At 43.6% G+C, this 66,575-nt stretch overlaps 2 protein-coding genes across 3 annotated transcripts; one reads left to right on the top strand and one right to left on the bottom strand.

The window, feature by feature from the left end:
• Window positions 1-14,539: 14,539 nt before the first annotated feature.
• TIGAR (TP53 induced glycolysis regulatory phosphatase) lies at window positions 14,540-45,021 on the top strand. Of its 2 annotated transcripts, XM_044227114.1 has the most exons (6): window positions 14,540-14,666; window positions 24,918-24,955; window positions 29,370-29,491; window positions 37,388-37,465; window positions 41,959-42,069; window positions 42,956-45,021. In XM_044227114.1, exons 1-6 carry the CDS (start codon window positions 14,635-14,637, stop codon window positions 43,385-43,387), a joined length of 813 nt encoding a protein of 270 aa, XP_044083049.1. In that variant the 5' UTR covers window positions 14,540-14,634; the 3' UTR covers window positions 43,388-45,021. The 2 variants fall into 2 exon arrangements, with proteins under 2 accessions (XP_044083049.1, XP_044083050.1); XM_044227115.1 differs by lacking the exons at window positions 41,959-42,069; window positions 42,956-45,021 and adding an exon at window positions 41,790-41,952.
• Window positions 45,022-56,570: 11,549 nt separating this feature from the next.
• On the bottom strand, window positions 56,571-64,782 carry FGF23 (fibroblast growth factor 23). The gene is made up of 3 exons (XM_044228345.1): window positions 64,533-64,782; window positions 58,596-58,699; window positions 56,571-57,008 (listed from the first exon to the last, which is right to left on the bottom strand). The coding sequence occupies exons 1-3, from the start codon at window positions 64,726-64,728 to the stop codon at window positions 56,571-56,573; spliced, it is 738 nt and encodes a 245-aa protein (XP_044084280.1). The 5' UTR covers window positions 64,729-64,782.
• Window positions 64,783-66,575: the final 1,793 nt, after the last annotated feature.

Here is a 66,575-nt window from a genome sequence, read left to right as displayed (position 1 = left end):
GAGGTCTTGGGCGCCATCTCCAGACTCTGAGGGGGTCTCTGGAGAACTCCACCTCTGAAGGTGTCTTGACTCATTCTGCAGCATCTCGAGGCTCTCACCTGATTCCAACCTGGTCTATAACTCTCCTGTGAGGATCAGGTCATAACTACCTTTGGGGGAGGAGTGGTGAGGCAGAGCCTAGGAGGGGGTTGGGGGTGGAATAGTGCACATATAAATATACGTATTTATACATATACATATTTATATGTTTATAAATACACATATAGGGGCGCCTGGGTGGCTCAGTGGGTTAAGCCGCTGCCTTCGGCTCAGGTCATGATCTCAGGGTCCTGGGATCGAGTCCCGCATCGGGCTCTCTGCTCAGCGGGGAGCCTGCTTCCTCCTCTCTCTCTGCCTGCCTCTCTGCCTACTTGTAATCTCTCTCTGTCAAATAAATAAATAAAATCTTTTAAAAAAAAATAAAAATAAATACACATATAAAAAACAAATAAATTGCCAGGCCCTGGTCCTAGCTGCCCCTGGACTTCAGCTCCTCAGACCAGCCTCTTTCACAAAAGCGATGGGTAATGCAAAGGGCAATGACTTCATAGCCATTTTGATGTTGCTATAAACACTCGCTCGTGCCCTCTATAGATCCCTGCCTCTCTCAAAGCCACCGGAGGCTGTGTCCCAGTTTAATTCTGACCCAAGTTGCAACGGTAAGATTAATACTGGTCACTGGGAAAATCCGGATTAAGATGTCGCCTGTTATTCTGAACTCCACTTAACAGAATTTCTAATATTCCAAGGAGCCTAGAAATTTCCCTTTGTCTCCATCCCCCACTGACAGTCACCATGTTTGAAGACCAGCAGGGATAGCTTTTATCCCTTGGGTTTCTGCCTAGTAAAGTCTGCGAGGCCTCTTGCGAGGCCCCCTCAAGGGCCCAGGTTGACACTCTTAACCATCCTTGGAATTTTCTTCTGCACAACCTGTTGTACAGCTGGGTCCCTCCCCCCTCCCCATTCCCCCAACTGTTTGTCCTGCATACCGTATCGGTGCCTATGTGTTAATTAACACCACAACACCATTCCTTCCTCCAAACACCATCCAGAAACATCACGGGCTTCTTCCACTCAGAACTGCGAATGGTTAAGGGCGGGAAGGGAGGAGACAAAACAGGTGCTTCCTTCCACACAGCTGGCTAGTGATAAATTTAAGGGCCCATTCACATGCTCAGTCAGAGCCATCTCTTCCTACACTTGGAAAATCTCAAACCTGAGACAAAAGTGCCCTTTCTGAAAGTGGAAGTTAGTGGTGGAGGGAAGAGCTAGAGATCTCCGGTCTTCTGTGCTCTAGTGACTACTCGCATACCTCTTAAGGCTTTCCCAAGATCTGGAACTGTTAGGCAGTACACAGAGGTAACACCAAAATAAAACGTTCCAATTGGCTTCACAATATTCTCAACATACTGCCATGAAACGAGTATTCAAAACTGAATATTGCACCCAATTTTTTTCTCCCCTGCTCTCCTAGTAATAATGACAGCAGAAGGGCTGGTGTCTGTGGCCAAGAAGGTTCAGCCTATCAGGAAAAGCTGGGTATCCACAGCCAACACCCGTGTGTGCAGGGTCTATGCTGAGCCTTCAAGGAAAAGCCAAAAAGGCAAAACCTGCGCCCCGTGGTTAAAGAGCTTTCAGTGTGGAAACAAAACACATAGCCTACAAGAATGCATGTAGCTCTAACAGCAAATGGCAATGCCTGTGGAGTAAATTGATACCCAAGGGTGGGAAAGGACACTTTTTGAGGAGACAGAGGACAGGGTTCCTCAAGCAAATGCATCTTAGGAAAACACTTGGTAAAATGCGGCACAGTTTGGAAACTACCAGAGAAACAGTTTGACCCTTTCCATAAAGAAAGCAATGGGAAGTGAGGGGGTAATGCAAATTAAAAACGAAGGGGAAATATTCAGATAGCTTGAAGAACAAACATGATATAATGAAACTGCAGTGCTGTAAACACAGACATTATCCTCACAAAACAGGATGAATTCAACCACAAACACTAATTTGGGATGCCCACCCACCTAATTTCTCCTAGACTCAAAGAACCAAGGCTGGCACTTTCGAGATGATGACTGGTGGCTTACACGCTCTGGGCGCTGGGGGCCTCCCCTGCACAAAAGAGGGGCAGAGTCCCTCAGCCCTGACCGCAATCTTGGTCAAGCAGCAGTGGGTGGCCTGGGAAGATAGCAAGACAGATCTGCTGTCCCCTCTGACGCCACCTCAGTATCCCGCTGGAGCCTTGAGTTTCTCCTTTATCCAAAACGTGGCTTGCGTTTCATTTGTGCTGATTTGCCTTGGCTCTGGCTTTTACTTGTCACCCCCAGCCCTGACCACCCTCTGGCCTTAGCACCAGTCTGTTGAACAGTCTAAACGTGTGGTGCTTCCTGGGAAGCCCACTAGGTGGCGCCAACACCACAGACGGGAACAGCTTTCAAAAAGACTCTTTTGCCCTGAGTTGTAGAACCACTGCCCAGACCGCACCCCTCTCTGGCCACCAGAGGGACCAGCAGTTCCCTCACCTGCTTCTCTCTGGGCTAGTACTACATTCGGACTCCGTCTGGGAGTGGCTGGTGCATTCATGACTTCTGATTCTTCTCAGTGAGTGGCAGCCTGCAGACATATTTAATATTTAGTTGGCCTCCCACCAGGATTTAAACTGCCTTGGTCTTATTGTCAATGTCAGAGGAGAGCTTTCACTTAAGAGTTGGGATTTGAACTACTCTTGGTAAATCCACGTCCTGGCAACGACCCGCCAGAGTGGCAGTCGGGGTGGCGGCTGAGGATGGTCTGACCCTTCTCTGCCCCCTCAGCACCCGCTGAACCCGAGTCACTCCTTGATGCCACCTGCGTGTCACCTACTGTGTTTGCAGCTCTGCGGCAAGCCTGTGTCTGCCTTACCTGCCTGCTCTGAAGTAGGACCTCTGTATGCCTCAGGGTGAGAGAACACGCTTGGGATTCTCTCTCCACTTTTCCGCCCCAAATAAAGACCTCTGTTCCTCGTGAGGCTTCATAATCCCCTTTCTCTCTTTATGGGTCTTGAGTTATCAGATACCTAGGGGCTGAGCCAGATGTTTGAAGTTCCTTCGAGACCCCGGTGCTCAGTGCACACTGGGGTCTGCAGGTGGGCAAGGGGGGACAGGGTTGAAGATCAACTACCTCTGGGATTTTCTGTAGCCTCTTTATGTTCTTGTGGTGCCTCAGTGGCCCCATGAGAAGATGCACCTGTGACATTTTGAGATCTGTTGAAAAAGTACAAAGCCCATGGCAAGCTCAGTGATCCCGCCCATCAAGGTGACACGTCGGGTTCCTGGGCATTGCTCATTCCTCCAACAGACTGTCTCGGGCCAGTCAGATGCCAGGCATTCTGCACCAAACACCTCATTCAACAAATGTTTCTTAAGCACCTGCTTTTCTAGGAACAACAACGTCCCTGCCTGCTTGATCTCAGTGGCTCAGGGGCAGAAACAGAGAAGTCACAGGATGCTAGCTCCTGAGTGGAGTGGCCAGGAGCACAGTGTTCTCACTGGCCAGAACCCCTGATGGTCCGCCCACTAGCTCTGTGGCCTTGGGCATGTCACTCCCTCCCTTCAGCGAGTTAGTTTCTTTATCTGTGAAATGGGATGAAATTATAGTGGTACCTCCCAGGTTCATTCATTTGAGCACTTCCCCGTGCCTGGCACACAGCCAGAGCTTACGAACCTCAGGAGAAGGTGGCCTGTGAGACAGGGGCCTTATTAAGTCTTTTTAAAGATTAATGTCGCCAACTTCGGCATTGAGAGAAGGGAGACGTTTTAGATCATTAGCAGCTAAGGGTATCTTGCGGTTTCAAAAAAGCTCTTTCCGTGTATCCTATGTAATCTACATACCCCGCTGTGCATCCGGTACTTGTCTCGTAGCTAAGTGACTGGAGTGTGGTACAGCTCATGGGAAGTTAGCAGAGTAGGACTGGAACCAGGTGTGGCAACTCAATGTTACGAACACGCTGGGCAGCTGGATGTGTTTGTCTTTTGCTTAATGAGGACTGAGTTGAGAGAGTGAAACTTTCAGCCGGGATGGGGTCGGTGGGATGACACGACTGGTGGAAATCACCAGCTGGAACCTCCCCTTCAATGAAGACAAGGTCCAAGGAGAAAGAAAGAGGCCTTGAAATCCAAGGAGAAATTTTGGGTGGCTCTGGACTCTGGAAGGGGCATTTTCTTTCCCAGCATTTTTGCCGTGCCTCTTGAGTGAGGGACAGTGGTTCGGTTCAGGTAGGTTCCTCTTGGTACATGTGGTTTCTAAATGTGGAGCCACTATGTCTGCCCGGCACACACACGTGCAGGAACGTAATTGTTTTCCCCTGAAACTAGTTCTGATTGGAAGAATCTGCCTCTCAGGCCATTCTTAGTGTGTTCTCCCTCTTCCCAGATTTGTAAAATGCGGCACAGTTTGGAAACTACCAGAGAAACAGTTTGACCCTTTCCATAAAGAAAGCAATGGGAAGTGAGGGGGTAATGCAAATTAAAAACGAAGGGGAAATATTCAGATAGCTTGAAGAACGAACATGATATAATGAAACTGCAATGCTATAAACACAGACATTATCCTCACAAAACAGGATGAATTCAACCACAAACACTAATTTGGGATGCCCACCCACCTAATTTCTCCTAGACTCAAAGAACCAAGGCTGGGTTTGCCTTGCCTCAGCACTCAGGGCAGGATGGAGGGGCGGGGTGGAAATGGGATCCTTGGGTCTCCAGTTCAAGCCTGCAAACCCCCTTTTGGGATCAATGACTTTGCATACTGACCTAAATGAATTATTAGAGCCTCTTGGTTGATATCTGTAGCCATTAAAAAATTTAAGTGTGTGAGCCTTGGCCACTCCCTCGCAACCTTGCTATCAACTTATAGGGAGAGCAAAGCTTGGACTAAGTTTTGCCTCTCGTCCATACAGACATTTAGCAGACACGGCAAGCCCTAAGTGCTTCACACCTGTCCCCGTAGTGCTGGAAGAGCTCAGAGCTCTGTCTCTACCACCAGCTTGTGTGAACCTTTCATTCCTCCAGGGAAATATTCCAAAGGTAGGAGGAGTCTCTTACTTTTAGAGTCAGCAACAAGCAATCAGAAGGCCTCCTCACCCTGTGGCTGGACACAGGGCTGTTTAAACTATGAGGAGCAGGCCAGCCTGCCTGTTTATTCAGAGGCGAGGAGGGTCTCTGAGATGGCTTCAGCAGGCCAATATACCGATGTCGATTTCAATGAGGCCCCAAACTAACTCGCATTGTTATAGTTCACAGGCTGCTATTTTCACCAGTACATCCTCATTTCTGAAATTCAGGATGCTCATTAAAGTACCCATAAGCAATCGGGATACAGGTAACTGAAGTTCTATGGACTGTGGTTCTCCTGATTAGGGTACCTGTGGACCACCCTTGGATTGCACATCCTTGACTGGGATGTTTGCGTGCCATCCCCACCCCATTCATATGTTGAAAATTATTAATGAAACTTGATGGACTTTGGGAGGTGACCGGGCCGTGAATGGGATTAGAGGCTGTATAAGACGAAGCCCGAGGGCTAGCTAGCTCTCTCTCCGCCTGCTGAGGATACAAAGAGAAGCGGTGGTGGGTCACCCAGCGGAGGGCTCTCACCAGCACCTGATCCTGCTGGCACCCAGTCCCGGACTTGCAGCCTCCAGACCTGTGCGAAACAAACGTCAGCTGGCGAAGCCCCCCGCGCCCCCGGCGGTGGTGTTCTGTTATAGCAGCTGGAGCCAACAAGGAATGCTGGTAGCCTCTGGCTTACGTGAATCACCCACAGAGGCCACGTGTTCTGAAGTATTTCAAGAAAATTGCGAACATTGCTACTGGGCCTGTCTCGGTGAAGTTTTCACTACTCTGGAATGGAAAAGAAATATTCTGCTGTTCCCACACCAGGCTGAGGGCTGGGGACCGAAAGACAAAAGGCTGCCTAGGGTGCTACACAACTGCTCCTTCTCTGGGGTCTCTCCACCTCCAGGGGAGCTCCTCCTTCCCCTCCCTGAGTACCCAAATTTATGTCCCGAGGCCCTGCAAGGATTCTGTCATTCTGAGGTTAGGGTCGCCCAGCAGTTGAGGCATTGAGGTGGTCCGAGAATTCAGGGTCTTCAGTTCTTGGAAATTCTTGATGCCTTAGATAGTCTAAAAGCAATCATTCAGGGACGTCTGGGTGGCTCAGTTGGTTAAGCGTCTGCCTTCAGCTCAGGTCATGATCCCACTGGGATCATTGAGTCCTGCATCGGGCTCCCTGCTCAGTGGGGAGCCTGCTTCTCCCTCTGCCTGCCGCTCCCCCTGCTTGTGCTCGCTTTCTCTCTGACAAATAAATAAAATCTTAAAAACAACAACAACAAAATAAAAACAATCATTTAGGAGTGCCTGGCTGGTTCAGTTGGAAGAGCATGTGACTCTTGATCTGAGGGTCACAAGTTTGAGCCCCACATGTATTTGTGTGTAGAGGTGTAGAGGTTATGAGATTTTTTTTGGAAAAAGAAAAAAAAGGAAGAGCAATCATTTACTTATATTTTCCATATGTCTCTGCAAAATCAAAATGAAAGCACTATGGAAGATTTGCTTTGATACGGCATTTCCTACTGCTTCATACTCTAAATCTTTCCAGATACTAGGGCCGAGAGACCAAGATTTTAGGGTCCTAAAGGTCTTCTTTTTTCCTTAGCATTCTCTCAGGGCTGTGGCAGAAGCAAGAGCCCGGGCCTTCCCACTCGCTATCCCCCAGTGCTTGGAGTAGAGAATTACTGACTGTGCCTTGTATGTTTCATACAAAGTGTCACACGCATCGTGACAGGGAGAGTCAGGGTGCTGTAGTGGAAAGTCTCACTTAAGCACGAAGATTTGCGTTTGAACCCCAGGGCTTCCACTGATGAACAGCAAGAGCTCTGAGTTTGCTCATTCTTTAAAAAATGGGAAACCTCGGGGAACCTGGGTGGCTCAGTCGGTTGAGCCTCTGCCTTCGGCTCAGGTCATGATCCTCGGGTCCTGGGATGGAGCCCCGCGTCGGACTCCCTGCTCAGTGGGAAGCCTGCTTCTCCCTCTCCCACTCCCTGTGCTTGTGTTCCCTCTCTCGATGTCTCTCCTCACTGGATTAAGAGAATTAAGTGAGGTAGTCTAGGTCAAGTGTACTACATAGGAAGAACAAGAATCAGCCAGTCCGAATACATGCAAACGTGTCAGAGCTGTATGAATTGTTTTTTAAAGGCATTATGTATGCACGTGTTAATTTCCCAAAAGCCCAGGGTGGAAGGGGATGTTGTTTTTCTGTGGATCCTGTTGGAGGGGAGCACTCTTGATACCATGGCAGTAACACTGTAAGGATTTATAACTTTCATAGTAGCCTCTCTGTGCTGTTGCCATTCTTCCAAACAGCTATGAACTTCGGCTTGGGGAGAGTTCTCTTCCCCACTAAGTGACAGGCTCAAAGGCGAGGCATGAAAAGGGATTAGTGGATACATGTATTCACATAAAGGGGAGTTCCCCAGAAGCACGTCAGGCTGAGAAGGCATCCTTCGACTGTCCATCAGTAGAAAAGCTATTTGATGGACAGATATGATTTTTTTTTTTTTTGGAACGAGCAATAATGGAGAACCATGGATGACAGATGTCAGATGTTGGCAAGGGGGCCACCTTCAGACAGCAAGCTGATGGAGGACTGGGCACAGTTGGATCGGCAGCCCCTTCTCGCGCGGATCATCGGTCACATTATTATTTCTCAGTCAGTGGACAAAGCAGATGGTTTACCATGTATTTGTGATTTTCTGTTGGCCTAGAAATTCTGTTTTTCCATCAGGGTACAGCATGTAATCAATTATGACAGTGGGTGGGGCAAGGAAATCCCTGCCAGTGAAAGTCCAAGACGTTTTCTTTTATTAAATTTGCATAAGCCACTATAATTTCCAACTTAAAAGCGATAGAGGGAAAAAGCAAAGTACTGTTGTTGGAATAGCTTGGGTAATTGCAAAGCCACGATTCTTTGTTGGCCCTCAGTTTGTACCGGTATCTGCTGTCAGTTTTGTCTGTCCATTTTTCGTCTTAAAATTTTCTTGTCTCAACCATAAGAGTCTCTTAATCTCACAAAACAAACTGAGGGTTGCCAGGTGGGAGGGGGGTCGGGAGAGGGTGGTTGGGTTATGGACATTGGGAAGGGTATGTGCTATGGTGAGTGCTGTGAAGTGTGTAAACCTGGTGATTCACAGACCTGTACCCCTGGGGCTAATAATACATTCTATGCTTATAAAATTTTTTTTTAAATTATAAAAAAATTTTCTTGTCTCTATTCTGGACTTACAGACGCTCTTAAAATCATAAAGTGACATCATCAGAGCCCAACTCTGTAAAAGGAAGCAGAAAACTGAAAACAAAAAAGCTCATGAACTCAGATTTCTTTTTTGAATATTCAACTGTATTAAATGATAATAATACTAAGTTGGCTTGCCTTCGTGTGTGTGAATGCCTACATAGAGAGAACACGTACATACATTCTCACCCACCCCCTGAATAGTTTTCTTTGTGAAAGGCGTCTTGCATATATTTATGGAAAAAGTCCTTTAGTAATAAAAACAGCATAAACATTTTTAACATTATAAATATCGCCTAGAGAAATCTTTGACACAAATAGCACATTTCTTCTTGTGTTTTTTCCCCCAAATGTCTGTATTTTTTCTTACATCAGTCTCACAGTGAATAGTTTTCTATCCTACCATTTTTCCCCCATTTAATCACGTATCAGGGGAATGTTACCATATCATTAGATATTCCTTAGGAACATGATTTCCAATAGTGGTAAATATTGACCGAGTTCCTACAATGTGTCTGGCACCATTCTAGGCACTGAAGGCATGAAAGAGAACAAGGAAGTCCCTGGCCTCAAGGAATTTACATTCTAGCAGAGATAGACAGGTGATAAACCTGTAAAAACAGTAAATAAGTGGATAGTTTCAGATAAAATTGGATGATAGATGGTCTCCAGGCAGGCTGCTTTGCTTGCAGGAAGGCCTCTTGACAAGGTGACTTGAGTTAGGATCTGAAAGCTGAGAAGGAAATAACCACTCAAACATCTCAGAGAAGAGCTCAGAAGCAGAAGGAACAACAACAACAACAAAAAACAAAGACCCTGAGATAGGAATGAGCATGTCATGGTCTAGGAAGAGAAATAAGCATAATACCTAGGGCTTGGTGAAGAAGGAGAGTGAACAGAGAAATGGGACTGGAGACCTAGAGGGGGCCCAAGTCACCCAGGTCTTGTAGGAGTTGGGTAAGGAGTTGGGACTCTATTCTAGTGGCAGTGAGACTCCATTATAGAATTTTCCACCAAGGGGCTGGCATGATGGGATCATAAAGACATCCCTTTGGCCACTGAGTAGGAGATGCTGTGTAGCGTACAAGAGCACAGACTCCTACCGTCATCCAGACAAGAGATGATAGAGCTTAGGATAGGATGTAGTAAGGTTGTAAGGAAGAACGATGGACTCAGCACATAGACTCAGTGATAAAGCACACAAGAACTTTTTTGTAAGCTTTTAGATTTATTGGTTGATTGATGAAGATTTGAACAACATAAGTCAGCTCAATTCAGACATACATAGAGGTCTGCACCAATAACGAGTGAACCCACAATCTTCCTGAGCACACATGAAGCATATATCCAAAATGACCATGGATGAGTTGAAAAGATGAATATCCACCAATTTCGAAGATATCTATCTTTAAAGATCTTTGAAATCCTACAGATTGAAGTCTATGACTATTTCAGTCTTACTCTCAGAATAAGAAAAAAACTCCTTTAGTCAAAAAAATTATAAACAAGAAAAATAGAAATTTCATGGACTCCTATTAACCAGAAAGCCAGTAGTTGGTATCAATATAATTAACTTCACCCTTAATGCTATTGTTGAACGTATCTGGAAACCGATGCCAACCCATGCTCTCCTCCCTGGTCCCACATCCTGAGTAGATCAAGCATTTTCACCCTTGGCTCATTTTCAGTGAAGACTATAATTAAATCTTTATTTGAAAACATGACTAAAAGTCCAGACTAAAACTCACAGCATTATTGAGCCTACAGAAATTTGTGATGAATTTGATGAAGAATGTTAGGTTAAAGTTAAGAATCTAGGCTTGCATGGGCAACTGGGTAGAAGGTATTGCCATGAGATGAGAAAGACTTGAGGAGGAGTGAGCAGTCTTAGGAGGTAAAAAAATGAAAGATTCCCTGTGGACAAAGTTTTAGCCTGAGATGCCCACTGGGGATCTAAGTGAAGATGCTGGGTAGGTACCTGGACAAAGAAGGAGGAGACTGGAAACATGCGGACTGGAGATCTAAGTATCTATACACAGGGTAGGATCACCTAGGAGACTGAACCGTTAGGTGAAGAAGAGAGCTCAGGGCAGAATCCTGGGATACTCCAACTCACCCAGTGTTGATGGCATTGTCCACTCACTAAACATGCGTGCTTTCCCCACTAGTTTTGCAGTTAAATAGGGCTATGTCAGTAGCTCTGGACAATGCACAGCGGAAGCATCTAAGAACTGGTTCAAGACCTTCAATTGTTCTTCTCTCCTGTCTCAGGACTCATGAATCTATGTGTTTAAATTGATATGTCTGTCAACCCTAATTCCTGAGTAACTACGTGGAGCAAAGGCCCTTTCTGATCCGTGTCAGACAAGTTACATGAGAGAGAAACTTTCATGCGGTAAGGCACAGAAAACTTCGGGGTTAATTTGTTACCTCAGCATAACTTGGTCCATTTTTTTTTAAAGATTTTATTTACTTATTTGACAGAGAGAGACATAGTGAGAGAGGACACACTCTGAGTGGGAGAGGGAGAAGCAGGTTTCCCACTGAGCAGGGAACCCGATGTGGGGCTGGAACCCGATGTGGGGCTCGATCCCAGGATCTCAGATCACGACCTGAGCCGGAGGCAGATGCTTAATGACTGAGCCACCCACGTGCCTCATAATTTGGCCCATCCTAACTAATTCAGAATTCCATCACATGCTATACTGCAAAAAAGCACCTTTTTCATTTTTTACAAAAGGGCATATGTGATGTGATAGGCTGTCAACAAAAGTCTATCAGTGGTTATTTCTAGCTTCTATCTAAACATAGTTTAAACCAACTCCCTGTTCATTTTGTTTTATTTTTAAGATTTTATTTATTTATTTGACAGAGATCACAAGTAGGCAAGAGGCAGGCAGAGAAAGAGGAGGAAGCAGGCTCCCTGCTGAGCAGAGAGCCCTATGTGGGGCTTGATCCCAGGACCCTGGGATCATGGGAGCCGAAGGCAGAGGCTTTAACACACTGAGCCACCCAGGCACCCCTTCCTGTTCATTTTAGAAGCTGAAGAGAAATCCCGGAGCTGTTGAGTGGATAATGCAAGCTTATGTCCATTCTTTCAAAGATCCTCATTTCTCAACTTTATTTTTTTATTTTTAAAGTTAATGAAAACACTCTTTCTATACATATTTCTTGCATAATTCTTTTTTAAGTTAATACTGGTGCTTTATAATTTTCTAAATTTCTCCTAAATTAATACTCTCCCATTTTATCAGATAATTTAATTTTTTTAGATATTGGTTCATTTGAGAAATTGATCATAACAAATATTCCTCATTCATGCATTTAACAAATTTTAATTGAGTCCCTACTGTGTTTTAAGCATTTTGATAGGAGCCAGGGACATAATGAAACAAAGGCAGCACTCACTTTCATAGTTATAGTTTTGATGCCACCTGGAACATACTTACCTGGGGTCAAACTCAGTTTTGAGATCTTGAAAGATGGGAAATTACTTAGCTTCTCTGTGCCTTATTTTCTTCAACTGTAAAATAAAAATAGGGATGCCAGAGTGGCTCAGTTGATTAAGTGTTTGCCTTTGGCTCAGGTCATGATCTCAGGGTCTTGGGATGGAGCCCTGTCTGGGCTTCCTGCCCAGTGGGGAGCCTACTTCTCCCTCTCCTTCTCCCCACTGCTCATGCTCTGTCTCTTCCTGTCTCAAATAAATAAATAAAACCTTAAAAAATAGATTAAATTAATAATTCATACCTTGCAGATTACTGTGTTAAATGAGACAAAGTGGAAGTCAGGTTTTAGTTAAGCTTTAGAAATGTACTCAGACTCCCTTAAAGAGGAAGATGTTTTATTATAAAAACAGAAACCACAAAGCATGTTATTATGGCAGCTGGAGGGACAAGGGACCAGGTAGTCTCTGCATTACACAATTGTGTCTGCTTCTGTCTGTGTGTTTACTGATTTCTTCCATTACCTTGCTTGTTCTTACTCCCTACTCTGTAAATCTGTTTTCAAGCTTAAATTATTTGTGGTTTCTGTCTCTTCATAGCTTCAGGCTATATGCTCCTTATTGCTCTGAACTTAGTTTCTCTTGATGCTTTTTCTCTTTAGCCTTCACATATAACTAACTAATTAATTTCCCTTTTCTAGTTCAAACTTCCAGGAGAATCTGTTGGACTGATTCATTCATTAAGGCATGCAGAATACTTATATGAACTATCTACTATGTGTAGACAGTGTTCTCCCATGATAATTTGGGCCTCCTTTTAGAACCTTCTGAATTATCCGTCCACCATCATTCAGAAATTGTCTGTTTCCTTGGAAGCTTGCTAGAGATGCTGAATTGGGTCTCTACTCCTGGTCTACTAAATCAGAATCATTTTAACTAAATCCCCAAGTGATTTGTACGAGTGTTCAAGTTGGAGGAGCACTGTCTTAAGCTTCTAGTTCTCAAAGCTGACAGTACATTGGAAAGAGATTGGAAAGAGCTGGGGACTAAAAAAAAAGAAAAGAAAAGAAAAAAGAAAACAAATTACTGATGTCTGGATCTCTCCTGCAGAGGTTCAGATTTAATTTTTCTGGGGTGTGGCCTGGCATTCAAAAAGTCCTAGATGGTTCCAGTATATGGGTAGGTTTGAGAATCCCTGAACCAGTCCTGTGTCTCCATGGACCCGCTGTGAACCTAGAGTACTTGGTTCATTTCTCTCTAAGCCAGATTCTTCCTATCTTAAGTGAGGATACCCTGTCCACCTCAGACTTGTTCTGAGGGCCAAACGTGATCACACGTGTGAAAGTGTTTTGAAATGTGTGCCTATAAATCCCACGAATCACTTCTCTAAACCCATGTTCGCATATATAATTGGGGGGAGATGCATGATCAAATAGGGGAATTTAAGTAAAAATAATGGAAACCAGTGTAAAGGTTAACAATATGAAGCTCTATCATCGTAAAGCTAGCACGAGTAAGCTTTGTTACCATTTCACTTACCAGTAATCAAGAGGTTAAGTAACTCTCAAGGCCACGAGCACTGTTAAAAAACATTATTCGCCAGGGGCACCTGGGTGGCTCAGTGGGTTAAACCGCTGCCTTCGGCTCAGGTCATGATCTCAGGGTCCTGGGATCGAGCCCCGCATCGGGCTCTCTGCTCGGCGGGGAGTCCGCTTCCTCCTCTCTCTCTGCCTGCCTCTCTGCCTGCTTGTCATCTCTCTCGGTCAAATAAATAAATAAATTAAAAAAAAAAAAACCATTATTCGCCAGATGCTCTTTTAAAAAGGGCGGGTGGGGGGCGGGGAAGACTTCACTTAAGTTGCTTAAGTCACTTAAGCAACTGGGGTTAAGGCTATTGCAAGGGGAGGAGAGACTGAATTCAACTCCAAATACAGCGGAGACCAGTGGAGGTCTACAGCCAGGGGCCGGGGTGAGGGAGGGCGCGGAGACTCCGAGGAAGTCGGTTAGACCAGGAGAGGGGGAAGAGGAACTTGAAACCAGGGACGGAGGAAGGGGAGCCCCTTTAAGTACCGCGGGTGGAGGAAGAGGAACTTGATCCCGTACGATGGGCGAGGGGATTCTCGGTTAATTAGTTCCGCAGGGGTCTTCGGTGAAACCGGGCTCAGCAGGCCGAAGACGAGGCCTAGTCTAGAAACGCGCTCAAAACAAATCTGAGCAAAGTTTGCAGCACGAGTGTGTCCGCCGAGGCGCGCGCGGGGACCCAAACGGGGCGGGTCCAAGTCCCCAGGCCTTGCTGGCCCCACACCCCCCGTGTTAGGGGCTAACAGTAAAACCTCCCAGGACCCAATGTGTCTGGCGCAGTGCAGCCCTGAGGTAGGACTACGAGCTGCGTTACAGCTTCAAACGAAATCAACCCCAAAAACGTGCGCTGAATCCCTCATCCCCCCACCGGAGCCTCCCGGATCCAAACTTGCCCGGGCAAGAATTGCCTCCACTGCGGACTCCAGGGCGGGTCCCGCACGCACCTGCCGCGCGCCAATCACAGGCCTGCGCGCAGGGGCGCAAGCGCTACGGCCCTGGGCGGGGCCTCATCGTTCACCAATTCCGCCGGCCTATGGGCCTCAAGTCCCCCTGATTGGCCCCGGGGGGATGACGTTAGTGGCCGCCTCGGCCTATGGCGGCGGAGCCAGCCGGCCGGCGGGGCTTGGCGGAAGTGGTGTGGGCGAGGTGTCCCGCAGTGCGGAGAAGCGGCGCGCCGGAGGGTGCTGGCCCCGCGAGCCGAGCTGCGGCCACTACTTTACGTCCCTCCGGGCGCCAGGAGGATGACGCGCTTCGCTCTGACCGTGGTCCGGCAGTGAGTATTGCAGGGTGCCGCCTCGCCTTCTGGTCAGTGAGTTCTGAACTGGGCGACCAGACCGTTGCCCCTCCCCCTTGCTGTCCCCTCGTGGGGCGGGCTTGGAGCCGGCTGTCTCGGAGGTGTCTTCGCCAGGGCCGTCTCCCGCGGACCCCCCTTCCCCGGAGCACCGCCGAGCGAGGGAGGCGGGTCCTAAGTAGCCCGAGTCCCGCACTGCCGGTGAGCGCACTGAGGTCCGGAGGCTCGCAGCCCCTCGGCGGAGTTAAAACTGAAGGAGGACAGCCCTGTCCCCGGACTTCCCTGGGCGCCGCTTTTTGCTCCGCGGCGGAGTCTGCGGAGTCTGCGGGACGGCTCGCCCAAGGCAGATGTGTTTGTGCCGGCCGCCTCCCGCTGTCCTCTCTCTGCCCGTCTGCTGTCCCGCCTCGCTCGCCCGGGCAGCCGCCGGCACAGATCCGAGATTTACTTCCTCCCCCCGGAGATGACATTGCTGGCAGAGGAAGGGGGCCTCCGCCCTAGTCTCAGCCGACCGCACCGCCCCGAACACATATTTTTATCGTAGCATTACGGGGTGTTGGGAAAGGCAGATATGTCTTTAAGTCTGTTATCTTTTTTCCTTCTGAACGCGGATTGGCCGAGTGTTGATGGGAGTGCAGCCCAGGGTGGTTGAGAGCACAGATTTTGCAAGCGAGATAGACGTAGGTTAGAATCCGGGCTCTGGCTAGGAGGAACCTTGTAACCAGGGCTTCCGTGAGTAGCCTCAATCTCCTGATGCATTCAGTGGGGTAATGACAATTATACCGACCTCACTGGGCTAGTGTAAGAACTCGAGGCAAAGGCGAAGTGTATAGCTCAACGGAGAGGAAGAAATCAGTATATCTCAAGAATTAGATAACTTCTAATTCTCTAACACATCTTTAATAAAAATGTAGTTAAACCTCCATATTTATGTGTAGTTTTATTATCAGACCAGCATTTTGTACACTGCATGCCAGTGTACTGGGCTATACAGATAAACAAGATACCACTTTTTACGTTCTGGAGCTCAGAAGAATACTAATAGGACTTAACCTGATCAAGCTGACTTTAACTGCTATCTTTTTTTTTTTTTTTTTTGGCCCTGTTCTTTCTTTATAGGAGGATAATCTTGGAAGTGAGCAGAATTTTCCCTTTAGGACTCACAGGATTTTGATGACTAAACCAGAAATCGAGTTTCTCTCTGTCTCTTCTTTCTCCACCCTTCCATTTTATAGATTGCTGTATGACCATTTTATGACCTACTTAACTCCATATAACTTATTGGTAGCAGAGCAGGAAATAGAGCCCTCCTTTTACAGTGTTACTGCACTTTTTGGATGCCTTAACTCAGGCAGCACCGTGCCTGACTTGTAAGTGAAGCTCAAAAGTTGTAGGAAATCTGGATTACACCGTCCCTTGAAAAGTAAGGTGCTGTCTAATTAGGTTCTTGTTGGGCAGTACTTACATGAATCTGGATTTTGTCTCTTCCTGTTCTTAAAAGGGCCTTGGTTTTAAAAATTGATTCCTTAAAGATATCCTATGAAGAATCAGAAGTGAGTCTTTATTTTTTTTTTTATTTTAGAAGTGAGTCTTTATAAATTACTGTGTGCCAGGCACCATTGTAATTAAGTTCCGACAACAATCCAGTGAGGTGAGAACTGCTCAGTTAGCAGGTGAGGGAACAGATGCTGAGGGTCTGTAACTTGTTACCTGGCTAGATGGGGGGCTGCGATTTGAACCAAAGGAGCATGACTGTGCAGCCCAGTCTCTCAACCACTGTCCTCTTCTGCCTCCTGTTTTATTGAGTTAAAACCCAGTATTTGTAGATTGCTGGAGGGGCACATGGGTAGCTCAGTGGGTTAAAGCCTCTGCCTTCGGCTCGGGTCATGATCCGGGGGGTCCTGGGATCGAGCCTCGCACCGGGCTCTCTGCTTAGTGGGGAGCCTGCTTCCCCATCTCTCTCTGCCTGCATCTCTGCTGGAATGTCACCAGCCATTTTCGTGGCTACTTTTTATTTCTGCTAATATAATTGGGAAAAGTGATATGAATAGTTTGCTTTGTTCTGTTTTATTTGTGGGAAAGTGGAATTAAAAGTTTTGAAATAATTGGTAAGGTTATGGTTAACTCTGTTTGGATCATTCCTCTTTTCCCTTCTGAGTCCTCCAAACTAAGAATTGAAGATTCTTTCAGGGAAAGAAACGATTTCAAACTTGGCTAATAATAGTCACCATAGTTAAATATGATGACTCTTATTGGAATCCAGAAGATTGGGAATAGCATAATATTGGGAATAGCACTAACCTTTTCCATGACCTGATTCTGTATAACTAAGATAGTCAAGTGCTTTGAAACTGATAGCATGATCAGTATTTTTTTTTTAAAGATTTTATTTATTTATTTGACAGAGAGAGATCACAAGTAGGCAGAGAGGCAGGCAGAGAGAGAGAGGAGGAAGCAGGCTCCCTGCTGAGCAGAGAGCCCGACGCGGGACTCGATCCCAGGACCCTGAGATCATGACCTGAGCCAAAGGCAGCGGCTTAACCCACTGAGCCACCCAGGCACCCCCATGATCAGTATTTTTTAAGAGATGGTTAATTTTATTGAACAATACCTTCAGATAATGCAAGAAGACTTTTGAAATGCAGTCTTTTTAAGTTCAACCAAATCCTTCATGAATGTTGTACTGTTACTACATATGTGTTTTTCTTCATTATACTTACGGGTATGTGTCATTTTTGTAATAGAATATCCAAGATTCCAAACTTGGAGTCTTTTAATATTATTTAACTGTAACCTCTTATGATCTTGTAGCACAGCATTGTTGAAAACCCCAAAATATGTAGGTTGGTATTTCTATCAGGTATTTCTATCACCTATACAACCCATTAAAACATTAAAATTAAAAACCCATTAAAATTTCCCTTGAAATATTATTTGTGTGTGTTTGCAATTAGTTGCCTACAAAGCCATCCCATTTCACTTCCATTTTTTTTTTATTTGCTTTTTTTTTTTTTTTTTAAGATTTTATTTATTTGTCAGAGAGAGAGAGAGAGAGGGGAAGCGTGCACAAGCAGGGGGAGAGGCAAGCAGAGGCAGAGGGAGAAGTAGGCTCTCTGCCAAGCAAGGAGCCTGATGTGGGGCTCCAACCCAGGATGCTGGGATCATGACCTGAGCCAAAGGCAGCCACTCAACTGACTGAGCCACCCAGGAGTCCCTTCACTTCCATTTTTAGCTAGCTCTTAAAACTTAAAAAATTTTTTTACAAACTAAATTAAATTTACTTTTTTAAAAAATACTTTATTTATTTATTTGACAGACAGAGATCACAAGCAGGCAGAGCAGCAGGCAGAGACAGAGGGGAAAGCAGGCTTCCCGCTGAGCAGAGAGCCTGATGTAGGACTCGATCCCAGGACCCTGGGATCATGACCTGAGCCTAAGGCAGAGGCTTTAACCCACTGAGCCACTCAGGCACCCCAATTAAATTTACTTTTATTGACTTAAAGATGATTAGTAAAGTTATTGATAGCAAAACTGTTTCTTTTCTTTTTTTTTTTTTTTAAATAAACATATAATGTATTTTTATCCCCAGGGGTACAGGTCTGTGAATCGCCAGGTTTACACACTTCACAGCACTCACCATAGCACATACCCTCCCCAGTGTCCATAACCCCACCACCCTCCCTTTTTTTTTTTTTTTTCCTTTAACGCTACCTCTATTGGCAGTTACTTTTTGTTGAATGCCAATAATTGTTCTGGTCGTTAATAAAGCAAGTATAGTAAATGCTAGGTCACCTGTAAACTTTTATAAACATCTTTGTGATTGTTTTGTTACTGTGGTATTTGTTTTCTGAAAATACAATTGATCAGTTGGGAGACCGTTTACAACTAGGACTACCTTCTTTATAAACAAAAACATATCATGAGTTGGGTATGTTACATTTTTTCCCCACAACCTATCTAATGAGAGTCTCTGTCTTATTAACTCTTGAAATCTTCCATATTTTCGAATGAATTATTTGATAGAGAGGAATTAGGATAAAGCTTTATTCATGATTAAATATCAGGTGAGGCTTTGCATTTCCGTGTATGCTAAAGCATACTATTTTGAAAACATGCCCCCAATTCTATTAATTTCTTGTGATTTATCTCCGTCTTGTGGCAAACAGTAGTTTTTTTATTGAATTTGAATTCTTTACAGGGATATGATTGGGAAATTAAGTTTTAGAAATGACTGCTATAGAAATCGCATAGCCTATAAATCAGAGCTAACAAAATACAATACCTTTCGAAGTGAAGAACAGTGTAATAACCTACAAAAGGAATGATGCATATTTGGAGGGCCTATAAATGGCTGGTCATAAGACTCAACTTCTTGGCATAAGCATTAGGATTCTTGCAGAGTCGGGTGTTCTGCTTTGGAAATGGATCACACCGCACATTTTGAAAATGAGTAGTGTTATTCCTGACTCCTTCAAAATATATCCCTCTGACCTTTCGGCTTCCTCTACTTTCTCTACCGCTATCACAAGCCAAACTTTGGTTAAGGGAAGTAGATTAATAGTAAAACTATTTTAGCCACCTACGTTTCTTTCCTACTCCCAAAACAAACTTTTAAACATTTGCCTTAAGGATTTATATAAACCTCTTGATAAAGCTGATAAAAGCTGTAAAACTAAATATTTATGAAAGTTTGGGGGAAAAATTCTATTTCTAGGTTTCCCACTCTGTAATATTTATAAAGGGATTTCAAGGCAAAAAATGCCCAGCAGAATGCCAGCAATTGTTAATAATATAATAATGTTGGCAGCAGTATCTATTGACTTATAGCTAAATAAAATCCTTCATTATATCATTGCTAGTTTTTTCTCCCTTTGTCAAAAATAGTTAGATGGTGTGGCAGTACCATTAGAAAACTGTCAGAGTACTGGTATTCCATTGTTTTATAGTATAACATTTTGATAACAGAATCTTTTATATTGGGGCTCCTGGGTGGCTCAGTGGGTTAAAGCCTCTGCCTTCAGTTCAGGTCATGATCCCAGGGTCCTGGGATCAAGTCCTGAATCGGGCTCTCTGCCCCGCGGGGAGCCTGCTTTCTCCTCTCTCTCTCTCTGCCTGTCTCTCTGCCTACTTGTATGTCGAATAAATTAAAAAATCTTAAAAAAAAAAAAAGAGAGAGAGAGAGAATCTTTTATGTTATTCTGCATCTTACCAAATCAGCTATTGAGTTTAAACTAAAATTGTGAGCTATCTTTTTAGCAAGCATACAAGAAGTTCTGATCTGTTGAATTTGTATTTGTAACAGCCTGCACTGGCAAAATTATTACATTTCTGGTGCCTGGGTGGCTCAGTTGTTAAGCATCTACCTTCGGCCCAGGTCACGATCCCAGGGTCCTGGGATCGAGCCCTGCATCAGGCTCATTGGAGGGAAGCCTGCTTCTCCCTCTCCCACACCCTCTGCTTGTGATTCCTCTCTCTCTGTCTCTCTCTCTCTCTGTCAAATAAATAAAATCTTTAAAAAAATATTAAATTTCTCCTCATCCTTGATTTTAAATTTATAAATTGAGCAGGAGAGCATAAAGTAGGCAATAAAGTAGGCAGAAGCTTTTGAGGTTCCTGTATAGAAGTAAACATGATATAGGGAAGGTTCTTTGAATTTTGCTGGAGATTGAATTGGCTACAAAGCTAATGTCTAAAGACGACATTACTTGTATTTAACAGCAGTTCTTTTATTCTTGATCTCAGCAAGATTATGAGGCTGACACGAACTGCAACCAATGTTTGGGAACTATTTTCTGTATTAGAAATGACAATTTCTAATCCTCACCCTGGATGCTTTATCATCTGAATGGTAGAGATTAATGTCCTTTTTCACATCTATTTTGTATGATTCTGAATAAATTTTAGAGTATAAGACATTAATATTAACTACAACAATGATAATAATGGCAAATCAGTGCTAAGTAGTTCTGAGAAAATGAATTTATTTGTTATACATCTTTTTAAAAGGATGTTATTTATGTGAGAGAGAGAGATAGCAAGAGAGAGCATGAACAGGGGTGGGGGAGAAGGAGAAGCAAGCTCCCCGCTGAGCAGGGAGCCCAACATGGGGCTCTATCCCAGGGCCTGGAGATCATGACCTAAATCCAAGGCAGACGCTTAACCAACTGAGGCACCCAGGCACCCCTGTCATATATTTTTTTAAAGCTACATCCACATATTTTGAAATCAAAACAATTTTCCCTGGTCTTAACCTCTTCTCCTCTCATCCCTTCAATGATCGTATTTATTAGTTTCTTATGTATCCTTCCAGTGTTTTCTTTGTTTTATTTTGTGCAGGTCCAAATGTTTATTCTTATTTCCCACCTTTCTAAAAAGGTAACATTTTTAAATATTATCCTGCACCTTGATTTTTCCCTTTATTATATTTTGGAGATTTTTCCATGTCTTTACATAAATCACTCTCTTTCTAGGGGACACAGTTACATAGTATTCCACTGTGTAGCTACACCACTGTTTATTTGTTAATGCGATCAGTTCCCTGTTAATGGACGTTTAGGTTATTTAGCATCTTTTGCTATTAGAAAGAATATCGTGACTGGTAATTGTTTTAAATATGGGTGAATGCAGATATTCCCAGTGATGGGGTTGCTGGATCAAAGGACAAACAGATTTGTTACTTGGGTAGGTACTTCCATGGCCTTCCGTAGGCACAGTGCATACACTGAGGTTCTGTTATTTCCCAGGGTTTTCTCCAGGTAATGGGCATGTTAGGGTGAGGCAACCTCTGGCTGTGCCTTTAAGGAGCTGGAGCCAGATAGACACACAACTGAAAAAGTGAATTAGCATACAGGTGGTAACTTATAATAGTGGTGCTGGGTAAAATGGAAGTGTAACATTGTGGGTGTTAAATGGGAGGTAGGTGGGGAAATGCGCTGGGAAGGAAAGACTCCCACAGAGAGCTGGCTCTCTGTGTTGGGTCTTGAAGAACGAGAACGTATTGGCCAGGTCTAGCAGTCTGTTTTAATAAGCCCTCCAGGGGATTTTTTTTTTTTTTTTAAAGATTTTATTTATTTATTTGAGAGAGAGAGACAGTGAGAGAGAGCATGAGCGAGGAGAAGGTCAGAGAACGAAGCAGACTCCCCATGGAGCTGGGAGCCTGATGTGGGACTCGATCCCAGGACGCTGGGATCATGACCTGAGCCGAAGGCAGTCGTCCAACCAACTGCGCCACCCAGGCGTCCCAGCCCTCCAGGGGATTTTGATAACACCCTCCAGTTTGAGAACCACTGCTGTAAGCAGAGGTTGGCCAACAACTATTTCTGTAAACAAGGGACAGGGTTCCAGGTTGAGGCCTGGGTTTGTGATTCTGACTCTCAGGTCTGATGGCGGTCCTCTCTAGATCTAGGTAAATCAATCCCATGTGAGGGCTTTTGTTTTGTTTTTTTAACTAGTGCTTTATTTAAAACAGAGCAAGGGGGATGAGCCTTCACAGTAATCAGGGAAATACAAATTCGGATCAAACTGAGATAAACTGTTCTAGTGCCAGATTCGCATAAATGGGAAACTCTGACCTTGCTAAATGTTGGAGAGGATGTGGAACACTGCTGGGGCATGTAAATTGCTATGACCACTGCAGTAACATCTAATAAAGCCGAATGTTTGCATACTCTGTGGCTCAGCAAGTCTAGTGCTAGGCCTCTAACACTAGGTGTGGGTTAGCAAACTTTTATTTAAAGGGTAGGATGTAGTTTAGGCTTTATAAGCCATGCACTCTCAATTCCACCAGTATAGTGTGAAAGAAGTCATAAACAACATATGAACACATGTGTGACCGAATTCCCACAAAACTGCTTATAAAAAGAGTCATTTGTCATTCCTCGAGTGTTTCTCGAACATGAATGTGCATCAGAATCACCAGGTGGGTTTATTAAAGCACAGATTAACTGGACCCCAACCCCTGAGTTTCTGATTCAGGGGTCTGAGGTGGGGCTGAGAATTTGCATTTCCAAAGCCCTCCCGCAGTGTCAGTAATGCTGATCCAGAGGCCACACTTTGAGAACGCTGCCCTAGAGAATTTGAGGCACTCTCTACAAGGATATTCATAGCAGCTTAGCTCTAAACTGGAAACAATATAGATATCAAGAATAGAACATATAAATACATTGTGGTAAACTCTTAAGCACGTTATACAATCTTGAGAAGGTAAGTAGCCACCCTCAGCAACACTGATGCATCTCGCAAACAATGTGAAAGAACAGAAACAACATAGAAGCAATTCATTATAAGGTTCAAGGAGGGGGAACTAATCTGTGCTATACATGGGTGGGAAAGCCATGGAGAAAGGCGAAGCCAGTGGGCATCCAGTGTCCACGTTGTGGATCCACTGGGGGTGGGAGGACATTGTGATCAGAAAAAGACAAGGTCTAGGAGGCTGGCAGTGATCTGTTACCTTGGCTGGGGTCACCTGAATGTTGGCTTTATGGTATGTTATTTGTTTCTATGGTTTATTTCACAATTTTTACAAGATTTAAAATGCACTAAGTTGACTCTTTGATTTCTGGGTAGCTCTGTCCAACCAAGAACGACCTATAAACAGAACTATTGAGGGCTTACTAAAAGCTGAGTGGAGTTGAAACCCTTTATCCGCAATACAGTTTGCCTGGCCTGTATTCATTCAGTTACCCAAAGAGTCCTATTTAAAGATTTATGTATTTTTAGAGAGAGACAGAGCGTGCACACAGGTGAGGAGGGCAGTGAGGGGCAGAGGGAGAGAGAGGATCTCAAACAGACACCCTACTCCCCGCCCGAGTGCACCCCTAGCGTGGGCTCGATCCCACAGCCCTGAGACACTTCACTGACAGGGCCACCCAGGTGCCCCAAGAGTCCTGTTTCAATAGGGCTATTGTTGTCCCCATTTTACAGACGAAGAACAGAAGCACCCAAGCCTAACCGAGCTACTTAGAGCCAAAGCAGTTTTGTTCCTTAGCCGGCTATGTGGCGGTGAAGTTTACTTTAAAGGGTTTTCACCTCTCATTGACACAGAATCATATAAATAGTGGGCATTTGATACCAAATGAGGAAACGACTTGATCTGAAGAAACCCATTCACTATTTTTACCTTCCATTTCCAGTTCAGTGTCCAGTGTCCATGCAGAGCAAACCAGCTCCTTTCTCCCAGTCTACCACCCGTCCTTCGTGTCTCCATTTCCACGGCCTGGTGCTCTCCTTAGCACATAGAAAGGCCTCAAAGAATTTTCCACTCAGTTCTTCATAGCTTTTCATGTATTTGATTGTTTTTGTTGTAGGACTACCCTGCTGTCTCTGGTCTGGTCCAGGTAGCACATCCCCCTCCACTTTCTTACCCCTCCAGCTTCAAATGATGGTTATTTTGTGATAAAGTTCCCAGTCTGTTCTCTCTTCTGGTAACCTCAGGATTGAATTGGTTTGGCTTTTAAATTTTTCAAACCGCAGTCCCCAAACCTCAGTTTTTCAGCGTGGTCTGCAAGATAGTTGTCAGCATTATGAGAAAGAACAGCTTGAGATCTAGGAACTAGGAGAAGCCAGGACATCTGAAGGCCTGTGGACTTCTTTCCTACTGAATTCAGGTTCCCTGGCTCTTGCTTATTCAGCCTGGCAACAGACGGACTCACAGTTTCCTTGTGCTTGTAAAAAGAATTTTAGTCAATGTATTTATTTTCACAAGATTATTTAATAAAAATTACATATGTATTTTAGTAGAATTTTCTTCTTATAGTTTACTTATGATTAGATTCATGATCTAAACATTTTAATTTGTGACAGTATGAAATTCTTGGCTCATCAACTAAATACATTAGACAATTGCAAATAGCAGTTTAGAACACGTGTTTACAGGTTAGATTATAAAGTATGCTACAGGGGCACCTGGGTGGCTCAGTAGATTAAGCCTCTGCCTTTGGCTCAGGTCATGATTTCAGGGTCCTGGGATAGAGCCCTGAATCAGGCTCTTCTCAACAGGGAGCCTGCTTCCCCCTCTCTCTCTGCCTTCCTCTCTGCCTACTTGTGATCTCTCTCTCTCTCTCTCTCTCTGTCAAATAAATAAATAAAATCTAAAAAAAAAAGTATGCTACGGAGTTCATATGCTACCTTTGTGAATATCATTACATTGATGGTTTGCATCATTTCGTTGATTTTTTTTTCTCATTTCAAAAATAATCTAATTTGGTAACAAAAGTTTCTCCCCCCTCTCTATTTTAGTGGTGAAACAAGATTAAACAAGGAGAAAATAATTCAAGGTTAGTATACTCTTAGCTTTTTCCTTTAGTGTTAATGTGATGTTTGAGTTAATCAGATTGGGTGGGGGAGGGTAGACTGGGGGCAGCTCTGTATTGTGAACAGCTTTAGAGAAAGTGTCATAAGCATGGAAATATGATCAGAGCAGATGGTCGCCAAGAGGAATAAGTCTCTTAAGTGAACTGAATGTAAAGAACAGGATTCCATGTTGTTTGTAGGTAGCTTCAAGTGCCCAGTCAGCTGATTCAGGAGTTATGTTGAGTCTAGTGATCTTAAAATATAACTGCTGTAACTTAAAATGATTTCATATTTGGAAACATGAAGGTTGCTGGCTGGTGTTAATGGTATTTTTCAGCTAAGATAGTTATATTATTTTTAGTAATAACAAAGAAGAGGTTTTAAAAAGAGAATTCCTATTCTCACGTGGGATTCTTACTTTATTCTGAACAGATTCTTCCTCCCTTGTTCTGCTAATTTGGGTTCAGACCTTTTAATCTCCCTATGATCCAGCAAGGCTAGCTTTTAAAGAATATCTTGGGTAAACTCTCAGCCAGACAGGCTATTTCTGTGCTGTGATTATAAACGCGTTTATTTTTAATTTTTTTGCTTAGGGACATCTGGAGTTTGCAGAACCTGATTTTCATACCCAGGGTGCCCCACTCCCTCTTCTGAAAACTAGTCTGATAATTAAATGAACCTTTGTTTTCCAGTGACATGTACCCCACCCAAATTAGCCTCTGTACTTCCTGTGCCTCATCACCCTGTCTTTTAGTACTGCTCACCTGTCTCTTTTCATTAGACATCGACAGTGGAGCAGCAATACAAATTTTTGTGGTCTCACCCGGTTTTGCTATTTGTTTTGTGTACATTCCCTACCTCTGTCAGTTAGATGTTTATTAGTTCTTTAAGTTAAAACATACGCCATTTTTATTGCGTAACTACAGTGTTGATATGTAGTCATTTCATAGGTATTCAGCACCAGGTGTCTTAAATTCCCACTATGATTTCTTCAGTGATCCATGAATTATTTAGAACTGTTTTTTACATTTCTGGATGACTGAACTTTTTGTTTCTGCTCTTCATCTTATATGATTGGCTTCCAATTACATTTTGTATTCTGACAAGATGGCTTATTTGATGATCCACTTTGAAATCTGTTAATATGCTCAGTGTTTATGCATCTACCATTGTGTGCTTGAGAACAAGCTATGTTTTCTGATTATTGGGTTTGGAGTTATAGGTCAAATAATCAACCTCTGTTTTGTTGTTCAGATCTTCTATGTTTTGCTAATTTTATAAATTTACTGATTTGCCTGCATGACCAAAATACCAGTTTATGGATGAGATGTGGGATTTGCCATGGGGATGGCCAGCTTATAGTTTAGTACCTGACATTCTGTCAATTTGTGCTTTATGTGTTCTGCTCTGATACAGTTGAGTATATTTTATTAGGCACATACACAAACTTAAACATTGTTCTGTCTTCCCAGTGAATTGGGTCATTGAATATTTATAATATCCTCCCAATCCTAAGACTTTCATCATAAAGTCTCGCATTTCTGAGTATAATATAGCTTCTCCGGCTGTTTTGGGCTTGGAATTTGCCTAGTATATGTTTTTCTCTTGCTTTCCTTTCAACCTTTCTGGGTGCTGATGTCTTAAGTGTCACCTCATAAATACTATGGAGCTGATTTTGGTTCTGTCCCCCCACCCTTTTCCTACCGGCTTCGAATGATAAACCATTTCCATTCTTTCAGTGGTTACCTTTAAATTTTTACCATTCATATCTAATGAAGTATAGTATCAATTATCTCCTTTCCTCCCAAAATACAAGGAACTTACATGACTGTTGCTTAGTTTCTTAGTCCTATCCTTTTAAAACCATAGATCATAAGCATTATTATTTGCTTTGTTATGTAGACAGTGTTTGTTTACATTTACAAATATATTCACTGGTTTCTCTCCTCCTCATTTCTTTTCCATCTCAGACCTTCATTCCTGAAGTGTCTTCTTTGAAAGGTCCCCTAGGCAGTTAGTTGCTAGTAAAGATAGTTTTAATTGTTTTTATTCCAAACAATTCTATTTCTATTCTATTCAACCTTCTTTAGCCTAGACAATTTAGACTGACAGTTCTTTTAGCATTTGGAAGATACTGTTGTGCTGTTTCTTTGGCTTCCATTGCTCCTGTTAAGAAGTCTTCTCTCAGCCAAATCTTATTCCATGGTAGGCAATCAGTCTTTCTCTGCATCTACTTTTAAAATCTTTTGTTTGATTTTAGGATTCTAAAGTTTCCTTTAATATATCTAGGATGGATTTTTTTTTTCTTTTAATTTATCCTGCTTGGTGTTTTCTTTATCTGTAGATTCATGTTTTCCATCATTTCTGGAAAATTCTCAGCCATTATCTCTTCATATTTTCTCTCTTCCATTTTCTTTCTTTCTGGAGTTCCAGTCAGATGTATGTTAGGCAATATCATTCTGTCATTCATGTCTCTAATAGAAGTGAGATGTGTTTCATCTCCTTTATGCTGCATATGGGCTAATACCTCAGCCCTGTCTTTGAGTTCATTAAACCTTTCTGTGACTGAATCTCCCTTTATTCCCCGAGGGATTATTTCCCTCCTCAGCAATTCATAATATTTTTCATTATTAAAAGATCCATCTGGTTCTTTTATTTATTTATTTATTTATTTTAAAAAGATTTTATTTATTTATTTGAGAGAGAGACAGTGAGAGAGAGCATGAGCGAGGAGAAGGTCAGAGAGCGAAGCAGACTCCCCATGGAGCTGGGAGCCCGATGTGGGACTCGATCCCGGGACTCCAGGATCACGCCCTGAGCCGAAGGCAGTCGTCCAACCAACTGAGCTACCCAGGCGTCCCCATCTGGTTCTTTTAGAAAGCTCCCTGGTTATTTATTTATATTTTTTAAAGATTTTATTTGTTTATTTGACAGAGATCACAAGTAGACAGAGAGGCAGGCAGAGAGAGAGAAAGGGAAGCAGGCTCCCCGCTGAGCAGAGCGCCTGATGCGGGACTCGATCCCAGGACCCTGAGATCATGACCCGAGCCAGAGGCAGCGGCTCAACCCACTGAGCCACCCAGGCGCCCCTCCCTGGTTATTTTGATGGTTTCTTGTTAATTGGTAGTTTTTGGGATTCCATCCTTATGTTTTATTTATAGTTTGGAGTCTGTATCTGCTGGTTTCAATGACTGAAGTATTAATGATTCTGAATCTGCTTTTTGTTGTTTCTGCTGACTTTCATGCATGATGGATTATTTTCTTATATGTTAAGTTAATGACTGAACTATTATTTGCTACTAGTAGAAAACTTGTTAGCCTTTATTCAGTCAGATTTGCTCTGAAGCGAATTTGCATTGGATTTTTAATATATACTACTGACCTGAAACTATACTAGCTTCCTTGGAGGATCTCTGGCTTCCAGGAATGCTGAGTTCAGTCCTCCCCACCTTGCTGTGCCACGCAGTAGTCTCCCTCCCCCAGCTGCTCCCTTGCTTGTGCTGATATCCTGACAACTCCATATTTTCAATGTTAGTATTCAGATTTCAACTTAGGGTATTTTGGTTGCTTTGCATTTCCTCTTAGAGATTTTCCTTAGACCCTGTGAGCAGCAAACACATACATACACAAACACAACCATTTAGTTCTTTTGCAATAGAAGGACCCTTTAGCCCTTCTCCTGAAAAGGAAGGTTCCAAAGTTGTTGTTGTTGTTGTTGTTGTTGTTGTTGTTAAGGAAAAGGAAGGAAGGAGGAAGGGAGCAAGAGTGAGGGGCAATAATACAATATTGAGCATTTGGGCAGTGGAGGTAAAGAAGGGAAACTATGGGTGGCTCAGTGGGTTGGGCCGCTGCCTTCGGCTCCGGTCGTGGTCTTGGGGTCCTGGGATCGAGCCCCGCATCGGGCTCTCGGGAGCCTGCTTCCTCCTCTCTCTCTGCCTGCCTCTCTGCCTGCTTGTGATCTCTGTCTGTCAAATAAAAAAATAAAATCTTAAAAAAAAAAAAAAAAGAAGGAAACTATTTAGGTGAGGATCTTGCCTTTCAAATGCAGCACCTGGTTTGAGAACATAAGATCAGAGCCAGCATTAATAAAATACAGCTAATGAGGGGATGGACAGACACGAGAGAGGGGAGCTGGAGACAAATGAATATTCTCATCATCATCTGATTACCATTAGGCAGACATTCTTTTGGGAAACATTTGAATACTTGAGCCTTTATAGGATTATAGCTTAATTTTACTTCCTTTTTTTGGTTCTCTGAAAAATTATATAGAAGGGTACCCAAGGAAATCTTTTAATAAAATGTAGATACATTCTATTTATATTTTCTTACATGTGATTTATTTGCATCGGTTATATTTACATTTGAGAGTTCTTATTCCTTCTCTGACTACCATAGGACAAGGAGTAGATGAGCCTCTTTCAGAAACTGGATTTAAACAAGCAGCTGCTGCTGGCATATTTCTTAATAATGTGAAGTTTACTCATGTTTTCTCCAGTGACCTCATGAGGACGAAGCAGGTAAGTTTAAAGTCAAGGTTAAGACTGATGAGTCAAGAGTCTCAACAGTTATAACCTTAAAAACTGCTTCCAGAATCTGTAGGAAATTCAGTCACACGCAGATGCCATCCCCAGTCCTCTCCTTCCCCGCCAACAGAACTTCTTTCTTTTCATTTTACTTTTGTACTTTATTTTATTTTGGTAATCTTTAAATTAAAGTAGCTTGGGGAAAATGTCTAACAAAGTATGTTTACAAAGACAAAGAAGGTTTATGAGATAGAGCAAGCAGAAACACCAGACAGGAGAATTTAACCCACAAAGACATCAAATATTGGAATCCAGACACAGTTAAAAAAGAAAACAACTATGTTACTGTAAAGAAATAAAAGACATGTTTGAAATATCTTTAGGGAACAGATTAGTAGAGTTTACTATATAAATGACCCCAGAGAATTAAAAAGGAACCAAATATATTTCTAAAGACTCCATGGAGGGAATAATTCCCCGTGAGGGAATAACAGGCTTGGAGTATAGTCTGCCTGCATATAAGCCACTAGTGAAACAGAACAAAATTTGTGAAATAGCTGTTTATAGACATTGGACTTCAGACAGTGTGGGCCTGTGATCCCCAAATGAAGTGAAACAAATGAGGTGAGCCTTGGATTGTCCTGGTCTTCCACCTGATGCAACTTTTTTATGCTGGTAGGAGAAGCCAGATAGAGCCAGTGGCCTCAGTGAGTTGAGAAGACAGCACTTGGGATTTGGAGAGATTAAATAACTAAAGATTGTGGGTCAGAGTGTTGGAAGAGGGAGCTACACAGAGAAAGAACTCTAAAAATATGGATAGAGAACCCCTAAAATCCTTAGTGGACTAGAGTCTGCATGTGCATAGGTGAAATTGCATGAGGCCAGATGTAAAACAACTATGGGAGAGAACAGTTGCTGGGGAGCCAGAAGCCAGACAATGTCAAGAACTCCCACAGGTTGGGAATCATTTGAGTTGCTATCAGCCAGAGTGGAGAGATTTTGTTAAATATATCAAACATGCAGTGGAAACTTCAGAAAAATCACACCTTAATAGTGAGGCTGATTTGTGCTCAGAGGAACACAATGAGGAAAGAAATAAAAGATATAGAAAGAACCAAATCACACCTTAACAGTGAGGCTGATCTGTGCTCAGAGGAACATAATAAGGAAAGAAATAAAGATACAAAAGAACCAAATTCATCTTCGTGAGATCAAAATACAATATTCTGAAATGAAAATTTGACAGGAGGGAATTACTAGCAGGTTAGACACTGTTAAAGAAGAGGTCAGTGAACATGAAGTCATAGAAATTTGAAATAGAGAAACAACATCCCCAAATTAAGAAACGACTAAAAATGGAAAAATGGGGACACCTGGGTGGCTCAGTTGTTAAGTGTCTAACTCGTGATTTGGGTTCAGGTCATGATCCATGGGTTGTGGGATCAGTCCCATGATTGAGAAGGGAGTCTGCTTGAGATTCTCTCTGTCTGCCCTTTCCCCCCACTTGTGTGCACTCATGCATGCACTCTTTCTCTCTCTCTCTCTCTCTCTCCCCCACCTCTCTCTCTTCTCCTGCTTCAAATAAATAAATCTTTAAAGAAAAAAATGAAGATCCTCAATTGAGGGACCTGAAGTAGACCCACACCTATATGGTCAGGATGTTTTGTTGTTATGGGTTTTTTCTATCTTTCTTTCTTTCTTTTTTTTTTTTTAATTGGTTTGGGGTTTCTTGGTCAGTGGATCTTTTTTAGTCCTCTCCTTATTATTTTTGAAGGAGTCTGGCTAAAGGTTTATCAGTTTTATTGATCTTTTCAAAGAATCAGCTCTTGGTTTCATTGGTCTGTTTTATTCTTCTTTTAGTTTCTACTTCATTTATTTCTGCTGTTTATTATAATTTCCTTCCTTCTGCTGGTTTTAGGTTTTGTTCTTTTTCGAGCCCCGTTAGGTGTAAGTTAGGTTGTTTATTTGAGATTTTTCTTGCTTCTTGAGGTAGGCCTGTGTTTCTATAAACTTCCCTCTTAGGATAGATTTTGCTGCAGCCCAAAGGAAAATCTTGGGAAAAATCGTCCACCCTTGTGTTTTCATTTTAATTTGTCTCCATGTATGTTTTGGTTTCCTCTTTAATTTCTTGGTTGACTCACTCATTATTTAGTAGCGTGTCTTTTAAACATGTGAAAGAGCATGTATTTGTGCTCTTTCCAGATTTTTTCTTGTGGTTGATTTCTAGTTTCATACTGTTGTGGTTAGAAAAGATACATGGTGGGACTTTGGTCTTTCTGAATTTGTTGAGACTTGTTTTGTGCCCTAATAATGTGCTCTGTTCTGGAGAGTGTTCCATGTACACTTGAAAAGGATGTGTAGTCTGCTGTTTTAGGATAAAATGCTGTGAATATATCTGTCTGTTAAATCCAGTTGGTCCAGTGTGTCATTTAAAGCCACTGTTTCCTTGTTGATTTTGTTTAGATGCTCTGTTGATGTAAGTGGGATGTTAAAGTTCCCAACCATTATTGTATTCCTATCAATTACTGCCTTTGTGTTTGTTATTTATTCATTTATGTATTTGTATGCTCCCTGTTGGATGCATAAATATTTACAATAGTTTTATCTTCTTGTTGGGTTGTTCTGTTTATTATTATATAGTATTTTTCTTTGTCTCTTATTACAGTCTTTGTTTCAGTCTATTTTGTCCAATATCAGTCTTGCCCTCTAGCTTTCTTTTGACACCCATTTGTATGATAAATATTTCTCCATCCCCTCACTTTCAATCTGCATGTCTCTTTACATCTGAAATGAGTCTCTTGTGGGCAGCTTATAGATAGGTTTTTTTTTTTTTTTTTTAAATCCATTCCGTCACCCTATTTCTTTTGATTGGAACGTTTAGTCTATTCACATTCAAAGTAATTATTGACAGGTAAATATTGAATCTATCTTGATGAAGTCCCAGTAATCCATTTTGTGTGTTCTTCATTTCTGATTGGTTCTTTCTTTGTGTTAAATGCCTCACTGATGTCCTCCACTTTTTTCTCAACTCCAGTGAGTATCCAGTGAGCGTTACTTCAAATTCTCCATCGGCTGTGTCACTTATCTCCATTTCACTTGGGTCTCTTGCTGTGATTTTGTCCTTTTCTTTCATTTGGGGCATATCCCTGTCCCCTCACTTTGTGTAACCCAGTGTGTCTATTTTTGTGTATTAGGAAAGTCAGATACGTCTGCTGCTGTTGAAAGTCATGGCCTTATGACGAAGAGGTCCTCTAGCATCCTGCAGTGCAATGTCCCCTCTTCATCAGCACCTGGAGCTTCAGGGGTGTCTCCTATATGCTGTTGGCACCCTGCTGTCATGGCCGAGCCGCTTTTGCCTTCAGACCAGTCATGCGCAGTGACTCTCTTTGCCTGTTGTGGGCAGGATTGGTCCCTGTGTTGTTAGTGGGCCAGTTTGGTGGGGCCACCTTGGGCTTGAGTTGAGTCAGACCAGGCATTTGCCAGAGCTGTGGTAGCACCAGACTGCAGGGTGATCCCCCCCCTCCCTCACCTTGTTGTTCTCCAAGAAGCTTTCATTGGTGGGCCTGGCCTGCTGGCAGACCCGTTATCTGCCTTCAGTCTACTGCTGGGGCCACAGTCTGATATGTGTCCAGGGCAGGAGTCATTTTGGAGTGGCGCTGGCCACTGCCTGGGCTCCTTACACACTGCCAGACCCATGGCACCACCCTGGTTGGGCTGGGCCAACATCATATTGAAGGCCGTGGATCCCCAAGGTGCTGGGGGGTGGGGTGGCAAGTTAGCAAGTTGGTAGTGAACGCCTGCCTCGCTGGGTCCCACGGAGGCCATGTGTGAATGCCTTGGGGCCCTGGGCAGGAGATGGCGCATGTCAGCCCCAATTTGTTCCTGGGGAGTCTCCTTGTGACTGCTGCTGCTCTGGACTTGCTCTGAGATTAGTAAAAAACTCTCTCTCTGGTATGCTGCAGGCATTTTCCAGATTGCGGCTTCTGTGCTCTGTCTTGCTGGGCAGTTTGTTGTGCTGTCTCTTTCAGGGCTTGGGCTCAGCTTGCTCTTGCTCTCAGGGCTCTCCCAGAGCCAATCCTCTTGGTTTTTTAAATTCCAGGTTTTAAGCCAGGCAGTTTATAAGAACTCACAAAATTTGGACCCTCTGGTTTTCAAAGCCAAATGTTATGAGGGATTTACCTTCCCCACATGTGCTTCCCGTGCCTCATGATGTGAGGGTCTATTTCTCTTCCTTCTCCAGGCCTTTTGCTCCCTCCCTCCAGTGGGTGGCCCTGTGGGTCTGCTTCGTTCCCCATCACGTCTCTATCCTTCCTACGGTCCTCAGTGTGGCCTCTTCTCTACCTTCAGTTGTGGAATTTGTTCTGCCAGTCTTTGGGTCATTTTCTGGGTTACTTACACTGATGTGAATGTTACCTAGTTGTATCCATGGGAGAAGGTGAACTTAGGTTCCTCCTACTCCACCATTTTCCCTGGAAGTCAGAATCTTTTTTATCAGTTGGGTTTCGACAAGAGTCCTAAGGTAATTCAGCACGTGAAAGATATTCTTTTCAATAAAATGTCCTGAAACAATGGGCTATCCATATGGAAAAACATGAACTTTGGCCTTTACCTCCTATAACACAAAAATTAACATAGTTGATCTCAGCACAAATCTGAAAGCTGAATCTGTATATCTTCTATAAGAAAACAGAAAAAAATCTTTATAAGGGTTTCTTAGTACAAAGCATAAATAAGGTGCAGTTGGGAGAAAATTATAAATGTGTATATTATATATATAACGTGTGTATATAGCTGACAAATTATCTAGGTTTATTTTTTATTTTTATTTATTTATTTAATTATTTTTAAAATTAACATATAATGTATTAATAGCCCCAGGGGTACTGGTCTATGAATCGCCAGGTTTACACACTCCACAGCACTCACCATAGCACACACTTTCCCCAATGTCCATAACCCCACTACCTTCTCCCTAGGTTAACTTTTTAATCTAAATTTTATCTAATTTTTTTTTCAACTCCGTAATTAGACAAACACTAACTTTCAAATGGAGTTGAATTTGACCAGGCACTTTTTAAAAGAAGAGACAATATGGACGGTCAGTGAGTAGATGAAAAGATGCCAGGTAGAATTGATCTTAACGGGAATACAAATTGAAACCACAGTAAGATGCTATTACACGAACATTTGAAACTGCCTAAAATAAAAAAGATAAAAGAATGTGGAACAACTAGAATTTCTACATTGCTACTGAGAATGTAAAATGAACAACTACTTTAGAAACCAGTGCAAGTTTAACATATATTAATCATATGATCCAGCAATTTTGGTCCTAAGAATTTATCCAGGAGAAATAGCATATGTTTACAGAAAGACTTGTATGTAACTTTTGAACACCCTTGTTTGTAATAAGCAAAGAATCGGATCGCCTGTGCTCAACAGTAGGTGAACGGATAAATGAACTGTGATACCTTCACATGGTGAACTACAGATCAGCAGGAGCGTGGAAGAGTCTCAAAGACACGTTGAACAAAAAAAGCCAGGCACAGAAGAGTACATATTGGAGGATTCCATTTATGGGAGACTCTAGAAAAGACAAATCTAATCTTCAGTTATGTAAAGCAGATCTGTGACTGCCAGGAGCCAGGAGTGGGAGGGATCGACTGGGACAAACACGAAGGAATCTTTTAGGGTGATGGAATTCTTCCATATCTTGATTTTGGTGGTATTTAGATAGGTGTATACATTTTTTAAAACTCAGTGAATTGTACATTCAAAAAGGTGTATTTTTTTGTTGTAAATTGTACCTCAATAAAATTGATTTTAAAATACAGAACAAGTAAATAAACCAAAAATGAAAACATCAGTGGATGTACTGAATTATAGATTAAACATGGCTGAAATAGTCGCTAGCTCATACGTAAATGCAAGATGGTAACTGAAATGTAGCACAATGTAAGAAACAGATTAAAATATAAGAGCTTAAAGGAAATCAAGTAATGATGAAGTCTGGTGTTTTTTAGAAGGAGATATTAAAATGGGAAAGGGGTCAAAGAAGTCACAGTTGATAATTTTCCAGAACTGTTGGTTCTAGTGAGTGTGAAAAATCCCACTCAAGATAAATAAAAAGAAACCCATATCTATGCTTACAATAACAAAATTGCAAAGCTCCAGAGGATAAGAAGGACAAACACCATCCACTAATGGCCAGTATTAGACTCTCAACAGATTTGTTAGTATTAGTAATTAGTCTTTATTTTTTTTTTAAAGATTTTATTTATTTATTTGACAGAGAGAAATCACAAGTAGGCAGAGAGGCAGGCAGAGAGAGAGAGGGGGAAGCAGGCTCCCCGCTGAACAGAGAGCCCGATGTGGGACTCGATCCCAGGACTCTGAGATCATGACCTGAGCCGAAGGCAGCGGCTTAACCCACTGAGCCACCCAGGCGCCCCAATTAGTCTTTATTTTTAACGTACTGAGTGATAATAAAGACTAACTTAGAGTTTTATGCCCAGCAAAACATTTTCTCAAGTATAGGTGATATGAAGACATTTTGGACAAACAGGCTATAAAGAAACTTTGAAAGGATAATTGAAGAAGGAAAATAGTGCCAGAATGGAGGTCTGAGTTTCAGAAAAGATTGGTGAGCAAAGACATTGGTAAAGGTAAAGGTAAAGATGAACAAATATTGATAATAGAGAACCATAACGATGACAATGTTTAGTTTGTGGGGAGGAGATTAAAAAGGCAGATAGTGGACTTAAATTATTTCTACAGTTTTGCAAATACCGTGTCTTGCTGATCAAAAGTAACCAGGCACACCAGGAGAGAAAGGAATGTGAACAAAAATGAGACAAAAGACAACAGAAGAGCTGTAAGAGTTCTTTGATAACTGGTTACCAGACCTGGACTTTAAAGTAACCGTTGAATGCATAGATTAAAAAATGGCATTGAGAATTTCAGCAGACAACTGGAAATGATGTAGAAGAACAAAGTGTGAATTCTAGAACAGAAAATATAACTGAAATTAAGACTTGGTAGATGGGTTTAACAGTAATTTAGGCACACCTGAATGGAGAATTAATGAACTGGAACCTTTTCTGTAAAAGGCCATATAGTACATATTTTAAGTTTTATGGGCTGTATGCTCTCTGTCACAGTCGTTCACCTCCGCTGTTGTACTGTGAGAGCATCCGCAAACGATACGTAAGCAGTTGTGTTCTAATAGCTCTTTGTTCACAACAACAAGCCACTGTCTGGATTTGGGCTATGGTTTGCTGACCTCTGAACTAGAAGATAGTGCAGAAGGAAATATCCAAATTGGTGTGAAGAGACAAAGGGTGAGCAGTACAGAAGAGAGGCAACTTTCACAAAGGAAAATTATTTCTGGTTTTTTTTTTTTTTTTTTAAGATTTTATTTATTTGAGAGACAGAGTGAGGGAGAGAGCACAAGCAGGGGAAGTGGCAGAGGGAGAAGCAGACTTCCCACTGAGTGGGGAGCCTGACTCAACTCAATCCCAGGACTCTGGGATCATGACCTAAGCCAAAGGCAGATGCTTAATGAACTGAGCCACCCAGGCACCCCTCTAGGTTTTGTTTTGTTGTTTTTAAAGATTTTATTTATTTATTGACAGAGAGATCACAAGTAGGCAGAGAAGCAGGGAGAGAGAGAGAGGGGGAAGCAGGCTCCCCGCTGAGCAGAGAGCCCGACTCGGGGCTCGATCCCAGGACCCTGGGACCATGACCTGAGCGGAAGGCAGAGACTTTAACCCACTGAGCCACCCCGGTGCCCCCAGGTTGTTGTTGTTGTTTTTACTATGATGTATTTTGACATTTTGGCCAGAATGACTATTTTTATGAGAAAAGAAACAGTTGTTTTTCCGCTTTCAGACTGTGCATGGGATTTTGGAGAAGAGCAACGTTTGCAAAGATTTGACAGTAAAGTATGATTCAAGACTTCGAGAAAGAGTAAGTAGCTTAATTACATATTTTTCTTCACTATGAGTTATCAGTAAATCACCTCAGTTTATCTGATGCATTCTTTTATTTTTTTTTTAAGATTTTATTTATTGACTTGACAGAAAGAGAGACAACGAGAAAGGGAACACAAGAAGGGGGAGTGGGAGAGGGAGGAACAGGCTTCCCGCTGAGCAGGGAGCCTGATGCAGGACTCGATTCCAAGACCCTGAGATCATGACCTGAGCCAAAGGCAGATGTTTAATGACTGAGCCACCCAGGAGCCCCTATGTGATACATTCATTTTTGTTTTTGTTTTTTTTTAAAGATTTTATTTATTTATTAGAGAGAGAGCATGAGAGGAGAGAGGGTCAGAGGGAGAAACAGACTCCCTGTCAAACAGGGAGCCTGATGCGGGTCTTGATCCTGGGACTCCAAGATATGACCTGAGCCGAAGGCAGTTGCTTAACCAACTGAGCCACCCAGGCGCCCTATCTGATGCCTTCTTGTGAGGGATGTGGAACCAGCTAACACATGTTAAGAACCTGCTGTGTGACCGTGGCTGTTACATATGCTCATACATAGTATCTTATGTAATTATTGAATTTGTGTAAGGCAGGCATCCTACATTGTAAAAGCAACATCTGTTCATGAGAACTAGTGCAATGTAGAAGTGCAAAGTTCTCATCTCAGCCTCCCTATCGTACTTCCTGAGTTTAAGCTTCAATAAACTCTGTTAAGCCCATTTTATATATATTAGAAATGAATCTTGATGAAATGGTGATCTAGCTAAAGCCACACCTCAATTGCAGATCTGAGATTTGACCCCACGTCTCCTCCTAGAGTGGCAGTTTTTGCTCCAATGCAGGCCTGTAAGCAGGCTGATGTCCCTGGCAGCCCTGTGATTTCTCCTGTACCTCGGGAGGAGCATCAAATGGCTGGGACATCACTAAAGAATTGCTTTTCATAACTTGCACACATTCTCTGTGCTCGTCCAAAATACACACCACAACTTGCTCAGAGCTGCTGCTCAGAAAGGCTCCCTCTGTGCGTGAGAAGCCATGGCCCAGTGCTAAACCGGCATTGTGAGTTCAGTGGAATGCTGGGCGGGGCCTGTCTCCCCCAGTGGGAAGAGTGGGAGCATTGGCCGGGCTGTCTCTTCTCACTCCGTGCTCTCTTCCTGAGTAGCCCCATCCTCCCCTGTGATCTCAGTGGATGTCCATGTATATATTTATGTTCAGCTGAGATCTCTCACCTAAGCTCACGTATCAAACTACCTACTTTTTATTTCTGCGTGTGTGCCCTGCGGCTCAGGGGGACACACCCACTTGTCTCTCCCCAGCCCCTGCTTTTACCCATTTGTTCAGACCACACGTTCTTGATGTGCACTTGCCCCCCACCTGCACATCCTATCATCGTCTTGTCAGTTCTGCTGTTGGGTCGTAGTTCCTGAGCGCCCCATCCCTCTGCGCACCCACTGCTGCTGTCCTGTACATTCAGTGTCCTCCGTCCCCTAGCTCCCCCGGAACAGCGATTCTCCCGTCTTCTGACTCGTGTTCGCTCTTCTCATCTGATCTCTGTGCTGCAGCCAGAGTAGTCTGGAAAACGTGGTTGCTGCGCACCTGTGTAGAACAGTTCACTGTTTCCGTTTTACCTTCAGGAGCCGTCCAAGCTCCAACCTGGCTTGTCAGCATGCTGTAGGATACGATCTGTTGCCTCCATCTGCCTCCTTCCTCTTCCCTGTGCTCCGTGCCCAGCCTTAATAATACCAGCGAGCATTCGCACGGTGCCCCCCACACGCTGGCCCCGCTCCAGTCTCTGCAGCTTTGTTAATCTTCACAACACCCCCCTGTCGTGAAGACTTAGAAACCTCATTTTTCCAGCTGCAGAAAGCAAGGCACACAGAGGTCAAGTCGGCGCCCAGCATCCTAGAGTTAGTGTGTGGCACAGCTCAGATGCAGACTGAGGCCACCTGGCCCTGGATTCCATGTTCTGCGCTGCTGATGACAGGCCTCTTGCGGATCTGCTCAGAGTCGTCCAAACACCCTGTGCTCTTTCCTCCCTGAACTTCTGAATCTGTACTCCACTCCGCCTGGGATACGTGCTCTCCAAACCTGGCCAACTTCCGTTCACCCCAAGGCTTTGACCTGCTGCCGCCCCACAAATGCACATTAGCCGTCTCTGCTGTGTGTGTCCATGTCCGGTAGTTCCTTCCATTATGGCACTGTTCCCTTACTGCTCTAGGTTAGTACCCCACACACTGCGGTCTCAGCAAGGGTGGGGAGCTGCGTGACCCTCCTGGTCTCTTCACCACTCTCGCCTCATTGCCTGATGTGTTCCAGCACAGAGTATCTAATGAATGCATGTTTCTGTTCTTAAAACAACAAACCAAGTAACGATGTTTAGTGTTCTCCTTTATAATACAGGTTGTTCCGGTTATAGGTGAGGATGTGAGAATTTGAGCTTGGGAATTAGAAGTGCACCTGATAACTGTGCATATGGTCTTATAAAAAAAGAACATTTAGTTGTAGGACTTCTGTCTGATGGCGATGTTAGAATTTTGGGGCATCATCGGTGTAAACCTTAACAAGTGATTTATCTCAGTATTTTATTAAATATTTTATTATGCAAGTAATCTGTTATCATTTGTAGGGAATTAAAAGTAAGAACAGTGTGGGGAAAAATACAGCTAAAAATTTCTACCCTGCGCAAATAGCTGAACATTTTGGTGTGTGTGCTCTTGACTTTTTTTCATGTTTGTCAGTCTATCTATCTGGTCGTGTACGCATTTTTCTAAGTGTACCCCTACTAGATGTGGTTTTTTTTATTTGTTAATTGTTTATTTATCAAGACAAACTATTCCATAATCCAATATTCGTGCCTCATAGTTCAGGAACACAGGTCAGTGACAAACTTCAATTGAACTCAACCCAAAGAAATTCTTTACATTCCAAAATCACTTTGCACTCTGAAAAATACCAGCCCTCCTCATCTCCTCAAAATCTTTGACGGAATCGTAGTTTCTGTAGAAATCTGCGTATGCCTTCTTTCTTGGTTCGGCCACAGCAAACTTATAGAAAGCTGCAATCCCCAGGGATACGATGAAGGCTCCAACAACATGAAATCGCAGACGCTTGGCCAGAAGGCCTCGCATCTGAGGTTTCGTCAAAGCACTGGAAGTCACGGTAGTTATTCTCCTCTACACCAACCTCAAATCTAACGTCCTTCCTAACTGATCACTATATGTGTTTTTAAAAAAGATTTTATTTATTTAACTTAGAGAGAGGGGGGAGCAAGCACAACTTGGGGAGAGGAAGAGAATCTCAAGCATTCTGCTCTCCAGTGAGCAGGGAGCCTGACACAGGGCTCAGATCATGACCCTGAGATCACGACCTGAGCTGAAATCAAGGGTCAGACGCCCAACTGACTAAGCCATCTAGGTGCCCCTCTATGTGTTGTTTTTTAACTAGTTTTTCTTCCTGTGTATTTCAGTGCTAATAAATGCACATGGATATGATCACCTAATTAGTGACTACATTATTCCAATATATGGATCTTGCATAGCTACTTCTGATGGACTCCTGGGTTGTGATTAGATTTTGCACTGATATAAATAATGTTAAAATAAACTTTCTTTGTAGTTCTTTATACACACACCTAATACATTTCCTAGAAGTGGAATTGTTGAGTGTGTACTTTTTTTTAAAGCCTTTTATACATATTGCTAAATTTCCCTCTAGAAAAGCTGTGCCAGTTTATACTTCCATGAATCATGTAGGAGAAAGTTTTTCTCACATAGACAATAGCAATTGGAAGTCTCTTCGGTCTTCTAATTTAATAGTTTCTGAAAGATGCCATTTTAATTTCTACATTATAGATTCCTGGTGAGGTAGATTTCCTATTTCTTGGTCACTTGTATTTCTTCGGTGACTTCTGCGTCCCTGGCTGTGGCTCAGTCTTTATGAATCTAAAGAGCTAATGAGCTTTGAAAACACACAGATCTGGGTTTGAATTTCAGCTCCACTGTATTGGCTGTGGGAATGCTGGCAAGTTGTTAACCTCTCTGAAACTCCGCTTTCCCATTTATGAATATGGAGCTGAAGATACCCATCTCGTAGTGCCATTGTTAGGATCAAATGAGAGAGTACGGATACTGCGTGTGGATAGGAGGTGGCTGACTGAACCATGGTGCATTTCGCATGTTAATCTCTAGCCCTGGAGTCTGTGCAAGTCTCTGTATTTGCCCAACAAAGCCCTACTGTCTCCTTGAGTGTGCTGTTCCGTACAACCCATCTGGCTACGGTGGACAATTTAAGGTGTCACCTGTCTTCTCTAGGGCTTGCAGCCTCTACGGAGCATGTTCTCATGATCAGTTTGAAAGATAATGAAGTGGAAGGAAACCAAGCTTCTTGCCACAATGATTGTTCCAAGTTTGTCGCAAGCGTGTACGTAATCATTGTATCGCAAATTCACTTGAGGCACTTTTGTCTGTTGGACCATTGCAGAAATACGGGGTTGCAGAAGGCAGGGCCCTAAGTGAGCTAAGGGCCATGGCCAAAGCAGCCGGGGAAGAATGCCCTATGTTCACACCACCTGGAGGAGAGACCTTAGACCAGGTACGTAGCCCTGGGGCAACTTGCCACATGGTTGAACTTGCCAACATCAAAGTAGCTAAAATTGGGTTTCTTTTGTAAATGAAATATCTCTAAATCTTAGCTAAGCTGTTTGAACGTCGTTGGGTTCCTAAAACAACTCTGTGTCATGTTTTTGTTTTTCCTTTTTAAGCTGTCTTTCTTACTTACTGTTAAGTTGACAGTCATTGCCAACACCACACTTAAAGGACATGTGTTATTAGATGGTACTTGGAGAAAAGGCTTTGAATCTGCAGCAATACCTTCAGCAGTGGTAGTAGTAGGCTGGAGAGCAGTGGGTGCTGTTCAAGGAGAGTGGTAGGCAAAACACTCGAGGCAAAATAACTCAAGACTCGCAGTCTTCAAGCCTCTCCCTCCAGCATCTTTAGCTCTGTAAGTGACCCCATCACCGTGCTTGCCTTTCTTTGGAGTGTTCTGCTTTTGACTTGCATTATTGGGAATTGCTTCCTCTAATTTTTATTTTCATAATTTTCTTGGAAGGACTTTCTGTTAGTTTAGTAAAGGCAAGTCATTGTGTCCTTATTGGTGGTTGCTCTAACCGAACTGATGTGCTCTAGATGCAGTTACCTAGTTAACGCTTTGATGGGCTTCTTTTTTAGTTGTAAGTCGCCCTAACTAGATTGTAAATGCTTCGAAGTGAGGAATTAGAAATCGTGTCTTGTTGTCCCCCAGTGTGCTTCCATCATTCTAGAAGTTTGGTAGGCATTTACTGGTGATCGGATGACTAGAAACAGAATCTTATCTGCCTCTGTAATCCTTCTGTTGACCTATTAGAAAAATCCAGTTAGTCGTGTTTTATGTTTGTGTTTTAAGACAGTCATTAATGCCACTTTATTTTAATTTCTTGTAGGTGAAAATGCGTGGAAAAGACTTTTTCGATATTCTTTGTCAACTGATCCTGCAAGAAGCAGGTCAGAATGAACAGTTTTCCCAAGGAGCTCCAAGCAACTGTCTGGAAACTTCTCTGGCAGAGATATTTCCTTTAGGAAAAACCTGTGCCTCTGAATCTAATTCAGACAGTGACGCACCAGGATTAGTCGCCAGTGTCTTAGTTGTGAGTCATGGCGCTTACATGAAAAGCCTGTTTAATTATTTTCTGACTGACCTTAAGTGTTCCTTACCCTCTACTCTGAACAAATCCGAACTTATGTCAGTCAGTCCCAACACAGGGATTAGTCTCTTTATTGTAAACTTTGAGAAAGGAAGAGAAGTGAATCCAACAATCCAGTGTGTTTGTATGTACCTACAGGATCATCTGAATGGAGGGACTGAAACTCGCTAAAATTTTAAATCTACATCAAAATCTAGCAATTTTGAACTTTTGAGGGAGTGCCTTTGGCTTTTTTTGTTTCCATCCTCTGCTAGTGCTGATTTGGAAACAGTTAAAAAGCTATTACAGCAGGTTATAAAGCTTGAATGGAATCATGGCCACAGAGAACACTAATGGAAACCATTTAGGACTGACTTATTTTGTCTTGAGTACACTTGGCATTTTCCAAAGTAATTTTACCACCCTGGTCAGTTACGTATCTGGATTGTAAATGAAGCAAGGAATTCAGTATTGCAAATTGAGGGATACATGATCTTGTACCTATTTTTTTGCTTTTTCTTTATGTTGTTATTTTTCTTTTATATCTGAAAAATCTAGCCTGTTCTATTGGCTCTTGGTGTATGCTTTTTACTATATCACCCAGTGCTTAAAAGAAGGAACTATTTATAATTCCCATTGCATATTTATAATAAGAACATACTGTATTTTAAATGTCCTTTAAATGAAAAATTCTTAACCATCCTCCGTTTTGTATAAAACAAAACGACACTGAAATTTTTAATGTAGAAATCAACTGTTAGAATTTTTTACTATGGAGGGTTTGAAATATGGATGAATGGAGATCATGGTTGCAGACTGGTCTGGTGAGAAAGAAGAGAAAGCATCATTTGACTAAGAAACATTGAAGAAGAAATCTCTGAGCACAAGAAGATAAAAGAGCAGCTCTTTCTCAACCAATTTATAGGCTGAAGAATTTAGTCTGGGGAAGGCTGATGAGAGTCAGTGGTTACTAGCGAACTACACAGTAACCTCAGAAGGAAGGGGGATGCTTCCTTGGAAAGAATGTTGCTCGGGTAACCCCAGCTGTGGGGGTTTGGGGGGTGTAATGCTTCATTTGTCCACCAGATGGCACCAGAGCAAAGGGATTTTGGTTAACTGAATTTTGTACTCAAGATTGGCCCCTCAAAAAATCCTCACCGAAATGAAAGTGTTTTCCATGTAGTTTGCTTCTAAGTTATCATGCTGATGAATGCTGTGAGTCTCACTTTACAAGAGTATTAATACTAAAGTTTGTTGGTGAAGGCCAAAATCACACGTAGTCCAAATTTACTGTGGACAGCCTGTAAGTCCTACGTGAAATTCAGTATTAACACTGTTCTCGGTGGCTCCATCCCTACCCCTCTCCTGCCAGCACTGGAAGAGAGCACGTGGCTGGGCACTGGAGGGAGGAGTCCGCAAGTGAGAAACTTAAAAAGGGAATCGAAAAGGATGAATAATAATAAATGTCTGCATTCTCACCATCCAGAAGTAATAACTTCCCCCTTCTTCCTTTTTTTTTAAGAAATTAACACACTAGGTGTAAGTGAGATTCCTTTAACTAGTCCCCGCAGTGCCATGCCCTCTTGTACTCTGCAGAGACCACCAGGGTGTGGTGCGTCTGTGTGTCCATTCATCCGTTCCCGACCATTTACCTGGATCCTAAGGAAACGGTATTGCTTCAGTGTTTTTTCAAATGTACATAAATATCATCAAATCTGTATTCTGTATGTTCACGTACTATATCATGGGGCTCTATCTATGTTGATATGTATGGATGTACTTAGTATCACTGCATTCTATTAAATACACGTGGCACATTTTGTTCATTTGGTCTCCTGTAGTGGACATTTGTGTATATTCAGTATTTTCTTTCAGGGAACAGCCTTCTGCCTCTCTCTTGGTACGGTGGCATAAGAAATGTGCATCTCCAGTTTGATAAGAGTCAAACGGGTCTTAAGAGTCGCCGGCCAGGTTTTCAGTCTCACTGGCAATATTCGAAAGTTCCTATTTTTTACATTTCTGTCACACTTGATGCTGTCTGATGAAATTCTACGAATCTGATGAGTGAAAAGTATCATGTCATTGCGTTAATGAGCTTGTACATGATTCCTAACGAGTCTGGGCATTTTTTCCATGTGTATTGACAGGATCCCCTCACTGGTGAATCACTGGTGTATGATCGTTGCCTGGTTTTACTGTTGGACTCTTTGGCTTTTTCTTAGCTGCACAGTAACATGGCAAATATCTTCCAGTTTACTTACCTTTTACATGATGTTTATTAAGCATTTTTTTAAATGTTAAGTGTCTTTTGTTATTAAGTCAGATCATTGTATTGTGTCCATTATTGTATTCTACTAGGAGATCATAGAGTGGCTTCCAACTCTCTTATATTTTTAAAGGATTTTAAAGGATTTTTTGAATGCTAGATCTTCAGATTATCTAGAGATTATTTTTCTATGACATATGGTAAGAATTCAAAATTTATATATTTTTTCCTTGTAGTAAAAAAGTTACCCAACATCATTATTAGGAGTCTCTCCAAGTGATTTGTGATTCTACTCTATTCATACCTCCATGGGCCCATATTTGCTGGAGTCAGTGCGCTTGGTTCTGTTTTAGTGAGCTAGGTAGTCCCGTAACAATATCATAATTAGTTCCTGTAGCTTTGTAACTTAATATCCTGTAGGGTACATAACTCCTCTTGTTACATTTTCTTTTTTTTTTTAATTCAAGTTTAATTAGTTTCAGGTGTACACATATAATGATCCAACAATTCTGTGCGTTCCTCAGTGTTCATCAAGGTAAGTGTACTCATAATCCCCTGCAACTATTTCCCCTATGCCCCCACCCACCTCCCCTCTGGTAACCTGTTCTGTACATTTAAAAGTCTGGTTTTTTGTTTGTTTGTTTCTTTCTTTCTTTTGTTTTGTTTCTTCTATTTTGTTTCTTAAAATTTCACATAGGAGTGAAATCATGTGGTATTTGTCTTTGTCTGACTTAGTTCACTTAGCATTATACCCTCTGGGTCCATCCATGTTGTTGCAAATAGCAAGATCTCTTTATTATGGCTGAGTAATATTCCCTTATGTATATATACAACATCTTCTTTATGCATTCATCTGTTGATGGACACTTGGGTTGCTTCCATGTCTTGGCTATTGTAAATAATGCTGCAGTAAACATACGGATGCATATATCTTTTTGAATTAGTGTTTTCATATTCCTTGGGTAAATACCCAGTGGTGGAATTACTGGATCATATGGTAATTCTATTTTTATTTTTTGAGTAAGCCCCACACTGTTTTCCACAGTGGCAGCATCAGTTTGCATTCCCACCAACAGGTCACAGAGGTTCCTTTTTCTCTGTATCCTTGATAACACTTGTAATTTTCTGTTTTGTTTTGTTTTTATTTTAGCCATTCTGATAGATGTGATACCTCATTGTGATTTTGATTTGTATTTTCCTAATGATTAGTGATACTGAGCATCTTTTCATCTGTCTTTTGGCCGTTTGTATATCTTCTTTGGAAAAATGTCTATTAGGTTTTCTGCCCAATTTTCAATTGGGCTATTTTTTTGGTGTTGGATTATATTAAGGTCTTTCTATATCTTGAATTTTCATGCCTTATCAGATATATCATTTGCAGATATCTTCTCCCAGTCAATAGATTGCTTTGTCGTTCTGTGGATGGTTTTTTTGCTGTGCAAAAACTTTTTATTTTGCTATCATCCCATAGTTTCGTTTTGCCTTTGTTTCTCTTGTCTGGGGAGACATATCTAGAAAAATGTTTCCATGGCTGATGTCAGAGAAATTACTGCCTATATTTTCTCCTAGGAGTTTTATGGTTTCACGTCTCACTTAAAGACTTCCGTCCATTTGGGGTTTGTCTCTGTGTGTGGGGTAGGAAAGCAGTCCAGTTTCATTCCTTTGCATGTAGCTATCCAGTTTTCCCGGCACCATTTGTTGAAGACGCTATCTTTTTCCTCTGGCATGTTCTTGCCTCCTTTGTAGATTAATTGACCATAAACGGTGTGGGTTGATTTCTGGACCGTATTCTGTTGTGCTGATCTCTGTGGCTACTTTTGTGTCATTTTTCTTGTTTCATTTTTGTAGCTGTGCAAGCTATTTTTGTGCTCCTTTATTCTTCCATATACACTTTAGAATCAGTTTCCAGAAAAATTCAGTTGCAGATTTATTTGGAATCCAGTGCATTTGTTAATTTATCTGGTCACTCAATACGTATTTCCCAAGCATGGCACCCACATGTCAGGCTATTATAAGAACTATTAGAACTGTTATCTGAGCTGCAAATATATAGCAGTGAACAAAAAAATAGACCAAGTCTCCATCCTCTTGAAACCTGTAGTCTATCAAGGAAGACAGATAAGTAACATCAGCGTGTGATCAGTGAGAGAAATGGAGCAAGGTAAGGGAAATAGAGAGTGAGGGAAGATGCTGCTTTATTTAGGGTTAAGTACAATAGGGCTTTCTAATGTGTTCTCAGAATTCTGAAGGGCTAGAGTGAGCTCTGCTGATCTCTGGGAGAAGAGGAACCCAGGTAGGGAGTAGAAAAATGCAGAGACCCTGAGCAGGGATCTTACTTGGCACGTTTGACCTGCAGTGGGAGTTGGGAGCGTGGTAGTAGAGGGAAGGGGAGGGGGGGTGGCCCCGTGGCCTACCCTAAGGATTATGGAGAGCGTTTGTTGATTGATCATTGTCTCATGGGAGCAGTCGGTGACCCAGGAAAGGTTTGTGGTCAGAAGACTTGAATGCAAGTTCTAGGCCTGGCTCATAGTTTTGTGGCTCATATGGTCTCTTAATACACCTGAGCTTCTGTTTGCTCACACTAAATAGAGAATAGTTCTAGTAACATATGTGTGTGTGTGTGTGTGTGTGTATGTGTGTTTTCCTGAAACCTGAGAGTGAGGTGGAGATATCATGCTCTTTGTGTGTTTCCTAAGAGCAAAGACGTTCTCATATAAAGCCAGAGAATAAATACCAAAACTAGGGAATTTGATATTGGTACAATCTATTATCTAATCCACAGACCATATCTAATGTTTCTGATTATTCCACGGATGTGCCTTATGGCTGATTTTTCCCCATTCTAGCATCCAGCCTGGGACTGCTGCGTTTAATTGTCAGGTCTCTTCCTTCTCCTCTCATGTGGAATCATTTCTTCCCCTCTCTGTCTTCCTTGACCTTGTTAAAAAAAAGAAATTATGTATGCGTTTGTTTATTTATTTATTGTTTTTCTCCTGATACTTCTCATTATTATTAGATTCATGTTATGCTTTTTGTCTGAATTACCCTAGAAAGGTTGTGTCCTTCCTGAGTCTCATTGGGAAGTCCATGGTGTATGTCCAAGTCTGTCTGCCACAAAGTTGCTGTTTATGTGGTTCCTTGTTGAGTTTCTGCCCTCTCTTTTAGTCTCCATTGATTCTTCTTTTTCTAAAGATTTTATTTATTTATTTGACAAAGAGAAAGCAAGAGGAGGGGAAGCAGCAGAGGGAGAGGGAGAAGCAGACACTGTGGAGCAGGGAGCCTGATGTGGAGCTCGATCCCAGGGATCATGACCTGAGCTGAAGTGAGATCCTTAACCAACTAAGCCACCCAGGCACCCCATTGATTATTTTCTAACTCTCTTTTTACTTCTGTATTTATTAATGGATATTCTACAGTAGGAAAGAACTTTCCCTTCTTCCCTACCTGTTTATTTATACCACTGTGAACTCAGGGGTATTCAGTGATTGAGAATCCAGTAGTATTATTTTGTGCTCAGATTGTCCCAAATTTGTCCCGTGAGGGCCCTTTCAAGGTGCTTCTTGTGAGCTATTGGTATATTCCCGTTATTCTCTAAGCTCTACTTTCCGGCATAATAAGGTGCTCCCAACTTGGATTATTCTTTTGCAGCCCCAGTCCTGGGAATTGGCTTTTTCTCCAAAAACCCTGCTTCCTTTTAGTGGAAATGACATTTAGACACAAGATCTGGATGCCAGGTGTGCCCGTTGCTAATCTCAGTCTTCCTTGTTTGTTTGTGGTTGGTGGTGTTCTTTTAAGATTTTTTATTTATTTGTCAGAGAAAGAGGGAGAGAGCACTCACAAGCAAGGAGGAGGGGCGGGGTGGCAGGCAGAGGGAGAAGCACGTTCCCTTCTGAGCAAGGAGCCCGATGCGGGGCTCAGTCCCAGGACCCTGAGACCATGACCTGAGCCGAATGCAGACGGTCAACTGACTGAGCCAGGGTCCCTCGGTCTTCCTTATTACTGCATTAAATTCCAGCGTGTGAATATACCATAGTCTATTCTGTTGTTGAGCACGTAGACCATTTCCAACTTGGAAGCTATTATGAAAATGCTGCTGAAAACACTTTTTTTTTTTCCAAGTCTTTTGTGGACATATGTTTATATTCCTCTTGGGTAGCCACCTGGGAGTGCAATTGCTGGATAACAGAGTAGTTGTGGATGTGTGCTTAGTCTATGAAAAATTTGTCTGAGTTTTCTCCAGGGTGGTCATGTCATTTTATGCCCACCAGTAAAGTATGGCGATTCATATTCTCACCAACATTGGATATTCTGAGTCTTGTTTTAGGCACGGTGGTAGATATGTGGTGGTATCTTGCGGAGATCATAATTTTTTACTAATTTTTTCCTAATTTTTACTAATTTTCACTAATGATATAGAGCACTTTATCACATGCATATAGTCTATTTATGTAGCTTTCTTTGCAAAATGCCTTTTTTATTTTGATTTTTTAAAAGATTTTATTTATTTGCTAGACAGAGATTACAAGTAGGCAGAGAGGCAGGCAGAGAGCGAGGAGGAAGCAGGTTCCCCGCTGAGCAGAGAGCCCGATGCGGGGCTCGATCCCAGGACCCTGAGACCACGACCTGAGCCGAAGGCAGAGGCTTTAACCCACTGAGCCACCCAGGCGCCCCACAAAATGTCTTTTTTTTTTTTTTAAGATTTTATTTATTTATTTATTTGAGAGAGAGACAGTGAGAGAGAGCATGAGCGAGGAGAGGGAGAAGCAGACTCCCCATGGAGCTGGGAGCCCGATGCTGGACTTGATCCCGGGACTCCGGGATCATGACCTGAGCCGAAGGCAGTCGTCCAACCAACTGAGCCACCCAGGCATCCCCAAAATGTCTTTTTTAAATTGTGTTTGTCCTCTTATTTTTGCGTTTGAACTCTTCATACGTTATGGAGATATAAGTTCTTTGTCAGCTATCTGTGTGCATGTGTGAGCGTATATACACTTTTATGGATTCATCATATTCCAGTTTTTATTTTTTCATTTTTAATATTTTTCAAAGATTTTATTTATTTATTTGAGAGAGTGAAAGTGAGAGAGATCACAGAGGGAGAAGGAGAAGCAGGCTTGCCACCTAGCAGGGAGTCTGCTTTGGGGCTTGATCCTAGGACCCTGAGCACATGACCTGAGCCAAAGGCAGACACTTAACTGACTTTTCTAAGTGATGTTTTCAATGAGTAGTTGTTAATTTTCATAAGACTGATTTATGGTTATTGCTTCCTGTAGTCTAAGAAATCTCTGCCTAACTGGATTATGGAGACCTTTTGTTTTGTTTTAGAAGTTTTACAGTTTTCTCTTTTACATTTTGGTCTTTGTTCTATCTGGAATTAATTTTTGTGTAAGGGGTTGAGGTTCATGGTTTTTCACATGAATATCTAATTATTCCATCAGCATTGGAGAAGACTTTCTCCCTGGATCGCTTTGGTTCCTTTGCCAAAAATCAATTGACCATGTAAATGTGGGTCTATTTCTGGCTTTCTTATTTTCCTTTTCTTTGGCTGTTGCAAGTCCTTTGTATCTCCATATACATTTTCCAACAGACTTTATTTTATTACAGAAAAGGTGAGAAGGTAGTACCAAGAGTTTCCTGTGCTCAGTTTCCTCTATTTTTGATATCATTTATTATCATAGTGCATTTGTTACAATTAATGAATCACTACCAATGCCTTATTATTAACTAAAGCACATTGTTTATTCAGATTCCCTTAGTTTTTACCTAATGTTTCTTCTGTTCCAGAACTCCCAATCCCATTTTTACCATATTACACTTAGTTGTTATGTCTCCTCAGTCCCTCTTAGCTCGTCAGTTTATTGTCAGACTTTGGTTTTTGATCACCTTGGTAGTTTTGAGGGACATTGGTTGGATGTTTTGTCAGATCCCTCTTTGTGGGACTTTAATATTTTTCTCCTGATTAGAGTTGGGTTATAATTTTTTGAGAGAAGAAGGCAAAGTACCATTTTTATCCCGTATCAAGAGTATGTACTATGAACACGACATATTCCTTTAGTTATTGACGTTGACTTTGATGTTGATCTTGATCACCTGGCTGAGCTAGTGTCTATGAGGTCTCTCCGTGGTCAGGTTACCCTTTGGGAGAAAGTCAGTTTGCACGGCAGAGCTTTACGTTCCCCTCGTTGAAGACAGAGTATCCACGTGATTTTTTGGGAATTCTGCCTGAGAGAGTAGACTCTTCTCCCTCATTTATTTATTTATTCAATCACTGATTTTTTTCTGTAAGATTTTGAATTTTTGAGTTGAGACTATTTATTGGCTTCATATAGGATCCATCTTGATGGACATTTCTTATGTACCTGGACCTGAAAAGTGTATTTTTCTATAGTTGTCGGGTTTAGTGTCCTAAAAATGTAAGTTCTGCAAAGTTCATTAATAGTGTTTCTCAGGGGCACCTGGGTGGCTCAGTGGGTTGGGCCTCTGCCTTCAGCTCAGGTCATGATCTCAGGGTCCTTGGATCGAGCCCTACATCAGACTCTCTGCTCAATAGGGAGCCTGCTTCCCTTCCTCTCTCTCTGCCTGCCTCTCTGCCCACTTGTGATCTCTGTTTGTCAAATAAATAAAGTGTTTCTCAGATATTTCTATCCTTACTGATTTCCTTTTTAAAATATTTTATTTATTTAAGAGAGAGAGAGAGAGAGAGCACAAGCAGGGGAAGCATCAGAGGAAGAGGGAGAAGCCAGCTCCCTGACAAGCAGGGAGCCTGACATGGGGCTCGATCCCAGGGGAGACACTTAACAGACTGAGCCACCCAGCCGTCCCACTATTTATTCTTTCCTTTCCAATCTACTTTAAAGGTTGTTTAATAATTTTTTTCTTTCCAGATATTGTTCTTTTTCAAGTATAGATTTTTAAAACATTTCCTGAGATTCCTGATCTGTTTATTCTTTGCTGTCATACTTTCCTTTAAAACCTCACATGTATTTATAATAGCTGCTTTAAAGTTCTTGCCTGCTAATTACAACATCTGGGTTGGTTTCTAGGGATTGCATTTTCTCTTGACGTGGGGCCATTTTCCCCTTTTTCTCACAGGGTGTGTGTGATACTATGTTTGGAGTCTGGTTTATGTCATCTTCCTTTAAATGGCATTGAGTTTGTTCTGAAAGACCGTTAAATCAGCGGCAGAGCATTGTGGCCTTGTCAGGCATGGTGTGATTCCCTGTTACAGCAGGTCTGTTTCAGTTTCAAATTTAGTTTTTGGGACGTGTCCTCTTAGGGGCCTATTCTAAAGATGTGGCCTTTCAATGTCTCAGTTAAATGTTGATATGCTCAGTGAGCCCCTTCACCCTGGCCTCATTGGACCTCTGATAGTTCTCAGCATTTTTATGGCCTCTGGTGTCACTCCCTGCTCATCTCCCAGTTCTGTAGCAGAAGGTCTTTGTAGGGTCTTGCTGAATTTTGCCCTGTGCAGGTGCAACCCAGTCCTTGGCCAGAGGCCTGCAGTGAACGCGCAGACCGTGACTGCTCCCTTCTGCGTAGCTCTCCTTCCAGCGCCCCTGCCCCCATGAAGCCAGCTGCTTTCTCAGAGCAGGGCAGTTGCCGCCCCTGCCTGGGCTCCGTCTCCTCCGTGTTGTGAGGACAAGAGAGGTGATCATGGTGACTTGCTGTTTTTCTCCCAAAGATGATAGTCTGGAAACAATTGCCTCATCTATTTTGTTTTCTAGCAGTTTGGGCAGATGGCACATCTGGTACCAGTTCTGTCTTATGGCCGGAAGTTAGGCAGTAAGTTAGTTAGTATGTGTGCAAGTTATGCACAAACAGTAAGTATTTATACAAATACGTGTAAGGGCTGTAATGCTATCTTTATCCCACCAGGATTTATAACTGTACAGACAAGATAAAGATTGGGCTTTAAATACTGGGTGTCCTGCCTATGGTTAGATCTCTGAAGCTTCTAGCAGCCAGATTGCACAATGTATCATAAAAGTGGGATGTACACATTTTTCTTCACTTACCTTCTCCCACTCTCACCCCACTAACTGTGTTGTGTTAAAAAAGTTATAAATTTTCCTCTCTTCAGCGAGAACTTTCATGGACGGAGAAAAGAACTCTTCCAGGTCTGTGGAGGGGCAATGTTTATAGGACATCTTTTCTCTACAGTGTTTAATTCTCCTTCTGTAATGGAAGGAAGACCTATTTATTCCAAAATGGTTACTTTGGCACTGTTCTATTTGGGCCAGAAATAAAACAGAATCACTTATCCCTTCCTGCTTTTTATTTCAGAAATACTGTGGAGGGATGAACCTTATAAGCAGAGGCGATGTTAAAAAACAAAAACAGGAGAAATTTTAAAACAATAATCTGCCTTTGGAAAGTCTTAACGTTTTATGTGATTAAAGAAATAAGGCATTTGATCTCTAGTCCTGTATTTGTCCTGATTCCTGTCCCTCACCCTTCTCTGTGTTGCAGAGGACTTGGTATTCAGACTCTTGGATGCAGTCAGAAGACAGTCTGGGGTTGTCAGAAGATCATTCCAAGGCAGGTTAAAATAGCAAACATTGCACTAAATTCTTTTCCATTTGTTAGGGAAAGAGGCTAGGCTGTGAAAACTAACTGTAGTCTTGAGCTGATGTAAATTTGAATACAAATGTGTATTTGTATGTAATTGTGATGTAAAGGCCTCCTGGGCATCTTTGCTTCCTGTGTTTGGGGAGTTGTCAGGTAGAGATTAAAGAACGAATTCTAGGGGCACCAGCTTCAGAAAGAGAAGTGGGTTCATTATCTTGGTGTCCTGCTACAAGGTCTCATAGGGCAGTAACACTGTCTGTGTCCAGTACATCGCAAATGATTCACTGGGACATTGACGTGGTTCACTCTGTGGGTATTTGCCAAATACAAAATTCTCTCCTTAAAACACTTCTGAACTCGAGTGATCAGAAATTCAGTGTTGATAAAAAATTTTCCTTGCTTTCAGTATGCTGTCAATCAAAATTGCTGAGTCCATTTATGAATGACAAAGACTGACTTTTAAAATTCTGACACTCTATTTGAATTCAGTATTGTGGTCTCTGGATTTTCACAATGCTGCCCTCCCATAATCCCTTTCGTTATCATATTCTGACATGATTTCACCTAGTAATACAGAAAGGAAAAAGCTAACAGAAGCTGAGATAAATTTTATTTTTCTTTCAAACAGAAGAAAGATAAAAGGTGGGGTTACACTTTTATAAATATCTATAAATATTGAGCGATAAGCAAATTTTCCAAATAAATAAATAAATATTGCCACATGCTAAGGAACGTAGGAAATTGTGGGGACCACCCCGGCTCTGGCAAAGGAAGAACCCCTAATAAATGGTATTGCGTGTATAAGATTATGACCAGTTTTCTGCCAAAGTCCTTTCCGGGATTTTTATGTCTAGTTATCAGTATGGGGGAGCTTCCAAAAGCTTATAAACAGTGTAATATCTCTAGCAGGAAATGAAAACTATGAAGAAAATATTTGCCATGCACTGCTATATGGGAGCATACACAGTTTTAGTGTTTCAGAATAGGAACCAGTCCTTAAAGTTCAGTTTAAAACCATCAAATGAAAACAGTTGTCCAATATTTCAGAAGTAAAAAGAACAGATTTGTTTCTAAGGCTGGGTGCATGATGGCAGTGGGAAAAAGCAAGGTGATGCTTAGAAGCTGTTGCTAGCTAGCATTCTGCTCTGTGGGTGGCCATCTAACAGAGGTAGGAACATGGGACCCCCCCCTCCCCTCCATAGGAAGACTCTGAGTCAGGTGGTAAGGCTAGGTAGAGGGAGGCTGAGCATCAGGCCCACCTGGCTGGTGCCTCAGCTGTTGGGTAAGTGAGGTTTGGTTTTCACGGGACCAAAAACTGTCTTCATGTAATGACCCCAGAATTTGCAAGTGGCCAAGACCGGAACATGTCAGCCCAGGAGGGTTTACCTCTGGAGCCAGGGCTGGAGAGCGATAAGCAGAGCATAGAGAAGAACTGACAGTGTTGTCTTTGGGTAACTCCTACATTTTGGTCCCCTGATTATTGGGGATTATTATCTTTTCCCTGAGTCCTTGATGCCACTTCACTTCCACAGAAAACAGAACCCAAGAGCAATCCCATTGTCATTGCAAGACTCCCTCCCTGTGTCAGTTTGGTAGTTAATCCTGCATGCAATACTACTCAGCTGGGAAGTAGGCTTCATAAATGCCTCAGAGGGGAATTTGAATTTATTTCCATTTAAAAATTTATTTAAAAAAAAAAAATTCCATTTCCTAGCAGGGGAGATTTTCATGAGCCAATGCCAAAGCTCTTCCCCTGGCCAAATTCACTAAAGCCCAAGATGGGACCCATAGACAGGGTTATATCACGGGCTGCTTGGGAGCAGGCAGGGTCCTTCTCGTCCCTCTGGCTACATAGAAGGGGAGAGAGCCTGGCAAGGGGGGCCCACTCCACAGGGAGGTTGGATTTTCTAGCTTGATTTCTTGCCTCGGTCGTCCCAGCATTCTAGTTCTCTTTTGCGAGCCTACTACCCATCTTTCTGACAGCTCTTCTCCAGAGATGCTCAAGGAAGAGAAAAGCCTTGAGGTTAGGATTTTACCAGTTTGCCCAGGTCAGCTGTTAATGGCCTAGTCAAGGTTGCAGACTCAAATGCCAACAGGGTCGGTCGGGGCTGGTGCAGCAAACGTCAGGAGCAGTGGAGATGCTCCTGGCCTGGGCTCCTCCCTTCACCTTTGAGGTGCTGAGCTCACTAAGCCTGTGCTTGGGTTTTAATGCTGGACTGATGGAAAGGAGAGGCATAGGGAAGAGGAACGGCCGGGGTGTTAGGGGGGTGGGAATCCCTCTCTCCTTCACGAAGACGAAACTTCTAGTTTTATCTTTCTGGGCTTCAGAGTCTGGACAGTGGCATAGGCGGGGTGGGGAAGGCGGTGAAATGAAACCGCCATGACTCAGGCCTTAAAGGTACATTCTCGGGGGACCTCCTGGTGCTAACTGCCCGCTCCACCCCCACCTTCCCTTTCCCTGCACTGCGGAGGGCGCGGGTCCCCCTGAAGACAGTTTGGTTTTCTGAAAGGCAGCTGGGAAAGGATTCCTTTCTGGTTTCCCTAGATGAACTTGGGGAAGGGGCGGCACCTGTCCACGCCCATCCCCCCCGCGTGCACGTTCACCCGGTTGCCTCTGAGCACCCCTAACGGGTCGCTGGCCACCACACTGTTGTCCTCGGCGCTCGGGAGCTCCTGGGAGCAGGAGGCCGGAGCGGGGGTCATGCGGGGCCGGGGCTTCAGCACGTTCAGCGGGTCGTGCTCCATGTCCTCGGCGCTGCGCGTGTGCCGCCGCGGCCTGGGGGTGTTGAAGTGGATGAGGGGGATCTCGTTCCTGCGGGACAGGAACTGGGAGTAGGGCGGCGGGTTGGTGCCCGGCAGGAAGGCCCTCTTGGCTTGGCCCAGGCTGACGAGGAAGCGGTGCTGTGGGGAGTGGTACACGTCGTAGCCGTTTTCCAGTGTCCGCTGCCGGAACCTGCAGCTCTCGGGGCTGAAGAGGTGCTGAAAGGGAAGGCGGTGGGGTGAGCGCCCCGCAGACCCCGGGCCTCGTGCTCCGCCCCCGGACCGCACCAACCCCTCCGGGGTGGGGTGCTGGGCCTGGCTTAGCCCTCCCTCCGGGGCTCCATTAGGGGGCCGTCCTTAACCCCTCGCTCCCTTCTGCGGGGGCGGGCGGGGATCTGGCCTGCGCTTTCCAGCTTTCCAGTTGCCCCAGCAGGCAGCACGGCTGGGAATTGCAGGGAGAGGCAGCAGCGTCCCCTACAGCCCCCGAGCCCGGGGCCCTGCCGCCCTGCACCCGCTGGCTTGGCTCTGGGCTGGCCACCGCAGGCAGCCCTTTGTCCAGCTTGTGGAGGGACGGCCAGCTTCAGTACAACCCGGGCCCTCCTGCCTCTGCCTTTGGCTGGAAGTTGGCTTGGGTCTGTCTCCTTGCCTGGAGAAAGGAGATGGGATGAGATTTGTAGGGTCAGACATAACAGAGGGTACTCACACTCAGAGATAATGTCCTTTGGGATTTGGGGCTGGGAACTCTGGCAACAGAAGACTAGGTTTGAACCTTCACTCTGCCACTAACTAGTACTGGGTTTTACCGAAAGCCTTCGCATGTTGTTTCCGTTAATCCTCAAACTCCACGGAGTGTTTTTACAGATGAGGACTATCTATATGCTAAATGTGGTCCAGAGAGATTTTAATTGAATGCCTATATTGTTCCACAAAGAGTTGTCTCCTTGTGGCCAGATACTGTAGTGGGTGCTGGGACACGGCAGCAAGCCAAGCAGGAAGTCATTGCTGTCATGGTATTTCTAGTGGGCCTGTCTGGTGAGAAGAGGTTCCTGAGATGAGCAGTCCTCCTACTGTATGACCTCAAAATCCTTTGGAATATGCCTACAACCTGTGGTTTGGGAAATCCTATGCTTACCAATCTGAATGACCAGCGACCACAGTTAAGGCAGAGATCATTCATGAGAGGTCTTCATTTTTTCCTATTTTTTTTTTAACGATTTTATTTGTTTATTTGACAGAGAAAGAGGGAATGAGCACAGCAGGAGTGTGGTGGCAGGCAGAGGGAGAGGGAGAAGCAGACTCCCTGCTGAACAAGGAACCAGATGAGGGACTCGATCCCAGGACTCTGGGATCATGATCTGAGCCAAAGGCAAGTCCCCAACTGACTGAGCCACCCAGGTGTCCCCATGACAGATCTTTAACTGGAGGGAGATCCCAATTTACTTCTTCCAGGTGAGGAAACTGATGTGGAGAAAAGTGAGGGAACCAGCCTGAGGTCAAGAAGGTGTAGTAAAAGAATCAGGAAGACACGCATGGCTTCTCACTAGAGGACCCACGTATAAGGTGCTGTGTAGATGCGTTGATGGGTGCCCGTAGGCGATCAGACTAGAGGCTATGAGAACCAGAACTCCAGAACCAGACTAGCTGGGGTTCAAGCCCCAGCTGCATAAACCTGAACATCTACTACTTAGATTGACTAAATCTCTCCATAAAAACATCACCAAGCACGCCAGTGCTTTCTAAGATTTTATGTTCTGGGGAAGAAACAGATTATCTTTAAATGGTGGCCAGCCCAAAAAAGAAACTCACAGATCCAAAGATGTTGCCTCGGAAGTCCATACACAGGTACCGCCTGCTCATCACACCTGTGATCACCACAAAGCCAGCATCCTCTGATCTGATCATCAGGGCACCTATGGAGGAAATCATCGAGGTCAAAACCTAGCTGCATGTCCCTTTCCTAACTTTGAGCCCTTCCTGAAAACGCACCTGCCTGAAACCTTCCTGGGTGGATTCTCAGAGTGCTGATTTCACTTCACCCTCCCTTGTCCTTACTTGTTCAGCTTCATTTCTTCTGATTCCCCCCTTGCAAACTCCCACACCCCCCGCCCCCCATTTGCCCCTTACTTCCACCTCATGTCTGTACGGAGCACTCTGAACTCCCAGCATTCTCTCCTCCGTGCCGGACACATGTTTCCCTCTCCCCTGTTCTGTCTCTACTTCCCCCATTGCCCGGCTAATGCCTCTTCATGTCTGTGGCTGTCATCACGCTCTCAGAAGCCTACTGGGCTTTTGGGATTTTTAAATCAACACCGAGATGTCCTTCAAGGATCCGGCTTGTAAATAAAGCCTGACATTCACTCAGGGATCTGCACGGTAGTCCGTGATCCCTCACCCAACACCTGTTATGAATCCAGAACTGCGAGAGAATTGATCTCCCCCTCCCTTCTCTGCTTATTGAAGTCTCTCATCCTTCCAGGCCAGGCTCAGATGTCACTTGCTATGAAGAATTTCCGAATCTCCCTATTCAGAATGAATGCCCTCACCTGCATTACAGAGTGTATGTCATTCACCCGACCTTGACCAAGTTCAGGTTATCTAGGGCCTCCCCTAGAGTGAGCTCCCTGGGAGGAGAGGGCTTATTTCTCTGTGTCTATTAGATACTACGGATGCACAGAATTTCTTCTTGGATCTTTACTGCTACTCTCTGTCCTCTTCTTGCTTGGCGGTGTCCACTCCAGGGCAGTCCCTCATGGTCTTTCAGTGTCCCCACTCAACAGCCAGTCTCCAAGAAGGGCCTAAACCCCACACATACCGCCCACACTTTAAATAATCAGTAGCTGCCTGCCCTCACGTAATTGTAAAATTGCAATGCGTTGTACCAAGGACCAGTTAAAGTCTAAAGCTGTTTTGTGGCAAGAGTATCATTCAGCAAGAGTTCCACTCCAAATGCTGCTTAATTACCTGACATTTTCTGCTAAAAATCATTTAAGTCTTTAAAGTCACTTGCATTTACTTACCACAGACTTTCCATATGCATCTCCTTTGGCCTCACAACCCCCCGGCAGCTGTTAGAACTTCTATTTTAGAAATGTAGTATGGAGAGGTTGAAAATGCCCTGGATCTGTGCTCAGGAAGTAGGATGACTTACACCTGGGCCTCCCCCCTTTCCCTGAGTAGCTCAACTCTGAGGAGAGTAGCAGACAACACTTAGACACCAGCTGAGGATAGAGCTTCGTTTGGACTAAAATTGGAATGATTTGGGACAGAGGGAATGAGGGCGGGAGCAAGCCCAGAAAGACAAGAAAGCAAGAAGACCAAGGAGAAACATTAATTTGTTCCCACGTTTGGCTAAGGGTCAGCCTTGAGGGAGGCTTCTGGAAGTGGGGTGGGGTATAGGAGGTGCAGAGGTTATTTAAATTGCCCCATGATGAGGTCTGCCTACGGGTCTCAAATATATAGCTAATCCTAGGACAAACCTGAGAGAAACAAAGAAATGTGTAAAAATAAGTTTCTGTCCTGATGAATTTTCAGCCTAACTGGGAAAAAAATTACACATAGTCACTGGTTTTGAGTGGTTGCACTTAGGTACTTTACAGATTTTAAATTCTCAAAACAACTGTGATCTGGTTAGTCTTATTAGTATTAACATGGGTGGCAGCCGCATCCCCATTTATGTGCAGAGGGAACAAAGACGGGATTTAAAGTCAGGACAGCCACTCTTAACATGCTCTTCCTACAACCCAGCAATCACCTCCCACAGAAACCATCCCCAGCCTGAGGAGACAAAACCTAGTGCCAAGATCCGTGGCGCAACCTGGGAGAACCCCAAGTCCCACTGCCCCTGAGAGGGTCAGGGAAGGGGCACTGAGCCAGGAACCAGGGCACGTGGACTCTGGTCCCAGTTATGCCACTTCCTAACTCAGTAGCCTTGGACAAGTCATTGTTCCAGCCTCGGGTTCCTCAGCTGCGTAAAGAGGGTGATAGTAACTGGCCTGCCGACTTTACAGGGCTCTGATCAGAAAGGAACGCAATGGTGGTTGGAAAAGTACTTTTCTCAAGGAGCACGGAGCAAATGGAAGGCATTAGGTAGCACGCGCTGGCCTGCCACTTACGGCAAGCCCAGACTTCAGCAGCCACGCGGGCCTGGTGCTCAGGGTCAGCGTGGGCCGTGTGCGAGCCACGTGCGCTCCTGGGCTCTGGGGCCGGTCCCAGTAGCAAACAGCCTGGAGGGGACCCTTGAGCAGCTGCTACAGATGAGGCACAGTCTTGAGTCAAACCAATAGGAACCAATGAGAAAGTGCAGACAAGGGAAGAGACAGGTGGCCTTCCCTTTGCCTGTGCGGAAGGCGTGTTTTCACGGGCCGGGGCGGTTCTAGGGCAGAATCTGGCAGGAGGAAGGCACGACAGCCTGTTGCAGCCAGGTGGGCCTAATGGACGGGCCTGTGATCCCAAAAGAAGCATGGGCTTGGGGTCAAGGTGTCCTCTAGCTGACCTTAGCCAGTGTAGTTCCTTAACCTTTGTTTTTCAGAGGTAGTGGGATTGTTGACCTCGTTTGGTCATCTTGAGGGTGTAACGAGATAATGTTTTTCTCCACAATAAAAACACTTTCTAAAATGTTAGTAATTTTATTATTGCCACTTGCCTCCACTCTGCTCTAGAAGTGGGAAATTATTGGAGCACCTGGGTGGCTCAGTTGGTTGACCGTCCAACTCTTGATTTGGGTTCAGGTCATGATCTCAGGATCCTGGGATTTGTGGCCAGCAGAGGGTTCTCTCCCTTTCCCTCTTCTTCTGCTTCTCCCCTTATGCTCTCTCTCTATCAAATAAATAATAAATCTTTAAAAAAAAATAGTAGGGGCACCTGGGTGGCTCAGTGGGTTAAAGCCTCTGCCTTCGACTCAGGTCATGATCCCAGGGTCCTGGGATCGAGCCCCACATCGGGCTCTCTGCTCCGCAGGGAGCTTGCTTCCTCCTCTCTCTCTGCCTGCCTCTCTGACTACTTGTGATCTCTGTCTGTCCAATAAATAAATAAAATCTTAAAAAAAAAAAAAGAATTTACCAAAAAAAAAAAAAAATAGACAATGATTGGCTCTGTTCTATTCTCATGCTGGTAAATGATGATGGTGGATGTAAAGTGCTTCGAGCTCCTGGAAAGAAAGATACTATTTTGCAAGATTAAAGAGCCCCAGGATAATTCAGCTTCAAGTAGAGAGAGCACCAGTGGGGATAATGGAAGAAGGAAAAATATCAGGATCTTGGACATGGTATTAACCACAGGTAATAGGCATCTCTTCTGCTGTTTTCAACGAAACGGGGATGGTGGGGAGTGGGTGGGTGACCTTCTTCATTAGCAGGATCAGAGACACAGATATCAGAGAGGCTCTCTGACATCAGTGCTGTGAGCCCCAAAGGAGGTTATAGAATCTTACAGGCAGGTAATTTCACAACAACTGACAAGCCAAAGATGGGTTGGGCACTCAGCTATTAATCAAGAATTGCCTAAAGCACAATGATCAAATGAACCATATTTCACCAGCAAGGTATAATTAATTAGGAGGGATAGAACACCACACACCCTCCATCAGTGTAAGCATATCCTCCACCAGTCTGTGAATGACATGTGCTACTTATCTGCACGCCTCAGTGTTTCCTTTTTCCGTTTTTGCTAACTTTGGCCTTCGTATATACAGTTATTTGGGTAATGACACAATGACTGATTTGAATAGTATAAAGGTTTATGTAAAGTAGGAGGGGCGCCTGGGTGGCTCAGTGGGTTAAAGCCTCTGCCTTCAGCTCAGGTCATGATCCCAGGGTCCTGGGATCGAGCCCCACGTCGGGCTCTCTGCTCCATAGGGAGCCTGCTTCCTCCTCTCTCTCTGCCTGCCTCTCTGCCTACTTGTGATCTCTGTCTGTCAAATAAATAAATAAAATCTTTATAAAAAAAATAAAAAAATAAAGTAGGAGGAGTAAGTCTCCTTCCCCTCAGCAGGACCCCCCAACCCGAGTTGCCCTCTGCTGGTTTGTGTTGATTTCTAGAGACATAAAGCTTGGCTATTGTCTATATCTGACAAAATAAAATCATTCCTAACCAAAAAAAAAAAAAAAGGTCTGAAATAATCTCCCTTCGTTTTGCTTCTTCTCAATCACTTTAATTCACTCCCCACTGGATGAGTGCCTCCTCTGAGCCAGATGCCAGTAGATATTTGAGGAAAGGGTTCTCCAGCTCGGGCTGCCGGCTGAAGGCAGAGCGCTCACGCTGCTCCACACACAGCTCACCAGAGCCGTCTCGCACTCTCTCCATCATGCTCAAGGACGGGTCTTTGAGGGTTTCTTTCAGTAAAATCTTTTGTTAAATATCCCTTGAATAAAATGAGCAACACTTTGTATGCACCAAGTGTATCCAGATTTAGTGCAGATTTTTGCCATTAAACTCCAACCTGGTTTCCCAAATGTTGTCTCCCGAACCCTACCACATCCCCTGGAGTTCTGGAAACTGCCTGGTACTTGCCGAGAACTATGGTCCCTCCTCTCATCTTCCGTCATCATCCATTGAGCACTTGAAGGGGTAGGCACGGCTGGCTTTCCCTGCGGATGTATCTTGCTACAGTTTTAGGGACCTTTGATTCCACACAGCAAGGTCACAGAAAATTATCAATATAGTACAACAATAAGGGCAAATCATTAGTCCCATAAGAAGTTTCCTTTAATGAAACAGAGACCGTGATTACTCTGTCATTCCTTCCATTTGCTCTAGGTTGAATCAGCTTGCATTCTTCTGTACCCTCGGCGTAACTTTGACCCATTGTTCTGAAGTAGAAGACCTTGTCTTTTTCCATACTCATCCCCCTCTTACCACAGAATCGCCTGCTCCGAAGGCGCCCTCATTTGAATCGCAGCTAACTGATCACCTGTGGACTGTGATCCAGCTTGTCACAAACCTAAACCTTAGAATCATTCCAGTGGCCTCATATTGCCAAGCAGTTCCCAATTAGCTCAATCTGCCACGGAGTGGAAATTTCAGCTCCACAGAGAGGAATCACCAACGGATAGCAAACTCGGTACCTCTGAAGCCCCCAGGAAACATGCTGGGAGCATGGATGCATGGACGGTTCATGCGCTTGGTCAGACCCATCAAGACGACACACCTGGAAAGTCTGTCTTTAGTACATCTTTCCTGAGAAGTTTTATCAGACCAGAATATTGGAAACTCAGAGCTGGAAAGAGCCCCTGAGTTCATCTATCCCAATCCTAGGTCTGATACAGGAATCTTCTCTTTAACCTCCATTGTTAGCCCTTCCAAAGTTTATGAGCCAAACTCAGTGTCAATGACCTATCTGGTTTGTCCCCCTCTCAGCTTCCTTGCCTTTCTTTCTGTACATTTTTGGACTCTTTGGATAGGACAAAGTGAGAGTGGCTGCTATTGTGGGAAGAGGGATTATAGTTAAGACAAATTAATCGTGTTGGAAGAAACAAGTAAATGCTAATTAAGAATCTTCTCCCCGGGACTAAGCACACATGTGTGCACGTGCGCACGTGCGTACACACACACACACACACACACACACACAATTGGATTCCAGGCAAGAAGCTAGGAGGCTGGAGTGGCACTGTGGTCTAGCCCAAGGCCTCCCCAGATCCCTTGGAGGTGGGTGGATGGAGGAGCTCTCCATCCTTCCTGGCTGGAAAAAAGCCCCTACCCCCCTACTCCCCCTACTCCCCCTCTCCCCCTACTCCCCCTACTCACTGTAGATGGTCTGGTGGGGTGTACCATCCACACGGCCATCCCTGTGGATCTGCAGGTGGTAGCTGTTCCTGGCAGTGGCCGTGTACAGGTGGGTCAGGCCACCCCAGCTGGAGCTGAGCAGCGGGGAGGCATTGGGATAGGCTCTGACTACCCAGCACAGGACAGAGACCAGCAGCCCAAGGCGGGTCCCTGACATTGCTCTGAATGGCTGGCTGGAGTCTGAAACCTGACACTGCCTGTGCCTCCCAGGCCTTTTCTTCCTCTTCTTTGTGGGTATCTGGCCTGCAGATCCTAGCTGGATTCCCTCCTTTTTTTCCCTCGGACTTTTAAAGGGCAGCCGTGTGACATCAAACAGGAAAAACTCTACTGTCCACATCCTCTGTGTTGTAACCAGCCCGTTGGAAGAGAACGCAGAGCCCTCCAAGGTTCACGGAAGGCACGTCGTTATACGCACGCACACACACACACACACACACCCCCCTCAATTTCATGCCAGCGCTCCAAAAAGTGAATGATGTGTGGGCAAAAGTTATCTACGATTCTGGGTTGTCTGTTGACCTGTCCCACTTCCACCAGGAAATGTGAAGGGAGCCAGAAGTTCTGGAAAAAAAAACAAAAAAACAAACAAAAAAAAAAACAAAAACCAGCTCAGTCCTGCAGTCGACAGACTCCTGTGCAATTAATCTCTCATTGAGTCTACTCATTTTGGTTTTCTCCATCCTTTTAATTTTGATCAGCAACTGTGTATCCGGTGCTTTCTCTATGCACAGCACCAGGTGGGTGTCTTGAAGGTACAGAAATAATACAGGACACCATCAGGCAGAGAGCACCCTCTGAGATCCTTCTTCATGAAGATACAGGAACTGCAAACAGAGTCCAAAAGCCCAAGTTGTCACCTTGGGAAGATTTCAAAATAGGAAGAAAGGAAACCAAACCTTGAGGTCACTGCTGCTCTATGAAATTCTGAGGTTTGAGTTCTCAGTTTTCCTAGTTCGGACTGTGTAAGGGCAACTAAACTGGTATTATGGTGTCTTTAACTGTATGTAGAGTAATTCAGAGACTTTATGGAAATGGGAAGGCAGGTGGCTGAGAACAGGGGATCAGAACCTGGGAAGGTCCCAGGGGCAGAGCAGCAGGCCAGGGTGTCTCACAGTTAGTGTCTCCTGGGTGCCTGGCTCCTGGGGCTGGACACTTCCTTGCAGACCCTGCTTACAGGTGTGCACTCTGGGAAGCTACATTTGATGGGGGGGAGAGTGCCGTTTCTGTAGTCCAATGGGAGCAACTACTGCAACGCATACCAGGAAAATACATACACGAGGACACTGCTCCTCTTCCAATTTTCCGCTCACTGAGTGCGTGCAGGCATCAGGCTAGACGTCACGGTTGCCAGAAGAGAGAGCTAGGTGATCTCTGCTTCAATGAGATCATGAGCTAACAGAGGAGGCAGAAACCATAAGTAACCATTGCACAAAGCACAATGGAATGTACAATCATACGGGCGCAGACAAGAGATGCCGTTTGTTATTCTATATTTGTGCAGGTTTTTAATGGCTTAGAAGACATTTTAAAGGGGCACCTGGGTGGCTCAGTGGGTTAAGCCTCTGCCTTCGGCTTGGGTCATGGTCTCAGGGTCCTGGGATCGAGCCCCGCATCGGGCTCTCCGCTCAGCGGGGAGCCTGCTTTCCCCTCTCTCTCTCTGCCTGCCTCTCTGCCTACTTGTGATCTCTGTCTATCAAATAAATAAATAAAATCTTTAAAAAAAAAAAAACATTTTAAAATGCTAATTTTTACATCTACCAGCTCATCTGAATCTCACTGCAACCCTGTGAGACAGTCCCACTAGACATTATCAATATTTTGATTTTATATATGAAGAAATGGCAATCGTGGATTCATATGTCCAAAGTCACAAAGCAGTTAAGTGGGAGAGCTAGGACAGGGTCTCCTGGTTCCCTAGGTTGCTTCTCCAGTAATAATCACAATGACAACTTAACACTTACTGAGCGCTTACTAAGTACTTTCCTTGTAGTAACTCATGTCATC

This window comes from Neovison vison, chromosome 12, assembly GCF_020171115.1.
Source record: "Neovison vison isolate M4711 chromosome 12, ASM_NN_V1, whole genome shotgun sequence".
Classification (NCBI taxonomy): domain Eukaryota; kingdom Metazoa; phylum Chordata; class Mammalia; order Carnivora; family Mustelidae; genus Neogale; species Neogale vison.
The sequence above is the reverse complement of the archived record's forward strand: the minus strand, read 5'-3'. Positions and strand labels throughout refer to the sequence as shown.

Bases quoted from the DNA above. Each gene is read 5' to 3' on its own strand.
- TIGAR (XM_044227114.1), top strand. From the start codon at position 14,635: ATGACGCGCTTCGCTCTGACCGTGGTCCGGCA. The intron at 14,667-24,917 runs GTGAGTATTGCA...TCTCTATTTTAG, and splicing joins GCTCTGACCGTGGTCCGGCA to TGGTGAAACAAGATTAAACA. The intron at 29,492-37,387 runs GTAAGTTTAAAG...TTCCGCTTTCAG, and splicing joins ACCTCATGAGGACGAAGCAG to ACTGTGCATGGGATTTTGGA.
- FGF23 (XM_044228345.1), bottom strand. From the start codon at position 64,728: ATGTCAGGGACCCGCCTTGGGCTGCTGGTCTCTGTCCTGTGCTGGGTA. The intron at 58,700-64,532 runs GTGAGTAGGGGG...TTTCCTCCATAG, and splicing joins ACCCCACCAGACCATCTACA to GTGCCCTGATGATCAGATCA. The intron at 57,009-58,595 runs GTGAGTTTCTTT...CTTCCCTTTCAG, and splicing joins GAGGCAACATCTTTGGATCT to CACCTCTTCAGCCCCGAGAG.